Consider the following 72089-nt stretch of genomic DNA (forward strand, 5'->3'; position numbering starts at 1 on the left):
GTGTCATTCTTCTGTATGCCTTGCTCTTTCTGTGCAGCCATGTTGTGGAACTGCGGAGGTACTTATAAAAACCCCTTCACAGAATTCCCTACGTAAGTCCTGTGCAACTTCTGTGGAGCAGTGTTTACATTACGGAAAGAAATAGAAAAAAGGTGAACGCTTATTTCCTGTTGCTGCTTGGTAAATGAAGCCGGTGTTAAGCTCACCAAATACACGGCATTCGATAACCCCATGTGCCTCCTGGTATAACGTTCGCTAACCATTTGGAAGCCGGCCGCGGTGGTCTAGCGGTTCAGGCGCTCAGTCCGGAACCGCGGGACTGCTACGGTCGCAGGTTCGAATCCTGCCTTGGGCATAATGTCCTTAGGTTAGTTAGGTTTAAGTAGTTCTAAGTTCTAGGGGACTGATGACCACAGCAGTTGAGTCCCATAGTGCTCAGAGCCATTTGAACCATTTTGAACCATTTGGATATTTAAATTTTAAGTTGCAGTCCTACAACGTACTAACAACCAAATACTAGTTGGTTCTTTTTTTTTAATCCAACTCGCAACAATTTTTCCGCTATCACACGCCATTTGGCCGCGCGGGATTAGCAGAGCGGTCTCCGGCTCTGCAGTCATGGGCTGTGTGGCTGGTCCCGGCGGAGGTTCGAGTCCTCCCTCGGGCATGGGTGTGTGTGTGTGTTTGTCCTTACGATAATTTAGGTTAAGTAGTGTGTAAGCTTAGGGACTAATGACCTTAGCAGTTAAGTCCCATAAGATTTCACACACATTTGAACATTTGAACACACGCCATTTTCGTAGTATCCTATTAGCTTAAGTACAAGCATTATTCCATAATCACACAGGTACATTCTAATACTATTCTGCATTAACTGTTCTCTCTGCTTAGTAAAACGAGCTGCATCCAAGATGGTAAATTTTACTGTTCAATAGGCCGCTGGTGGACGGCTGTAGGCTGGCAACCCTCACATCACTGTCTCTCTTGTTTTCTACATGCCACATCCATACTTGAAAAAGTGACGCACAGCAGGGACATGTTTTGAACTAAAATAGTAATTTTTCACTCCACTACTCCATATTAAACCGTGTTATAAGCATAAGCTTTTAACTAATAACGCTGAAGTCAACTCTGAACTGCATGGAAAAGTTCAAGCCAAACAGACATATAAACAACATGAAAAATAAAACTTTCTCACTAATTTTTCTTTTGCGATATGTAAAAATCATCTATGTTGTATCAACAACTAACAATAGTGACAGAGTCAGTCAAGCAGAAAGTAACTGAAGCAGTTAGGTCTATCGTTGGCAGCAAGGCTGGTCACAGTTCTATGGTCAGAAATTAAGACTGATTGTGGCGTGTCTCTGTTGCAATGAGATAAAGTTTTTAATGCTGTCAGAGTTAATAACTAGCTAAGTACATTGACCATCTCCTTCTACCCTTCTCTTTGTCTACCTTCACTCTCTGCCCATCTCTTCCTGTCCCTCTCAAGTCCATCTGCTCCTCCACATCTCTCTGTCCGTTTGCTCGTCTCGTTCCTTTCCTCTCCATCTGCTTGTATCCCCCTCTCTGTCTGTCTGCTCAACATTATTCACTCTATCCATCAGCATCAGCTATTCCCCTGTCTCTGTGTCTATCTTCTCTTCATCCTCTCTCTCTCTCAATCTCCTCCTCACCCCTTTTCTCTGTACATAAACATCTCTCTCGACTCACTTTCCATCTCTTCCTGCCCCTGTAAGTCAGTCTCCTCATCCCCATTCTCTGTCAATCACCTTCACCACACTGCCATTCCATGTCCTCCTCCTCCTTTCTCTATCTGACACAATCACCCTCCCCCCCTCTGTCCATATCGTCCTCCCCTTTCTCTGTAAATTTCTCCCTACCCCTTCTCCATCCATCTCATTATCTTCCCTTTCTGCGTCCATGTCCTCATCCCCACCCTTTCTGTTCTTCAGTTCGATTTCTCTGGCCATTTCCCCCTACCCCATCTCTCTTTTGGTCTTTTGCCCCCTCTCTAAGCTATCTACTTCTGCCCTCTCTCTCTGTGCATCTTCTCCTCCATTTCATTCTCTCCCCACCTCCTACTCTCCCCTGTCTCTCTTCTCCCTTTCCCTGTCCATTACCTCCTCCACATCTCTTTCCATATCCTCCACCCCCTCTCTTCGCCTGTCTCTCATTCCCCCTTTCTCTGTCCATCTACCTGCCCATCCCTCTACCTGACATGTTCTCTTCCCAAAGAGAAGGGAAAAGGAGAGATGGATGGAGTGGGAAGAATGAGTTGAACAGAGCTACGACACCTGAAGATGGGCTTATGGCAGTCCTCTCGTGTTAAAATAAAGAAATTTAGAACTGAAGCGGTATTTTCAACCTCTGCTGTAATGAACAGTTGCGGATGTTCTTCCAACAGATCTGTTTATAATATTTTAAGTTGGCAAATGTTATTAACAGGGTTACCTGCGCAGTATGGGACACCGTCTAGTGTTCCCGATTGGTGGACTTCTCTATGTTGATTGTCTTCCAGCACTATAGTTGGAACACGCGATCTTCAGATATAAAAAGGCTGGAGGGACGGGAGTATAAAATCGGTGTTAGTCTTTTGAGTGAGGAATATGAATGTGTCGTTTCCAATCTTTCCTGTGATTTTTTTACCTTACTTGACTAGTATATCAGGTGTTATTGTGGTTTCTCGTCCTAATGCTGATGTGATGCAGCTTTCACATGCTGCTCTATCTTCTGCAAGCCTCTTAACCTCTGTATAGCTGTCCACCTACTTGACTGAGTAGTTACGCGTTTACCACCAACACAACAGGCCTGAGTTCGATTCCCGGCCTCGTTGGAGATTTTTCTCGGTCCGTGGACTGGTTGTCCTCATTATTTCGTCATCACCTACACGCAAGTCGCCCATTGTGGCGTCACCTGAAATAAGACTTGCAATCCGGCTGTCGATCTCCGTCAGAAGAGGTCTCTCGGCAACAACGACATACGATAATTTCATTTCTGAGTAACTAGTGTAAGCTACATCCTTCTGAATCTGCTTAATGTATTCATCCATCTCTTGGTTTCCCTCTACGATTTTTACACCCCCTCACCCTCCACAGATTCCCCTCGAGTACTAGATTGGTATCCCTTGATGTCTCAGAATGTGTCCTATCGACCGATCCCTCTTCCAATAAGTTTTCACCTCAGTTTTTTCCCCAAATCGGTCCAGTACGTTCTTATTAGTTACCTGAGCTACCTGTCTAATCTTTAGCATTCTTCTGCAGCATCACGTTTCAAAGGCTTCTATTCTCTTCTTGTTTATCGTCCATGTTTCACTTCTGTACATGGCTACACTCTATACAAATAATTTCAGAAAATACTTTTTAACTCTTGTGTCCATATTCGTTGTTAACGAATTTCTCTTCTTCAGAAATGCTGTTTCTGCCATTGCCATGATACCTTTCATATCCTCTCTACTTTGGCCATCATCAGTTATTTTGCTACCCAAATAGCAAAACTCATCTTCTACCTTAAGTTTCTAATTCCCTCATTGTCACCTGATTTAATTCAACTACAGTCCATAATCCTTGTCTTGATTTTTTTGGAGTTCATCTTATACCTTCCTTTCACGACACTGACCAATCCGTTCAACTGCTCCTCCAAGTCCTTTGCTGTCTCTGATAGACTTATATTGTCATCGGCAGATCTCAGAGTTTTCATTTCTTCTCCGTGAACTTTAATTCCTACTCCAATTTTTCTTTGGTTTCCCTTACTGCTTGTTCGTTGTACAGATTAAATAACATCGGGGATAGGCTACAAACATCTCTCATTCTGTTCTAAGCCTCTGCTTCCTTTCCATGCCCCTCAGTTCATAACTGGCATCTGGTTTCTATACAAATTGTAAATAGCCTTTCTCTACCTTTATTTTACCCTTACTACTTGTTACATTAGTCGTAGTGTCAGTATTTCCTCGCGTCGTCCTACATTTCTCAGAAATACCAGCTAATCTTCCCCAAGGTCGGCTTCTACCTGTTTTTTTTTTTCATCATTCTGTAAACAATTCGTGTCAGTATTTCGCAGCCATGATTTACTGCTCTGATTGTTCGGTAATACTGACACATGTCAGCACCTGCTTCTTTGAAGTCTGAGGGTATTTCGTTTGTCTCGTACGTCTCGCACACCAGATGGAAGACTTATCATGGGTGTCTCTTCCAAGGCTCTCAGCAGCTCTGACGGAATGTCCTCGATTCCCGAGGCCTTGTTTCATTTAGGTCGTTCAGTGCTCTGTCAAATTCTTCTCAAAGTATCATATTTCCTATGTCATCTTCATCTACGTCGTTTCCCAATTTTATGACAACGCCTTCAAGTTCATCTCTTTTGTATATATATCTTCTTGTACTCCTTCCATCTTTCCGCTTTCCCGTCATTGCATTGTGCTGATTTCTCATCTGAACTCTTAATAATCTTCTCGTTTTCTCCAAACGGCTCTTCAGTTTTAGGAGGTATCTATCTATCCCCTAGTGAAACGTGCTTCTAAACCCTTACATTTGTCCTCTGGCCATGCCTGTTTAGCCATTTTGCAGTTTCTGTAAATCTCACTTTTTAGACGTGAGAATCAGAGATAATATTACAAAGTTTAAGGAACTAGTGAGGTTTTCAGAATCATTTCGGATGAAAAGCATACATGATCAACACACTTCATAGATCTGAAGGCAAGATTTCTCTCATCAATAAACATTTTAAAATATGATACACGTCTATAGGGGCAGGGAGAACATGTCTGTTCCAGTTTTATCGAATCTTTACACGGTAACAACTGGATTATGCATATATGATGTACGGGTCTATCAGAGAGTCATATTTCAGACTGTTGAATGCTGACTGTCATGAGGGATTTGGGATGGTCTCCGAGGCTTTTAGGTTCTGCCCTTTTCTCAGCCCCATGTCACAGCACGCGGCAATTCGCAATGGTGGGAAACGCACACAAACTATATTCCTACTCTCACACCTGCTTGCTATTCCATTGCGCGTCCGTCTTTCCAGCGATTATTCTACCATCCGTCTTCGATCATTGTGACCTTAGGGACTCCTAACAGAAATTTTCTTTTAGACTGGGAGTGGCTAATATTGCTGTATTGCAACAAGCTTTGTGTTAAAACATATCTTAGTTTCCAGGAAGACCCATTATTGTTTCAGAATTGGCTATCTCCGAAAGAACACATTCTAAATGCAATTTTTAATCCTGTTTCTTTTTACACAATATTTTGTATAGACACCAGAAATTTACTGTAGTGAGACAGCTGCGTAAGATGTTGAAGACAATGGAACAGATAAGGAATCACAAAGCATAACATATCTCATCTACTCCCCGTTTGGTTAGTGTCCCCCTGATATTGCAGAAATTGTACCTAGCAGAGAAAATAAACCAATAGATACAGCATAAACGGTTCATCTTTCATTAGCAGGGAAGCAGACATCATTTTTCTGTTTACCAGAACATACAAAAATCTGAGGTGCAGATAAAACAGCCAATGAGGCCTGCAGTGGACAAAAAGTGACACAAAATGCCATTCCCCTGCAGGTTGTTCCCCTGCATGTTGTTCTCTTGTAGGCTATGGTAGTAGGAGTGACACAACGAAATGTGGACGGTTGAGCTGGCTACCCGACAGTGGTGAACCTAATTCCGGTCGCTGCTGCAGGGTGATCTAGCCATAACCCGCCTACGAATAGGCCCCAGTCTGTTTCATACTCTGCCAAACTACGTCTCATTATAGCTTAGTGCAGGGCTTCCCAATCGTTTCAGCTGGCGGACCCCTTCTACAGTCGAAAATCCGTGGCGGACCCCTAGTCAGTCAAGAGCACAGTAACTTTAAATTTCAGAGCGAAACCCATGGGAACTGAAAGCTTCTCAATGCTAGTGCCATGTTCCCAATGACCCCCCCTCCCCCCCCCCCCCCCTCCCCGAGATATCAATAGTCTTCGGAGCTTCTTGTGATTGTTCTTCCTTTGGTAGTCCTCCCTCCTCCTTCATTTCAACTGGAAACTTCCCTTGTTCTTCAGTGATCCGGACTTCAGCCACAGATCCATGTTAGAAGTAATAAACTGGTCAAAAATCGACTTATGAAATAGGTAGTGCACTGACAAAGCAAGTTTAACATTTAAGGATGCCTGTGGCTGCATGCGTGCCATTGAGCGCTGTGATTGGTCGACAAAGCTCGCTCCGCGCATGCGTAAAATGGTAAAATGTTTCAGCGCATCTAGCGCCGTGAGCTGGCGCACAAACGACCCCCTAATTGGTGCGAAACAGCCAATCAGAGAAGCCGCATTCTCCGGCATTAAACTGTGCATGCGTTCCCACTTAGAAACCGCAAAGGCTGCTTGGGAATACGACCTGAAGTAAAAGTACACCTGTTTTTCACACTCACAAAAAAATTAGTGATTAATTTGATTTTCACATTTTCATTCAATAATTTTATTGTTTTACACGATTTGGTGAAAGGTGGCCGCGGGCCCTGTAGAAAGAGCAGGCGGTCCCCTAAGGGGTCCGCGGACCACACGTTGGGAAGTCCTGGCTTAGTGCATTTTGTACATCGATGAGAGTGCAGAAGCAAGGGACCATGGACCTGCCCTCTGTCTTGTCTGGCAGCGATATGAATGTTGCGAAGCATCTCAAGTTTTGAGAACTGCCTGTACTCCTGACTTAGCTGATAGATTGCAGATTTTAGCGCCTTCCTTTCAGATTCGAGATGTCAGTTCCCCATATGTATTTGCCTTGGTACATTACTCACTTCTTTTTTAAGAGCTGACCGAGGCACAATAATTAATGTATTTACGTTTGAGCGTTTGTCCGTGGAAAATTATTTTGAAGAAAAGGTGATTTGTGTGTTGTACAACTAAAATGTTTTTAACCCATTGGCCATCTTAATTTTAGTATGGGCGATAAAGACCTCTACGTCTTGCGCCCAAAAAATCCTTTTCTATTATGATATAGCAAATGATATAGCATATGATATTAGTATAGAAATTACTTTATGCTCTTTATCATATGCAAACAAATGTAGTTGTGAGAGTTATGGTCCGAACTTGTAAATGAAAACGGAGTTCAGTTATAGGATGGGTTTTAATGCTAGCACTAGCAGCAAATGTGACGTACTCGTTATTACTGAATATATCTGAACTTTATTTTAACGCTGTTTTGCTACATGTACACAACCACTTCTTTGGGCATCTAATAGTTAACAAGTTCGTCTCTGTTGCGTTAGAATATGGCATAAAAATGTTAATAATGCATGTTAAAAATCTTGTTTGAAGTCGTTGTAATTTAGTTGTTAATTGTCTGTGTTGCTGAGACAATCAAAAGTAATGTTTAATATTGTGCTCTGCTGAATTCACACAATCTCTGGTTTGTGCGTTGTCGATCAAATATGAAATCAAATATTTTTTTTAATTTAATGTGTCTTGTAATTATTTGAATTGTCATACTAAACTAATTTTCATTCATATTGATTTAGTAAATCATTCCGTTTTTAAGAAACACTAGTTATTCTTTTGGAAATATATCTCTGCGGTCTGCTACCAACCAAAGATATCACTATTGAATTTTCACACCGTTTTCAATTTTGAATAGTTTTTGCACTGTGAGTAACCACTTGATGTAACTTCCAGTACGAAACAACTGAAAATAGGTCTCTTCATTTATACTTCAATAAACTCTGTGATTGCTTTTCATTTTCCCATAGGATTTTAGCCTAACTGAGTTCACCGCAGAAGTTCTGCGAAACCACAAGTTCTTCGTTCACTCTCAACAGCAGAGCAGTCTTCTCCACGGAAGCGCGTTGGTTCCAGTACTATTCATCGTGTATACAAACGACCAACCTATAGCCCCCAACACCAGGAGTTTCTTGTATACTGATGACGTTGCTCTTGCCACTCAGAGTTCAGACTTTGAATCATTCGGGAACACCTTCACGAATTCCCTTGAAGATCCTTCACGGTACTATAGCACAAATCAGCTTAAACCAGACCCTTCGAAGACTCAAATGTGTGTTTTTTCCATTTGAGAAATAGGTAAACTACTCGCAAGTTGATGACAGTCTGGTCAGGCGTTGAGTTACAACATTGCTACACTCCAAAATGCACGGGAGTGACACAGGACAGATCTCTTACTTTGAAGGGCAACCACATGAATTGTATGTTGAAAGTTTCCACCAGGAACAATCTGTTAAGAAAACTGACCCGATCACAAGTGGGGCAGCCAATCTCTGCATTTGCAATAACCTATTCTGCATCAGATTCCCATGTCCTGTTTGGTTTCACTCAACACGTGCCAAATAAGTAGCCGTAACTCTCAACGACACTTGTGGAATTGTAACAGGTGGTTTGCTATCTACTACTATAGTAAATGAATTGTGGCGAATGAGAAACGAAAGAAAGTGGAAAAAGAACAAATCCATCTCCTGTATGGGCATAAAGCGCATTTACAGGGATCAAGTCAAGGAAAAGTTTCCATAGATTAGCAAAGATACTTACTACCACTGCTGAAAATGTTAGGGTGCAACTTCAGGAGATAGCCTTCAGGACATGACGAGGAGTACATGACCTGGAAATCTTTGGTAGGCTGAGATGAGTGGGTAGATCAAGGTTTAATCTGGCAAGATAATGCTTCAGTACAGAAAACATTATTAAGTGTGATTGTGGAGAATCCCAGACTGTCCAGCACATGCTTCACTGTGGGCTGTGTCCAGCCTCCTGCATATCAGAATAACTACGTGTTAACTGTGGCCTATGAATGTTTCTTCAAGAGAATAAAAATAAATCTTCACAAACACTTCAAATTGATCTATCCAACATCACAGATTGCAAAGGAGTATAAAGTACTTCACTAAAAAACGAACATGTTACCCTGATCGTGTCCACAAGGACTGAGTACAACACCGACATTACATAATTAATTTTTCAGTTGTCGGTTGTTTGTGTTGCTCAAACAATCACAGAAGAAATTTCACACAGCTTCAGTTTTTTTCTTGATGTGAAAGGCCATCGACAAGGAGAAATTTTAATCCGGTGACTTGAATTTTCCATGCCGCGCGGAAAACAACGGTCAGCGCACGCCCGATCTCCTCGACATTATTGCAACAAACAATGACACAAAAAACTCGCTTCAGACAAATATACTTCCGAAAAAATTAATAATATTAATACACAACATACAAATAACTGCACCATATATATTGGAAGTAGCCAATTCTATAGTGTTAGTACAATAAAATGTGTATCACTATAAGGGTCAATCTGGTAGGTATCTGTGGACTAACAATAAAATTTGAGCACACCAATTATTTTACAGTTTGGTTAATTTGTTGTTGTTGTGCATTGTTCTATGAGGATCTCTTACCTTTTATTTGCATGAGATACATAGGTATCTTACCCACTCCATAAAAATATCAGTTTGAATGAAATGTGCAGAGACCATACGTCTGAGAAATTACAACTAGGCTAAGGAGAATAGAATTCTTGACCAGTTGCAAAAAAAGATAGCAGTGAATTAGAGATTTCGATCCAGAAGTAAATAAAACAGTGAGGTTTTACACAGTTGGTTTCCTTTGGGATTGCAGACTCGTTGAGGTTTTTTTTTATACATCAAAATTTTTGCTAACGATTTTACGGTGGACTATTGACCCTCTGTGATTGCGACTTTTGGCTCGTTTTGTGGTGGTTAAGGTACCAAAAGTCCCTCATCACCTTGAAATTGACTTAATAGTCGAAATTGAACCTATAATAAATAACAGAGTCACTTGGGAATGTGTGTCATTTAAAAGTGTAATATTTTATTCTGATTACGAGCTGTTCCCATTCATTGTTGTGGCTCAGTTTAGTTAAATGAAAGATAAGGAAAACAGAAATCACGCTTTTCTAATATATCGATCTCCTCCTTCTTTACCCTTTCTTTGTCCATCACCTCCTCTCTCCGTTCATCTTTTCCTCCCCTATCTGTCCATCTCCTCCTGCTACCCTCTCTTCCCCTCACTCTACCTATCATGTCCTTCTTCCATTTCGCTGTCCATTTTCAGCTACCTAGTGTCTCCTTATCTCCTCTTGCCGCCCCTCTGTCCCCCTCTTTGTCCATTACCTCTATCCCCACTCTATGTACATCATCTCCTCCCCTCTCTTACCATCTCCTCCTGCCCCCTTCCTCCATCCGTCTCCTCCTTTCCTCCTGATATCTCTGTTTTCTCACACCCCTCTGTTCATCTACTCATCCCCCTCTCTCTGCCCTTCTTATTGTTATTGCATATTCCCATGATGTAGTAGTATTCGTATCATAAGCCGACGAGTCATAAATACAATTTTTCTGTTTGCTAACAACATTTCACTCTTATATATCTCAAATACGGGATGTAACTGGTATAAGTGCAAATATTTCTATACATGATACATTAATATGATGCGTAGTGTTTCTTTTTGTCTGCGTCAAACAGTTTCCCTAGAAAGACATTGCATAACTTACTACTTCATCATTTTTGCACGATCATAATTGCACGACTATGTGAACTTTACCTGCAGTATAGATTAACCATTTTGCGTCCATGTATCCACACTTCAACACCTGATGTACTGCCCAGGGCAAAAAAGCAGCAATGTACTGCTCTTGCCAAATATACTTCGATGTACTCAGCAACATAACTTTTCCTTGGAATTCCACTGTCATCTGTTTCCAGATTTTCAAGATTGCCAAATTACGTTAGTTTAAGTTTTTCTGCTGAATACTCTGTTTCAGGTATTAACACTGTTTGATAGCGTCTTAGTCTTGTGTTTCAGGACGAAGTTGTTTTGTTGTACATGAAACTTCGAAACTTCCTCGCATATTAAAACTGTGTGCCGGACCGAGATTAGAACTTGGGACCTTTGCCTTTTGCGGGCAAGTGCTCTACCAACTGAGCTACCCAATCACTACTCACATCCCGTCCTCACACTTTCCGGTAGTTTGGTATGCCCTCTCCATTTTATGTCCTCTATATTCTAGCGTTATTTTTTCCTTTGTGTTACTTGTTATCCATTCTCCTAGGAATTTAGAAGAGTTTGATTCAGAATTGTCTTGTTGTGAATTTTAAGATTTGGAAGTATGTTACTGATATATGTCATGAAATGAGTTTTATCAAATGTTATTCTTAGTCCCCTATTTTCTGCTTGTTTATATAGATCTATTCTTTGGCATTATCCATGTCTTCTACAAAAGCTAGCGAAGCTATAATAATTTTATTTGGATTTCTTCCTAGTTGAATGCCCTTTGTGTTGATGGATTTTCTCTATTCTCTCTGTACCTTCCCTGCGTGCACTTAAAACGTAGAAGTGATAAACCATCTCCCTGTCTTACTCCTAATTTTATTTAAAAATGTTTTGACAGTGCCCCATAAATTTTACTTTATATCTTGTGTTTGATGGTGCCATGGGCAATATCGTATATGTCACTGGGAACAGAGAGATTACTCTATATTTGTTAGAGTCAGTTTCATGAATGATTTCTATTAGAGGGAGAATAATGTTATCAACAAAGTGTTCTCACAATTCAGCATCTATACGGTCTACTCTTGATGCTTTGTTATTTTTAAGTTGTTTTATGATTTCTCTGATGTACTCTATCGTTGGTCGCTTTATGTCAGGTTGTAATTAGATTAAATTATCAAAACGAAATTCTTCTCTTGGTGGGTCGCAGTTGTATAGTTCACTGAAATAGTCCACAAGTATTCTTCAGTTTTCAATGTTATTACATGCAGTCTTTTTTTTGTGGATCGATAATCTGAAAACTTAAGTGGTGTGTAGACTTTTAAACAATTTTTTAATATTTTATTAAAGTTCCTCGTGCTGTTCTACTTAAAGAGTGACTCAGTTGACGTTTTTTTTCATATTTTTCATATTCCATCACTTCTACTTTTTAAGTGCGCGCAGGGAAGGTAGAGAGAGAATAGAGAAAATCCATCAACACAAAGGGCTCATCTTTTATATATTGTACTGTTCTTTTTGAGACCCTTTGGTGCATGTAAGGAGATATGCATATAATTTTATAAAAAAATTGTGTTAGTATCAGCTTTATTTGCGTTCCACATATTCGAACCTCGATGCATCTTTATAATCAGCTCATCAGAACCATCAGTCGACAAAGCATGTTTCCAGGTATACTTTCTCCGGGAGTCTCAGAAAAGTATTTTTGAAGTTGTATTAAGGTATTCCATTTTCCAACTACATTTTGTAATCATTTTCTCCAGATATCTTCTGTATGTCGAACTTTGTCGGTTGGTATTGATTCTTTTTTCTAAATATTGCTCTAACATTGAATTTAATGATAGGTAGCGGCCTGAATGTAAATCGGCGCTCTTGGAAACTGCTCCATCGAATACCTCCTTCCTAAGTGTTTACTTATAACAACGCGGCCGAGTTATTTCTTTACCACAAATAGGATTTGGTGATACCCATGTAGTCTGTTTTCTAAGACGTTTTTATGAAGAATGGAGATTTTAATATTACATACATCAAAAAAAGTTTTTCCCAGAACTTCGGATGATAGACGTTCACTGTGGATATTGTATCACAGACACAGCCCCTTCGACTTTTCAGATATGTCAGTAAACTATCTCAAAGATGTAAACAACCATGCATGAGCAGAGCCCATTAGACGGAGGGTGGTCCGACAGCCGATCAGTTCCAGTCATTCCACCAGGAGGAGGTACACGGCTCGTGTTGTCTGTCGTTCAACCATGCCTAAACGGTCAATATCGCGGTTCGATCGCGTCCGCGTTGTTACTTTGTTCCAGGAAGGGCTCTCAACAAGGGAGGTGTACATGCATCTCGGACTGAACCAAAGCGATCTTGTTCGGACATGGAGATACACAGAGACAAGAACTGTCGGTGACATGCCTCGCTCAGGCCGCCCAAGGGCTACTAATGCAGTGGACGACCGCTACCTAAGGATTATGGCTCGCAGGAACCCTGACAGCAACGCGACACTTTTGAATAATGCTTTTCGTGCATCCACAGGACGTCGTCTACCGGCTCAAACTGTGCGCAATAGGCTGCATGCATGATGCGCAACTTCACTCCCGGCGTCCATGGTGAGGTCCTTCTTTGCAACCATGACACCATGCAGCGCGGTACAGATGGTCCCAACAAAATTCCAAATGGACCGTTCAGGACTGGCATCACGTTCTCTTCACCGTTGAGTGTCGCATATGCCTTCAACCAGACTATCGTCGGAGACGTCCTTGGAGGCAACCCAGTCAGGCCGAACGCATTAGACACACTGTTTAGCGAGTGCAGCTAGGTCGAGGTTCGCTGCTGTTTTGACGTGGAATTATGTGGGCACGACGTATGCCGCTGGTGGTCAAGGAATGCACCGTAACGTACGATACGTGAATTCCGTCCTCCGACCGATAGTGCAACCATATCGGTAGCATAACGGTGAGGCACTTGTGTTCATGGACGATAATTCGCGCCCCCATCGTGCACATCTTGTGAATGACTTCCTTCAGAATAATGACATCGCTCGAATAGAGTGGCCAGCATGTTCTCCAGACATGAACTCTATCGAAGAAGGCTGGGATGGACTGAAAAGGGCTGTTAATGGATAACGTGACCCACCAACCACTCTGAGGGATCTACGCCGAAGCACTGTTGAGGAATGGACAATCTGGGCCACCAGTGTTTGATGAACTTGTGGATAGTATGCCACGACGAATACAGGCATGCGTCAAACCAAGAGGACGTGCTACTAGGTATTAGAGCAATCTGGACCACCACCTCTGAAGCTCCAGCTGTATGGTGGTACGGTTTTCATGAGCAATAAGAATGGCGGAAATGTACAGGTTCCGGAAGTCTCGGAACCGAGGTTATGCAAAACTTTTTCTGATGTGTGTATGTTATGTTGCCTGCATAGGATTAACAGTCATTCTCCGTTTGCGTTAGTTCTTTTATGTGCAGGGAATTTTCCTACTATTCTTCTGTGCTGACGTTCGTTGCCAATTTGCATATTCAAGTCTTCAAGTATTAACACTGTGTTTTTCGGTAGAATGTGATCTAGGGTGTTTGACACTTTACGCCAAAAAACTTCTGTTTGCTCTTTCTGCATCCTGTTTTTGTTATTTGCTGGTGCATGTCTCTTTAAAATAGTGTAAACTCTGTTGGATGATTTAAATGATAGTGTGGAAAGTCTTTCATTAGTTCATTAAAATTCTGTTATTGAGTCCAATATGGTTTAGTATACAGTGAAACCTGTTTCAAATTGGGGTGCAATCTTTAGATTGGCTTTCCCTTAAATAGCCTGAATTCTTTTGAATCGAATGTTCATCACTAAATGTTGTTACCTGCAGTGCGGTTATGATCACACATACACTGAAGAGCCAAAGAAACTGGTACACCTGCCTAATAACGTGTAGGGACCCCGCGAGCACGCAGAAGTACCGCAATACGACGTGGCATGGACTCGACTAATGTCGAAGTAGTGCTGGAGGGAGTTGACACTATGAATGTTGCAGTGAATCCATAAATTCGTAAGAGTACGAACGAGTGGAGATTTTTTCTGAATAGCACGTGTCAAGGCATCCCGGATAAGCCCAACAATGTACATGTCTGGGGAGTTGGGCGGCCAGCGGAAGTGTTTAAACTCAGCATAGTGTTTCTGGAGCCACTATGTAGCAACTCTGGGCGTAAAGGGTGTTGCATTGTCCTGCTGGAACTATCCAAGTCCGTCGGAATGCACAATGGACATGAATGGGTGCACTTGATCAAACTGAATGCTTACATACGTGGCACCTGTCAGAGCTGTATCTATACGTTTGAGGGATCCCATATCACTCCAACAGCACACACCCCACACCATTACAGAGCCTCCACCTGCTTGAAGAGTCCCCTGCTGACATGCAGGGTCCATGGATTGACCAGTCCACATCCATCTGCTTTATACAATTTGAAACTAGACTCACCCGACCAGGCAAAATGTTTCCAGTGATCAACAGCCCAATGCCGGTATTGACGGGCACAGGCGAAGCGTAAAGTTTTGTGTTATGCCGTCATCAAGGATACACTAGTGAGCCTTCGGCTACGAAATCTCACATCGTTGATGTTTCGTTGAATGGTTCGCACGATGACACTTGTTGATGGCCCATCACTGAAACCTGCAGCAATTTGCAGAACGAATGCTGTTCCGTCACGTTCAACGATTCTCTTCAGTCGTCGTTGGTCCCGTTCTTGCAGGATTTTTTTCCGGCTGCAGCGATGTCGGCAATTTGATGTTTCATCGGATTCCTGATATTCAAGGTACACTCGTGAAATAATGATACGGTAACACCCCACTTCATTCGTACCTCTGAGATGGTGTGTCCCATCCCTCGTGCGGATATAACACCACGTTCAAACACACTTAAATCTTGACAACCTGTTTATTACATTGTAATTAATTGGATCATTTATTTAAGAAATTTTGTTTAAGAAAATTCTCTGCTCTTACTTATTTTTGGTAATTTTGTTATTTAGGTTTTAGCTTCAGTCTTGTAAAAGTTAAAGAATGTAAGTCTTCGGTTTTAAATACCCCAGGAGAACTGGATATATGTCCCGCAGCACCGTTCTCGCTGATATTCCTCGTTCGAACTACTCCACCTGAAATCTCTAAAATGTTTATTACGCTACGCTTGGCACGAATATGTGCTATGTTGCATGTTGAGTATGGATTGATGTGTCAAACTTTTTTTATCAACCAAAAGTTTATTGCTTCTGAGATATTCTCTCCAAGAATATTGACCGGGAAAAGATGCAGTCTCGCACTGTCATTCCACACTGCACCTCCGATCGATCTACGTCACGTGATATCTTAAGAATGTTTGTCAAATCTTTTATAAATTGGTAAATATACTCCTTAAATGGATATTATTTTCTTGAATTTATTTGCTGTGCCATCTACTAACTAAACATTCACAATGTAACTTAATAGCGTCGCACAACAATAGCAAAATCTCTCCAACATAAAACACGTCCGATCTCTGTAACCGCTTGACACAGAATCCTCAAATATACTTATTCCAGAGAGATACGGCCGTAGCACGGAACGTCCGATTCTCGCTTGCCGTTTGTACTACTCTCGGCATTAATGATTCGCCGCACCTGAGTCTAAGTATTTCACCATTTACGATCTCTTACAACGCGCCTATTTTGGCAGCAGATTTACTTCATATCACAGTACGGGACCAAAACTGTAACAAAATTCATTCTGCTGTTTCCTACAATATTGCTAAGTGGAATATGCTGGCAGCTGATGACAGCTTTTGCCGCTTATGAACTTTTTGTAGCTTTCATAATCGCTCGCTACCAGTCATAAGGTTAAATATTTTGACATTAGCTGTTTAAGTAACCCTGTGAACGGCTCATTTGGCCATGGACTTGCGATAAGAAGAGCCTTGCCATTGGGGCAAGGGTTCCTGAGGGAAACCGTGGAAAACCTGGAACAAGGCTAATTTAACCTTATGTTTCATACAATAATTTACAAAAATTTATTAAAAGTTTAAATAACAGGTCTGACGTTGTCTTTATATACGGCCTTCTTGCATTGGTGGAGTTGGGTAAATTTGAAGACGTCTTGGTAGCGACGTCAGCACGATGTCTGATCGAAGTTGCAGGACACATGTGTGCAGAGACGGAGAATGATCCTCTTGTTAGTGTGTATCGGATGGTAGGGATGTCAGGAAAGGGTTGATCCTCAGGTAGAAGAGCAGCTGGATCATACCCTCACAGGGCAGTGATATGTGAACATGTATCATGCCCCAAAACAAGTATCAATGTTAATCATTACTGATGGGAAAGCGCTGTGGGAGAACAGGTTAGTACATATACTTATCATTCTCACGCTACTGGTGGTTCGGAAGAAGTAATATACATTTTTTTACTCAATATTCGCGAAATATTTCGCCATCATTATCGGTTCTTATCTCCTTTATACATTTGTTTATTAATATCAGACTACCATGTCCACACTCGTGGTCCTTGGTAAACTCTAGTGATAATTCTCTTTCGTGGCTTCACCTTTTTCTTTAATGAAGTACAAAATCGTTTTCGAATATGACACACATGAGTACATCCTTGCTTATTAGCATACAGATAACCACTCTTGTGTCTAATCACTAGTTTCTTTTTATGACACTACACCGTCACATGTTCATAATTTAGTTTGTAGCTGGAAACACACAACATTTTACGTGAAATCAGTTGCTGTTCACGGAATTCATCACTACTCCGCACTTCTATCAGTGTGCGAAATTAGCTTAAACCTTTACAGAATATAATTACAAATTTATCTACTTCCCATGTTCGCAGGTTGCTATCATGCCTCGGGAATGGATGTGTGTGATGTCCTTAAGTTAGTTAGGTTTAAGTAGATCTAAGTTTAGGGTACTGATGACCTCAGCTATTAAGTCCCATAGTGCTTAGAGCCATTTGAACCATCTACGTCCCCCGAATATACACAAATTCAACACAGTCGTTTCTCTTCATCATTTATCATACTTCAAATAATTACAATTTAATACCAAACACCCCTCGACAATCACACATATCCCTCTCAATCTAGTCCAACATTGTCCTTCCAGATACTTTCGTTGGTAATCTATGTCAATAAAATTTCTTGAAACTCCACCCAGTGATTCGACTTTATTTTTTAAAATAATTAATCAGCTATATTGCTGTGTCACTATGCCTGTAACATGAATATTCCCGTGTACCTAATACTAACAATTACATGAAAACTGAAACAGATATCCAATACAACTATATGTTCTACTGAAATTAAAAAACATCATAATTACTTTCCTTAAGAATATACAAAAACCTGTTGCTGAAAGAAAAAAATTTTATTTACATAATCATTACAATTCATCTCTTATGGATCGTTGTTGATTCATCATAACCTTATCTGAAATTATGAAAGAATTACTTATATTACTATTAGAAAAAGTATCTTCCATGTCTCATATTTCTTAATTCCCTCAGGAACGAAACTTTTTTAAATCATGATGATATGATCCCTTTATATTTCTGGTCTCTGGATGTTCTAAGACATATTATCCTGGATTTGGTAACCTACTCGCATCAAATGGTTCTTCGTACATCAATTGCAATTTTTTATTTGTCTTTTGTAGCAGTGACAGAAGAGGATCATTACGTAACCATACTCTTTCGCCAATACCAAAGGATTGTCTGCATAATATTCTTTTGCCAAAATTTACTTTCCTCTTTCTAGCACTTTCGGTCAGATTTATTAAAGCTGTTTTATCTTATCTTGCCATTGGGTTTTTCCTTTTTATATCTTTGGAATCTTATCTATCCATTCATTTCTTTCTCTTCTCTCGAACATTAGTTGAGCAGGTGTAAAATTTGTGGTCATATGAGGCATATTGTTCATGATTTCCTAAAATGTATCGAGATAAAACGTGATAATGTATTTGCTATTATATTCTCCATCCCTTGTATGTAGACAGTACGAAATTGTTACTCTTTAAGAGCGACCGTCCATCTTCCTAATCTTGTATGTAATAGCTTACAAGTCTGTAAAAAGCTAAGAGCTTGATGGTCACAATACACAGTGGTTCTTGCTACATACAAATAATAATTAAACTCTTTGAATGCCCGCACTGCTGCAAGAGCCTCTTTCTCTGTGGTAGTGTACAATCACATGCATCTTGACAGTGTACTTCTAGCGACAGCTATGGGGCAAAGGGTGGGCTCGCCATCTATTTTTCGAATTTGAACAAACAAATTCCCAAACCAACAGATGAAGCATATGTCATTAATCCAAATTCCAAGGACATATCAGGATGATAGAGAATCTTTGCATTAGACAAAACTTGCTTGATTGCTTCGAATGCTTGTTGACATTACTCAGTCCAATGCCAATACACAGTAAATTTAGTAACGGCACAGAATTCATCGAATGATCCTTTACGAACCGCCGAGAAAGCGATTCAAGACCTAAAAATCCTTTTAAGTGCCTTTTCGTTTTTGGAAAAGGAAAATCTTTTTATCGCACTTATCTTCTTTTCATCTGGTAAGTTGCCTCTTGACTTTATTAAATGCCCTAAGAATTTTATTTTCTCCAGTCAGAAATGTGACTTTTGAAGATTAGATGTTACTCCCACACAGGAAAACCTCTCTAATACTTGTGTCAGTAGATTCACATGTTCTTCCCAGGTATTTGTAGCTATCAAGATTTCATCCACAAACAGTGTTAGTTGGCTCCTTAGTTCAGGTCCTAATGCTGCATCCGATGTGGATACGAATACTCCTGCACTGATTTTCAAACAGAAGAACCTTGAAATGATAACTTCTTCTGGCATTTACAAATGCAGTATACTTTCTAGAATCTACATCTAACTTCACCTGCCAGTATGAAGCACGTAAATAGATTATTGTAAAATACTTTATTCCACTGAACTTTTGAATGAAGTCATCTATATTTTCTGGATGAGTACATACTGATAAAATAATTGTGTTCATTACACGAGCATCGAGTACAAGATGTACCTTTCCATCTGATTTTGGCACAACCAGAAGAGGACTGCAGTAAGATTTGACGACTCTATTAGATTCCAATCTAACATCTTCTTGGTCTCCTGCATTGCATTGTTTCGAAGGAACGGGATAGAAACTATGAGAGTAGGTTCTGTGTGGCTTGACATTCAAATGACATATATAACCCTTAATGGTACTGGGTCGTTCTTCAAACACGCTCATATACTTGCCTAATAAGGCAGACAACTGTGTCCTATGCTCATCCTTAAGCTCTGGCTCGCTCAGCTCCTGTTTTATCTGCTCTGATATTCCTACTACTTGGATCACTTTAATCAAATTTGTTTTGCATTGCCGGCGCTCTTTCATTATCAACTGCAACTTTGCTCCTTGCAGTATCTTCCATGTTTTCTTTTCTCTCCTTAGCAAATCTACCTTGACTAGGGCTCCGTCGTTGCAAAAATTTACTTTCCCGGTGGAGAAGTCTAATTTTAGACCTTTTTCCCGGATAGTTTCTAATCCCAAAACACAGCCGACTATTAATTTATCCACTACTGGGAACGTACATGTTAATGCTGCATCTCCTAGATCCAATTGTAGCTCCTAGTATTTTACAATATAGTGCAGGAAATGTCGGTAATGAGGTCTTCTTCATTATTTTATTAAATAAACTCATTGATATTGCGTTTACTAATGCGCCCGTATCCAAAACAAGCTTTACTGGAATACCCTCTATTTCAACTTTCATTGCAGGAATGGGTTCCGATGAGTATTCCTCCATACATTTAGTTGTGTCTCCACAAAGCTCCTCTTCTATTAATCTTCCTTCGTTGTACCTCATCATATTTACATTCAGCTCATAGCCCCTATACCCTTCCTCGACCTCTCCTCTGGGGCACGATTCGGTCGGAATCAGTTTCCCGGGCGCCATTCATTTGCATGAACCGCACCCTCTCTCACCTCTGTAACAACTGGTATTCGTTGCCTCCAGTCATTATCCATCGGCACAGAAGATTGTGTGTGCCTATTCTTGTGTTTCCAATTCGTAGAATTCGAGTTAACATTATACACTTGATTGTACCTTCTCTGGTGTCGATTCTGTCTGATTTTCCTGTATCTTAAATTGCTTCCATTACCGGTGCGCGGATTACCATGTTGGTCGTAGTTACTGAAGTGCGGTGGAGTGTGATTTGCATTTGTCTTCTCAATCAGCTGATTACTCGCTCGGCTACAGTAAGCATTATTCGACAGCGAGTACGCGCTGTGTCTGACTGGTCTTGCCTTAATATCTTCTTGAATCATATCAATGGAGTCCAAAACTGACATGAATTCATCTAAATTCTCCTCGATGCGTATATTAACTTCTCTCTCGTCTCAGTCGAAAGTTTCGCCTTATAATCCACAGAATATCCTTGTGCGTTATTGGTTCATCTTAGTACCTTGCTTTATTTAAATACTTCTCGAAGTATCGCCATAGACTTCCTGTTTTTGCACAGAACGGCTCCGGGTTAAAGACCACTTTTCTGAATCGTTCTCGCACAACCCGTGACCAACACTTAGCAAGAAACACCTTCTCGAATTTCTCGTACGTTTCGCATGTATCCATTATACCCGTGGCCCATAACGCTCCATCACCTTGAATAAATCCAGAAACGTAACTGATCTTTTGCGCTTCAATCCATGCCCTTGGTAGTACTCCACGAAATCCTTGGATAAATACCACTGGGTTTATGGATTTTCAGTCAGGTGAGAACGTCTGAGACTGCCCATATTTCAACAATTTTTCCTCCATTAACGTTGTAGTGTACACACTATTAACTTGCGGCTATACATGCATTCCGTTATAATTTATATTTCACTCCGGCGAAGCATGTCCGTTACCATTACATGATTCATGGCTTGAGCCCTGCGTTCGTTCTATTTCACGCAGCTCGTTTGTACAGTCGTTTCTGCCCCTCGCATCTGTTCCATATCTCTGGACATATTTTCGACAGAGTGGACTATTTCGTCCTTCCATTGTTTAAAATTAGCCCCTAACTGTTCTTTTACCTCTTTAATGTCTTCTTTAATATTTTCTGCAATTGGTAAGCTGTCAATAGGCAATTTGCTTACCGCTTCTTTTATACTTGCATCTACACATAGGATCGACTGGCTTTCCTAAGCGGATGCCCATTCATCTAATTTATTTAAGAAATACTGTTGATGTTTACTGAAATTCTCTCGTATCAAATGACCACATCCAGAAGCTATGGTGCTCACAGTTTCTGTTAATTCCACTACGGAAGTTTCTACTTCCCCCTCCTTCGATTTCATGTTTCGCATTTCTTCGGTAATTCTTTTGATTTCCAAAGGAAACTGCTTTTGCGCATATTGCAACTCGGTTATCTCATTTGAGATTTGTTGTTGCTGGCTAACTAATACCTGAATTGCACCTCACGTGTCTCTTTGCTTTTGACACAAGTCAGCTTGCTTTTGTGATACTGTTTGTACCACCAATGTCATATCAGTTTGCTTCTGTGACATGTCTTCCTGCTTTTGTGATACTGCTTCTACCACACCTGATATAGTCGTTACCGATACTGACAAAAGTCTCGGTCATTCTAAGATCTGAGCTATAGGACTTGTCTCCTGTTGAGACGAAGCTGCTATCTCCTCTAGACTCGTATTTTCACCAATTCCCTGAACATCTAACACTTTCTCTTTATCCATTTTAAATTATGATCTAGTTTTGACCATAAAAAAATTAGAAAACACAAAATACCTATATGTTCGTACACAATTAATTAAACTATCCCATATAAAAATTCCTACTGAAAAGAATACACCAAATAAGTTTCTAAGACTACTTCTGAAGAAAATACGGAAATGAAGTGAAAATATAGAACCATATTACACTATGAAGACTGAGACTACTCTGCTTAAAAGACCAGATTGAGGTGAGATTGGTGATGTGTGTGCTGGCCTTATCCAGGTTGCAGCGATGTGAAGTTCTGCGGTGTGGATTACGACTGCTCAACTCACACGACCGGACTCCACCAATTAGGTACATTGTACATGAAAACGCTCACAATATATGGATTAGTACATGCACAAGTTTATGAAACAATTTTAACTCTTGGCCACCCTGTATTCGGACGCCATTTTATTCTAATTTATTTATTTATTTAATAAAGAAAATTTCTTTAAGAAAATTCTTTGCTTCTTACTGATTTTTGATAATTTTCTTAGTGATTTCCAGTGGTTTAATTTAGGTTTTAGATTCAATCCTTTAAAAGCTAAAGAATATAAGTCTTTGGTTGCAAATACCACAGGAGAGCTGGATGTATGTCCTGCAGCGCCGATCTCGCTGATACTCCCCGGCGGAACTGCTCCACCTGAAACCTCTAAAATGTATATTTCGCTACCTAGATCGTTTGGTACAAATAGGTGCCATGTTGTATGATGCGTATGGACTGAGGTGTCCAACTTTTTTATCAACAAAAAGTGTATTGCTTCTGAGATATTCTCTCGAAGAATATTGATCGGGAAGAGATGCAGGCTCTCACTATCATTCGAAACTGCACCTCCGATCGACCTTCGTCACGTGATACCTGAAGAATGTTTGTCAGATCTTTTATAAATTGATAAATACGTACCTTGAGTGCGTATTAATTTCTTGAATTTGTTTATTATGCCATCGACTAACTAAACGTTCACAATGGAGCTTAATAGCGTAGCACAACAATAGCAAAATCTCTCCAACATAAAACACATCCGATCTCTGAAACAGCTTCACACAAGAGTCCTCAAATATACATATTTGGTTACCTTTTCCAGTTAGATGCGTCCGTAGCACGGAAATTTCAATTCTCGCAGGCAGTTTATCCTACTCTCGGCATTAATTATTCGCTGCGCATGGGTCTGAGGTTTTCGCGATATATAATCCATTACACTTGCCATTATAGAAGCAGTAACCGATCAACTACTATGCGAGGCACTTGTCTAATATAGGCATCGTCGACCGGCATATTCTGACTGTTTACTAGAGTTGGGCAACACGATTCTTTTTGCCGATTCGATTCCTGCGATTCAATCGCACATTGCGAATCGATTCCTACTATTCGTTCACGATTCATTCTAGTGTGCGATGGCACGATTCTTACGGAATGCAAACGTTCTACATCTTACTCATTTCTTACGGAATGCAAACGTTCTACATCTTACTCATAGATGACAGGACATGTCATAAATTGTCAGTGGGGTTAGAATCGTACTGTGTCGTAATAAGATAAGCCAGAAATAATTTATTTACGAGTATACATGCATATGACGTGCAAGTGTGATTCTCGATTTATACATGTAATGCCTTAATTGATGAAAGGTCACATTTGATTTGATTGCATCTATTGTTTTATTTCAGTTAGGGCCGTTTTCGAGATACGCGAAATATTATACATAATCCAAGTGCTATTGCTCGTGTGTAAAGATGGTGTGTGTGTTTTGCATTGCATCTGCTACAAATAAGAGGTACGATTTATTCATCATACTTGGATTTCTCGATTTTAATCGTGAGTATTGGGAGCTGTGTACTCGCTGTATGTCGTTTCTGTCATCACTATTTCGTGTATTACTCTCGCAAACAAAGCTGACGTTAGCGCGGTGGCTGCTGGTAGCGACAGTAAATGGGAAATGCCTTTACGCTCGTTCCCGTCAGACACCGCCCAGTGTCAGCTTGGTTTTCAGAAGTATGGTCCACGAACTTCGTTTGTTCGTTCCGAACTTCCTCTGTTCACATGCGTCCTCCATTTGACTGCCATCTGGCGGTCGTAATCATTCGGCACGACTCGGCGTTATTCGGAAGTTGCCTTCAAAGCACAGCGTATTAAGAATCGGTGAATCGTTGGAACTTAGGAACCGTCACGACTCGGAAACACGCAATAGATCTTACGATTCTTTTGAAAGACGATTGGTCCGCATCACGATTCGATTCTTACGATTCTTTATTTAGAGTCGTTCAAATGAACGACTCATTCAGGAATCGCCACAACTCTACTGTTTACGTATCTTTGTATTTTAATACAAATGCCTATACCAGTTTCTTTGTCGCTTCGGTGCGTGTATTATGTACTTACGTATGTACCAAATGGCACTACAGTAGGCATATAAAAACAAGCGAATGGGATGTGACATCAAATTTCAAAGTATTCGGAGAGGAACTTCCGGAGTTTTACGATTTTCATCACACGAAGATTTACATTTTTTATTTTTATAGGTTGGTTTCCGGGAAATAAAAAGTGTGATTGTGAAGACTGGCAGAAGAACAAACTGACGCAACGTAAGGGCACTGTCGAAGATTCGTTGACCGCCTCGGAGAGCGTAAGGGCGCCGAGACGGCGCGCTGACGTCCTGGCTCGGACCTCGAGGCGCCAATCCATTATTTTGGACGGCGCTGTGCCGGGACTAGATCGCTGTCCGTGGGAGGGGGCGGGCGCTCTCCATCAGTCTTGTGAGCGCCGCCGGCCTCGGGAGGTAAGCCCCGTGACATATTTCGCGATGGCATCAGACGTGCTGGCCCCAGGGAGAGCCCCGTCTCCTCTCTCCGCCGGCCGGGGTATACGGCCGGACCGGCGGCGCAACACAAATCAGCTGGGAGTTATGGCAGAGCCGATTCCAGCTGCACCTGAGCGCAAGGCAGACAACCACACTAACCGCGTGCGCTTTACGAAGATTATCCACGTAGTTCCACGTAGGTAAGGAAAGCATCGTCGCATCCTTCTAATACCTCATTTCATCTGTCCTTTTTGTGGTTCTTCCTTTCTCTTCTCCTCCCTACCTCGCTTCTTCGTTTCCATTCCTTAATATTCAATAACACTGCACCACAGCCCAACGAACAAACAATCCACCATATGAGGTGTGTGTGTGTGAAATCTTATGGGACTTAACTGCTAAGGTCATCAGGCCCTAAGCTTACACACTACTATCCTAAGGACAAACACACACACCCATGCCCGAGGGAGGACTCGAACCTCCGCCGGAACCAGCCGCATAGCCCATGATTGCAGCGCCTTAGACCGCTAGCTATATGAGGTAAAAACGCTATTTTTAGCCAATAGAAAGTACTTCCACAAGGGACGAAGGATAATAAACAGAGCGGTGTGGGAGGGGGTGCTGTACGTTGGAACATTTTTTAGACTTTCATTTCTAGGCAACACCTCAGAGACGCTCGTCGCTCTGAACTGGATTGCTACTAGGTTACGGCAGCAACATTGTTCACCGCTCTGTATTAGATAGGAAACGTACGTTGCTGTTAACTGTTTTTGTACTATCGGACTCTCTCTGAAACTACAATTTCATTATTACGCTTTTCGCATAAAACCAGCGTTGCTGTTGCAAGACAGAGACATCAAGTCGTACACTCACGTATGTCTACGACTGCAGTGCATTACAGCAGTCAGTGTTCGATGTGACAACCGTATACTACACTACTGGTCATTAAAATTGCTACACCAAGAAGAAATGCAGATGATAAACGGGTATTCACTGGACAAATATATTATACTAGAACTGACATGTGATTACATTTTCACTCAATTTGGGTGCATACATTCTGAGAAATCAGTACCTAGAACTACCATCTCTGGCAGTAATAGCGGCCTTGATACGCCTGGGCATTGAGTCAGAGTTTGGATGGCGTGTACAGGTACAGCTGCCCATGCACCTTCAACACGATACCACAGTTCATCAAGAGTAGTGACTGGAGTATTGTGACGAGCCAGTTGCTCGACCTCCATTGATCAGACGTTTTCAGTTGGTGAGAGAAATGGAGAATGTGCTGGCCAGGGCAGCAGTCGAACATTTTCTGTATCCAGAAAGGCCCGCACTGACCTGCAACATGCGGTCGTGCATTATCCCGCTGAAATGCAGTGTTTCGCAGGGATCGAATGAACAGTACAGCCACAGGTCGTAACACACCTGAAATGCAACGTCGACTGTTCAAAGTGCCGTCAATGTGAACAAGAGGTGACCAAGACGTGTAACCAATGGCACCCATACCATCACGCCGGGTGATACGCCAGTATGGCGATGACGAAAACACGCTTCCAATGTACGCTCACCACGATGTCGCCAAACACGGATGCGGCCATCATGATGCTGTAAACAGAACCTGGATTCATGCGAAAAAATGACATTTTGCCATTCGTGCATCCAGGTTCGTCGTTGAGTACACCATCGAAGGCGCTGCTGTCTGTGATGCAGCGTGAAGGGTAACCGCAGCCATGGTCTCCGAGCTGATAGTCCATGCTGCTGCAAACTTCATTGAGCTGTTCGTGCAGATGGTTGTTGTCTTTCAAACGTCCCCATCTGTTGACTTAGGGATCGAGACGTGGCTGCACGATCCGTTACAGCCATGCGGATAAGATGCCTGTCATCTCGACTGCCAGTCATACGAGGCCGTTGGGATCCAGCACGGCGTTCCGTATTACCCTCCTGAACCCACCGATTCCATATTCTGCTGACAGTCATTGGATCTCGACCAACGCGAGCAGCAATGTCGCGATACGATAAACCGCAATCGCGATAGGCTACAATCTGACCTTTATCAAAGCCGGAAACGTGATGGTACGCATTCCTCCTCCTTACACGAGGCATCACAACAACGTTTCACCAGGCAACGCCGGTCAACTGCTGTTTGTGCATGAGAAATCGGATGGAAACTTTCCTCATGTCAGCACGTTGTAGGTGTCACCACGGCGCCAACCTTGTGTGAATGCTCTGTAAAGCTAATAATTTGCATACCACAGCATCTTCTTCCTGTCGGTTAAATTTCGCGTCTGTAGCACGTCATCTTCGTGTGCAGCAATTTTAATGGCCAGCAGTGTACATCATTGTAGGGAATTGTGGCACGCAGTCTTTTTATAGTGATCGTATTGAGGACATGACTGACAGTGAAAATAAGGATATCCAAACTTTTTCTAAAGTAAATTTTAATGTGTACTACTATTGTGAGTGGTTTTGAAATGAGGCAATTTGGCGAATATTTTCTTTTAATATAAGTGTATTAAATTCTACACTCACTTATTTAGGACTGTAATATGTTTTAGGCATTATGAACTAATGGAAGTTCTGAGATATGGAATTGTCTTGAAAATATGAAAAATTGCTTTAAAACATATCCCATGAAGTGATAGGTGGCTAAATACCGTGTGCCCAGTGGTTCAAATGGAAACCAGAACTTCATGAAAGTTGATTGTTAACGTTTTGTAATTTCTTCTTATATATGTCACTTACTCTGATACTAAAGGTTAATTTTGTGAGAAAATTTAAAACTTATATTCCAAAGTGAGCTCACCTCCTTAAAATAACATATTGTACACTTTCTACCGATTTCTTCTTTTGTTCGTTGCTTACTACGGTGATGAAAGTAGATTTAAAAAAAATTAATTATTTATATTGTTGGGACTCAAAGGCTTCAGTGGTATAATGTTACTGTATATTGTGTATGACTTGCTTATGTGTGTGACTATTAAAGGTATTTCTTATGTAATGTTTCATCGATTCTTTACATGCAAAACTTTTCCCCTGGTCACTTTCGTGAGCAGGCATCTGTTATACTGATGACTATGTGTCTCTTGTGATTAGACTCTGAACGCATTTTATTAACTGATCTGAATATGGATAATTGTTCGGCTGAAGCTAGTAATCAGTGACTGTTAAAATACTGCGATCTCTACTATTAAAGGATTTTACATAATAATTCTTTAACGTTTAGCCCAGGTATTCATTTGAGTTGACTGATACTAATTGTCAATTACCGATACGGCAGCCATAATATAAATTTTTTTTAAGTCTGCATAATTTTACTTTTGTGAACATTTACAACTAATTGCAAATCTTTGCACCGCGTATCAAGACCTAATTGTATATTTGCACAGCTTTTTCCAGCCAGTACTTCATTACAGGTAACCAGATCATCTGCTAGAAGTCTGAGATTTTCTGGTTCGTCATTAATATGGAACGTAAACAACACGAGTCCCAGCTCGCCTCGCTGGAGCGTCCGTAAGGTTACCACTACTTCTGTTGATGACACTCCAACGAAGATAGCGTATTGCGTCGTGCCTAACAAATAAACCGCATCCCAGTCATAAGATTTTTTTTGATAACCACGTTATAAATCGTGCTTTTCTTAGTAAACGTTGATGTGTGCTATCGAGTGAAAATCTTCAAATGGTTCATTGGTCTGATCACTATGGGACTTAACTTCGGAGGTCATCAGTCCCCTAGAACTTATAAATAGTTAAACCTCACTAACCTAAGGTAATCACACACATCACATAATCACTGTTTTCTAGATCCATGTTAGTTGGCATGGAGGAGGTCATTCTGGTCGTAATACTATATTATATTTAAGGGCAGAATATGTTCTAAGATACTACAGCAAATGGATGTCAAATATATTGGATTGTAGTTCTGTGGCCCTCTTCTGTTCCCTGTCTTGTAAGCAGATGTGGTCTGTGCACGGGCGACAGTTTTTTGGTCAATGAGTCATCTGTGTATTATGGTTACAAAGGAAAGTACCTCAGTATCAGATCGTGAATGCAATCAGACAGGGATATATTAGAGCCATGGAGCCTTGTTTATTTTGAACACTTTAAGCTCTACTTCAACGTCAGTGACACTAATATCTACGTCGCTCAACTTCGGAGTGTTGCAAATTGTAAACTCGAACAGTACATTTGTATCTTTCTTAGTAAAAGATTACTTGAAACCGGTGTTCAGCATTTATTATTTTGCTGTGCTTTCTTAAATTTCAGTTCCTGCGTCATCCATTACTGTCCAGATACTAACTATGGTGCCACCGGTAGACGTTACGTAAGACTAGAATTTATTTGTGTATTATGAGACATCTTCCGATAAAATTCTCCTGTCGTAGTCAATGGAGGCTTCAGGCACTGTCCTTCTGACAGCCAAAAGTCTCTCATTCCACGTCAGTCCGTCTGTACATGGTCCTCCCCCCCACCATTTTCCGGGAGAGAGATTTCATGTCTGGTGGCACAATGTTGCGCACTTGGATACTGACGCCGGCTGTGGACGGTTAGCTTCTGTATAACTTCTGTGAATTATGTCCTGGAGTGTATTTTGAGTGAAATGCTTAGCTTGAAGTACGCACTTATCCATTCCTTTTCCGTGATATCTGTTGTTACACTAGAGTTTTCTTCAATTATTTAATTAAGTACAGTTCGTAGAAATCTTGATTACAGAATGGCTCTCTGAGTTCAACAACGGTACAGTCATAGCAGCATAAGATTTCTGAGTGAGGTAACTTATCTTAAGATACTCATGTGTGTGGTAGGTTAAGTTGAGAATACATGCATGTTAAGTGTGCAATTAAGCAGCGCATACGTGCATGTGAATTCCATTGTACGGACGCTGATTAACCGTTGTGTCCAGCGGATTTCGTGGTCGCTGGGTATACACACCATAGGGAAAGAACGTGCTTAATCCATTTTAGGCGAGGCCAATGTATGTAGAATATGTTTAGACTACATGCGTATAGTGTAGAACAAGTTGATAATACATGCTCGTGAATTTCTTTAGCACTGACAAGCACGCACAAAGGATGAGTGCAATGAATAATCATAGTGTCCAGTGGACATAGTGGTTTCTGGCTGCACAGAAAATTTGGGGAGAACGGGCTTAGCCCGACTTTAGTGCAGGTTAACGTGTGAACAATATGTTAATATATCTAGCGCAGCCTGTAGCCTGTCCCCGATGTTATTCAATCTGTATATTGAGCAAGTAGTAAAGGAAACAAAAGAAAAATTCGGAGCCGGTATTAAAGTCCATGGAGAGGAAATAAAAACGTTGAGGTTCGCCGATGACATTGTAATTCTGTCAGAGACAGCAAAGGACTTGGAAGGGCAGCTGAACGGAATGGTCAGTGTCTTGATAGGGGGATATATGATGAACATTAACAACAGCAAAACGAGGATAATGGAATGTAGTCGAATTAAGTAGGGTGATGCTGAGGGAATTACATTAGGAAATGAGACACTTAAAGTAGTAAAGGAGTTTTCCTATTTGGGGAGGAAAATAACTGATGATGGTCGAAGTAGAGAGGATATAAAATGTAGACTGGAAATGGCAAGGAAAGCGTTTCTGAAGAAGAGAAATTTGTTAACATCGAGTATAGATTTAAGTGTGAGGAAGTCGTTTCTGAAAGTATTTGTATGGAGTGTAGCCATGTATAGAAGTGAAACGTGGACGATAAATAGTTTGGACAAGAAGAAAATAGAAGCTTTCGAAATGTGGTGCTACAGAAGAATGCTTAAGATTAGATGGGTAGATCACATAACTAATGAGGAGGTACTGAATAGAATTGGGGAGAAGAGGAGTTTGTGACACAACTTGACAAGAAGAAGGGACCGGTTGGTAGGACATGTTCTGAAGCATCAAGGGATCACCAATGTAGCATTGGAGGGCAGCGTGGAGACTAAATATCGTAGAGGGAGACCAAGAGACGAATAAACTAAGCAGATTCAGGAGGATGTAGGTTGCAGTAGGTACTGGGAGATGAAGAAGCTTGCACAGGATAGAGTAGCATGGAGAGCTGCATCAAACCAGTCTCAGGACTAAAGACAACAACAACAATCTAGCGTAGGTCTTGTCTCAGTTTCGGGATGTGAGGGCAGTAGCTCTGCAGAATCGCGAGACAATTTTATCTTGGACAAGACGGCAATCGATAGTTAAGTTTTATCTTTGACAAAGATTATCTCTGCTCATCACGTTTTACTTCGACCGCGCCCTCTATTCTACAGTATATGTGTCGCTCTCGGACGTCCGACCGGTTAGTCGGCAAGACTCAGGGACGGAGCGCCTCTGAGGATGTCCAGCGCAGTCCTGGACGAAACGTCAGTAACAGAAGAGTTTCTTGGACCACGACCTCACATCGCAAAAGGTATAGCAACAGCTGTGACATACGCCTTCATTCTTGTCTCAGTTGTCTGCAGATCTTGTATCAGACGGGACATATTTTACTGAACTTGGTACTAAGTGTGTGGATGTGAAAGTGTTTCCATTAGTGGGAACTGGGTCCAGGTTATAAAATTATTTCAAGACTGATTAACAGTCTGAGTGGCTGCTTCATCTAGGATTAACATACTGATATGATCTGAGAACACACTAATTCCTGCTCTGCTATTCTCGTCTCCAAGGCGTATGTTAGTGAGCTATGAATTATCAGTTTGGGAACGTTTAAAAAGGGCACCTCTTTTCCAGATCCATGCGTAAATTAACGAAGATTTTATTAATTCTTTTGCATTATAGAAAAAGTGAGAAAATTAGCTGTGTCTCGCAAGAGAGGGTTTTTGAAATAGTAAGAATGCAGAGAGATTAGTATTCGTAAGAGTCCATTTGGTTTTAGGAAAATTAATACTGAATTTTTTAAGAGTCGAGAGAAAGTAGTATTCGTTAGAGACTAACATCTTTCGTAGAAATTAATGAGAGTTAACAATTTCCCGAGAGGTACGGATCCCAGAAAGAAATAAGTTCATGATGTTCAAACGACTAATGGGGGCGTCCATGTTGTTTCACACCCAGTACCAAGTACCCATTCTCGCCGCACTTTTCCTGTGTGACTGCCGGTATCATTGTGACGTGTATACAGCAAGCTGTATTCCAGTCATTGGAGTGAAGCGACCATACGTAACCTTCGTTATTTTAAATTAATTTTAGCTTCATCAGTTTCACAATTTAGTCTCTGATCAAAAAAAAAAAAAGAAAAATTGCGGCATTGTAATTACTCAGGGCCGATATTCATCCAATGTACAGTTATTTGTGCTTCATGAAGGGTACGTAACGATGGGTAAACCCCATATATACGAGGGTTGGAACTTAAATAGTGGCAACCATTTATTAACAACCGATACAAAAGAGTTACATGTTTGCATCTGTTAGTATCCTTCGAAGTAGTCACCAGGGTTGTGTGGAACCCGTTGCCAGCTGTGTGGAAGGCGTAGTATACCGTTAGCAGAGCCTGTTCTGTTGATGGTGCGAATGGAGCTGTCTAAAGTTAAGGTGATTCTCGTGTACGACTTGATGGTGTTATCCTAACGCATTACGTTCCCCCACGGCAGACCGTAAATGCTTTGCGAAAGAAGCGGCGACGCTTAACTGCACAGCTCACCCATTATTTTGCATAACAATGCGCGGGCGCATACAGCGCAAGCTGCGGCTGCTCTGTTCGGTAGATGGGACTCGGAAGTACTGTACCATCTACCATACTCCCCGGTCTTAAGTCCTTGTGACTGATTTGATTCCGAAGATGAAGGAACTACTTCGTGGCATTCGCTTGAGAACTGTTCCAGAGTTAAAATCGCTCAAAAGAGGAAAGGCCGCTGGTCCTGATGGGATACCAGTTCGATTTTACACAGAGTACGCGAAGGAACTTGCCCCCCTTCTTGCAGTGGTGTACCGTAGGTCTCTAGAAGAGCGAAGCCTTCCAAAGGATTGGAAAAGGGCACAGGTCATCCCCGTTTTCAAGAAGGGACGTCCAACAGATGTGCAGAACTATAGACCTATTTCTCTAACGTCGATCAGTTGTAGAATTTTGGAACACGTATTATGTTCGAGTATAATGTCTTTTCTGGAGACTAGGAATCTACTCTGTAGGAATCAGCATGGGTTTAAAAAAAGACGGTCGTGTGAAACCCATCTCGCGCTATTCGTCCACGAGACTCAGAGGGCCTTAGACACGGGTTCACAGGTAGATGCCGTGTTTCTTGACTTCCGCAAGGCTTTTGACATAGTTCCCACAGTCGTTTAACGAACAAAGTAAGAGCATACGGACTATCAGACCAATTTTGTGATTGTATTGAGGAGTTCCTAGCATGTTATTCTCAATGGAGAGAAGTCTTCCGAAGTGAGAGTGATTTCAGGTGTGCCGCAGGGGAGTGTCATAGGACCGTTGCTATTCACAATATACATTAATGACCTGGTGGATGACATCGGAAGTTCACTGAGGTTTTTTGCAGATGATGCTGTGGTGTATCGAGAGGTTGCAACAATGGAAAATTGTACTGAAATGCAGGAGGATCTGCAGCGAATTGACGCATGGTGCACGGAATGGCAATTGAATCTCAATGTAGACAAGTGAAATGTGATGCGAATACATAGAAAGATAGGTCCCTTATCATTTAGCTACAAAATAGCAGGTCAGCAACTGGAAGCAGTTAATTCCATAAATTATCTGGGAGTACGCATTAGGAGTGATTTAAAATGGAATGATCATATAAAGTTGATCTTCGGTAAAGCAGATGCCAGACTGAGATTCATTGGAAGAATCCTAAGGAAATGCAATCCGACAACAAAGGAAGTAGGTTACAGTACGCTTGTTCGCCCACTGCTTGAATACTGCTCAGCAGTGTGGGACCCGCACCAGATAGGGTTGATAGAAGAGATAGAGAAGATCCAACGGAGAGCAGCGCGCTTCGTTACAGGATCATTTAGTAATCGCGAAAGCGTTACGGAGATGATAGATAAACTCCAGTGGAAGACTCTGCAGGAGAGACGCTCAGTAGCTCGGTACGGGCTTTTGTTAAAGCTCCGAGAACATACCTTCACCGAAGAGTCAAGCAGTATATTGCTCCCTCCTACGTATATCTCGCGAAGAGACCATGAGGATAAAATCAGAGAGATTAGAGCCCACACAGATGCTTACCGACAATCCTTCTTTCCACGATAAATACGAGACTGGAATAGAAGGGAGAACCGATAGAAGTACTCAGGGTACCCTCCGCCACACACCGTCAGGTGGCTTGCGGAGTATGGATGAAGATGTAGATGTAGATGTAGATTCGACAAGCAGTAGGCCGTTCCATTCGCACTATCAACAGAACAGGCTCTGCTAAAGGTATACTACGTCTTCAACATCGCTAGCAACCGGTTCTACACAACGCTGGTGACTACTTTGAAGGACGGTAACAGGTGCGAACATGTAACTCTTTTGTATCCGTTGTGAATAAGTAACTGCCACTATTTAAGTTCCAACCCTCGACCTCACGTCTGGCCAACTCTCACTTTTCCACATTTCCTATCTAAGGTGCTCTGCTGAGATACACTAAGAGTAGGGGTTTCATGTGCCGTAATAATTCAGTGTGTATCAAAAAGAATCACCCGATTTGCCACGTCAGTTTTATGAAACTAATAAACATGTGCAATGACTTTTTTTTTTTAAGGAACGGGAAACTCAAAACATTTTTATACCTTTTCTTAGGTGTTCAATATTGCCGCCTTGAGTTGCCCAACATATTTCAATGCGTTATTCAAATTGTTCCTACACTGCTGTGAGCATGTCTTGAGTTAGAACTTCCACAGCCGTTGTTATGCGATGTCTCAGTTCATTCATTGTTGTTGGTGAAGGATGCACGTAAACAGATTCTTTTATAAACCCCCATAGGAAATAATCACCTACATCCAGATCCGATGCCCTTGGAGGCCAGTGAGGTAAGGCTGAATGATTTGGTCCAATGTGTCAGCTCCGTCGTGCAGTAATTGTTTGATTTAAAAATTCCCGCACTTCCGATGCCAGTGTGGCGGTGCCCCATCCTGTTGGTAAATCAAGCCTTCAAATTAGTCTCCAATTGTTGGAAAAGTAAATTATCAAGCATATCGGATATGTGCTTCCTGTCTCGGCAAAGAAAAGTTGACCACACAGCTTTTCCCAAAAATCTGCACAAAACAAATAAAATTTTGGAGAGACACTCTCATGTTGTACAGCTTCATGTGATTGTTCAGTACCCCAATTCTCACATTATGACGGTTCACCTTTACATTTAAATGGCATGTTATCTCGTCACTAAAATACTAAGAGTGGAAGAAAACCGTCATCCTCCGTGTTGGCAAGAACGAAATTAGAGAACTCCACACTTTGTTGTTCGTCATCTTCACGAAGAGCTTGCAGTAGCTGAATTTTTTATGGTTTCATGTGTAAATGTCGACGCGACACACGCCAGACAGACATCGGGGCCACACTGAGCTGTCGAGCAGCACGGCGAACCGATTTCTGTGCACTCGTTGTGAAACTATGGCGGCTGCGTTTGATGTCTGTGTCAGACACTCGGGGACAGCCCGGCGATTTGCCTTTATACAAACATGTTTCTCTGAATTATTCATGCCGTCAGCCACGCTGAACAGTTGTTACTAACCCGCGCTGCGCAAAACGTATACCACACAACGCTTTCTGTTGTCCTGACACCATTTTACTAGAAATGACGCGGATGCACACTGCTGCTACCTAGCGGTAACCAGGTAGAACTCGAGAATTTGCTCTTCCCAATACTACGTTGTTCACGCACATATCTCAAATAACACAATACTTGTGATTTTTTAAAATTGGATGATTCTTTTTGATACATTCTGTATATAGCGAGAGTCATAGTACAATAAGAACAGAAAGGACTAGTAGAGTAATAAATAACAAAAGAACAGACACCCCCTTCTCAATGTTTGCTATGCTTTTTTGTTCGGATGATCGTTCGAGTAATATACCTGAGTACTTATCATACCTTCTGGGACACCCTATGTGCAGTGCATGGCCAAATATTCTTTGTACTTTGAGCCACTATTAATCTACATGTAAATATTTCTATTTGTTTACCTTCCCCATTGTTACCTCAAGGTTACTGGTAACGATTTAAATATGTACATCCTCAAGGTGGTCACGTTTAGTTTCTGCGATTTGGTCTAATATATCCAAATCATTGGTTTCTCCGTGGCCTTAGCACACGGACCCTACTTTACTGCTCCAGCGCAACATGTTTCTCGCAGGAGATGCGACATCTGACTGCTCGTCTGTTGAACGAAGATGGTAGCAGTATATTTCTTGTAAGGAACACACGCCTACAGCAATAGTTTACGAATAACTGCGCGACGTTCGTGCAAGAGGGAACATATTGTGCTATGTATTGGAGGGCCCAGACACGTAAAGAATGACTGCTTATAGGGAGACGGAGTGAGGAGAACGTAAATTGTCTTATCGTAGTAAAACTCATTAACACGAGTTGTTTGATTGTTAGTCTAGCGAACCGAGTATGCAGGTTTCATACACACAAAAAGGCCAATTTAAGGAACAATTCAGTTCTCTTTAGTGGAGAAAGAGAGGACAAAATTATGTAGTGATAAGGAAAACTAAAGTCATGGAGGGCAGGGAGCTACTGGAAGCTCATAGCCACCAGTTCCGGTGAGATTTACGTTCACTTTGCACTCCGTCTCCCGATAAGCAGTCATTCCCCGTGGCTAGGTCCTCCAATACATAGCACAGTATGTAACGTGGTACAGTTAATCGTAAACTACGGCTGTAGGTGCGTGTTCGTTACAAGAAGTATACTGCTACCACCTAGACTTGGCCACTGTTTCTATGTTTCGATACAGTGTATCGATACGTGGAACTGTTTCAGTGTTTCAGAACGGCTGTGGTTCACTGTTTCGAAACAGTGATGTTTCATTCCGCCCCTGTCTCGGACAACCGGAGCAGATTTGATCTCGAGCCAGACACAGAAACTGTATCGTTGTTTCAAAATAAAGCTGTTTCACTCCATCTCAGATTTGATCTCGATCCAGACACAGAAACTGTATCGTTGTATCAAAATAAAGCTGTTTCACTCCATCTCAGATCTGATCTCGAGCCAGACACAGAAACTGTATCGTTGTTTCAAAATAAAGCTGTTTCACTCCATCTCAGATTTGATCTCGAGCCAGACACAGAAACTGTATCGTTGTTTCAAAATAAAGCTGTTTCACTCCATCTGTGCTTGGAACGGACTAATTGTATCGAAACAGTGATGTTTCATTCCGCTCTGTGTCGGACGTGATTTGGACTCGGCACAGGTACTGAAACACAACATACCACTTCGTGAAACACTTTCAAGAGTGTCGAAATCTTTTTGACAAGCTTAATATATCCGAAAATAAAGCTTCGTTTCTAACTGGCTGTTCTAATCCGAAATGGGGTAACATCTGCTTTATAAACACTAAACAAACAATAAAACAACGCATACTATTCACATTCAAAATAATAAATATGTGAAACTCATTCAGTTAAATTACACTTTTTTTATAACCTACGCTTCTCTGTTCATGTACAATAGTCATATTAAGAAACGCAAGTAAGCCTACGACATTTTGAATAAAAAAAGGCGTAGAGTGACATTATAAATATACATAAGTTTGATGTAGGTATAATTGCAAGCAATCCGTTTGGCATATCGCTGATAGTGTAATGGTGAACGGGAAGGGCTGGGAAGCATGGTGAATTTATAGTAACGGTTCGAAACGCCTTGAAAGGCAAAACTTTTTCTGTTATATTTTGTCATTTATTCGAATTATTTGCCATTGTTTGTGAGTCTATAGTCACTGTGCCTATTATCCACAATGATTCCCTTTGTGTGCATGGAAATTAGCAGAATGGGTATATTACCCATACTAACGAAATATGGAATCCCAGTAGCATATCCGTTTTTTCTGCAGTTGCTCCCACCTCCAATTCCGTTCGTGGTGGTTCTTCTGTTTTCAGCTATGGCTGTCCTCAGCCAATTGAAAAGTATGAAAGTCACACGACACGAAATCAGCACATTTTCTGCAGGAAATATGAAACTGCCAAGACGCCTAAGTGATAGTTTCATGCTTTCTGCGATATGATTAGCGCTCTCGCACCTCATTTGTGTTTATATGGACATACTTATACAGTAGACATTCGAGATGATAAAATGTGTAGGTTTATTAGCTTACAAAACACAAACTGTTTCACTGTTTCGAAACATTACATTGCACTGTCTCATTTGTTTCGAAACAGTTACGTGTTTCACTTTGCCCATCTCTACTACCGCCTTAGTTTAACGGACGAGCAGTCAGATGTCGCCTCCCCTGCGAGAAACATGTTGGGCTGAAGCAGTAAAGTACGGCCCGTGTGCTAAGGCCACGGAGAGCAACGAAGCAGCGGCAACTGAGTCAGCCGGGAAATGACACGGAATAAGCCGAGGACTCATCGAGGGGTAACGGCACGGCGCGCACGGCACTCGACGGCTGCGGCTGCAGTGGTCTGGGGCGCTCGGAAGCCTCCAAATAGGACGCGCGTTACCAGCCCCAAGCTTATGGCTGCCTCGTTCCGAGAGGTAGCTGTTAGCTCGCTCAAAGTGCTCGCAGTCTGTCGTGATTATCTGGCTACGGAGCGCTCCATTAAGTGCAAAACTATTTGCACCATCATCCCAAGGCAAACAAACCGAGCATTTGCGAATATTCAGTAATCTTGAAACCATATACCACTGCGCTCTCATGTGAATAAGTGTCTCGAACAGAAGGAAATACGTAAATAATGTAGCAGATCATTGGGGGTCAGTCCCTGAAGAGTAACGTAACTGCACCTTTTTCTCATAAGTGTAGCGCAGAAGAGGGTAAAAGTATCAAACTTTCAGGTCCCTAAAGCAGAAGTTCACCAGTCCCTTACCAGGTGCGAGTACATAATCTCCATAGTTCTGTCCTGAAACCTTGTGGCAGTCGGTTTCTTGAAGCTGGAGAAAATGCTGCTGTAAGTCATTTTTTTACGTTTCCAATGCAAAATTTCTATAGCTCTGAGTGTTAGGTATAATCGATTATAGTTCGCTGTACTGGTGCTGATGGCGCACCGGTGGTGATTTGCCATTACGTCGCTGGTGTGTGTTTGCGGTGGCCGGCGGAAAGCGAGAGGGTAGTCGTTTTCCGGGTATTGGGACAGTTCGCTCTGCCTTACTTGCTGGTGACTAGCGCTAAGGTTGTTGCGCAGCGCAGTATGGGCAGGGTGGTCTCGGGAGGGAGGTGACTCGCTGCTGTGCTGGCCATGCGGTGGTGATTAATTGGACTCGGCGCACTTGTTTTGCCTGCCTGTCTGATGTGCAGGTCCGGTGGGGTCCTGTGATACTCTGCCCCGGAGACAACTAGTTGCTAAGTTATGGAGTCGTCTGCCAGGTTAGGGTGTGGGCTCGTTTGGCTCGTCAGATTTTCCGTTGGACGATTTCTGAACATTCTGATGTGGGACGGCGTTGTTGGAAGTTTTTGCTGTGTGTGTGTGTGTGTGTGTGTGTGGCCCTTTACGATATTTGTTGGTACTAATTTATTTGCTCAAAAAATGATTCAAATGGCTCTGAGCACTATGGGACTTAACTGCTGAGGTCATCAGTCCCCTACAACTTAGAACTACATAAACCTATCTCACCTAAGGACATCACACACATCCATGCCCGAGGCAGGATTCGAACCTGCGACCGTAGTGGTCGCGCGGTTCCAGACTAGCGCCTAGAACCGCTCGGCCACTCTGGCCGGCTATTTGCTCAACTAGAGTAACTTTTGGTTATCCCGCTGAGGGGCTTGTTGCCCACCCTCTCTGCTCATCGTTACCTTTGGTGGTGCCTGTTTGTACCTTTTTGAAAGAATTCACGTAGGTGGTTCCTGTTACCTGCCCGGAGTTAGGTAAAGTCTGTCCAAGAAAGGCGGTTTTGGACAGTATATGCATAGTGAATTACTGCTGTTTGGTATATGTGGTCTTCTGGAACCTGAACAACACGATCTCGTCAATTTGGTTTGTGTAACGGCATTTAGTGGTATGTTATGTATTTTTATCTCTCTGTGTTATTATTAACTTGGTGGAATAATCGCGTTTGGTGTCGTTAAGACACTTCTAAGACTGTGGTTTGACTATTCATGTGCGCTTGGATTTTGTTGTTTTGTTTTAAGAAGCGAGAATTGTTTATTAAGATTGTTGTGTTGGTTTCCGGCACGTGTTAGGAGCGCCCGATTTAACGGCACCGTGGTTACCATGTGCTGTCGGGATGTTATACTGTTATTTGATTTTTGAATTTTATCTTGTGTTGATATTATCTGTCGTGTGTTACAGAACATAACCAAGGTGCGTAAGTAATGGGCAGTTGTGGGAGGCATGTCGGGGTGCTCTCAGCGGTTTATTTCGGGGACTGTTTCTAGTGGGAAGGCTCCGAAATGTTGAGAGCTCGCTCGTCTGTGATTCCGTTGGGAGTTGCCCTTGCCCTTGGCTGTATCAAATTATTATATTGTTATTATATTTATTGGTTGTGTGTTGCGCTTCTTTAATTTTATGGTGCCAAGTGCCATTATGTTTCTCAAAGTTTTTTTATATAAATGATTTTAGCCAAGTTAACCTATTATTGGATATTGGTCTGTAGATTAAAAGTTGTATTGCCAGCTTAACTTATTACTGGATTTCGTCTCTTGGGTGGACTCTAAAAACACTATTGTAAAAGGTTCTTTGATTTTATGGTGGCAAGCCGCCGTTATTGGTTTTGAAGCTCATTCTTTTAACCATTTGCTAAGTTCTGTAAGTTATATGAATCTGTTGCTACTTAAAAGATTTTGGTATTGGCATTTAATAAATTGTCTACAGAGTCTGCTGGTTGGATATTATTGCTTGGAAAACCTTGGATAGTTGTCCTATAAGAAACACATTCCAGGTAAATCTATTAAAAAATTATAAACGCTCGTTACAGTACCGGAAATGGTGGCTATGAGCTTCCAGTATCCTTCTTGACCTTCCTGACTTAAGTTGTGTTTCTATCTGTACATGTCTGAAACGGAAAATAAAGGAAGTGGGTAAAAGTACACAGGAATGATAGGATAGAAATTAATAGTGCGTAATTTTACCGTAACTGGAAACTGTGCGAACTTTGACTTTTGTTGTTGGTGTTAAGTTACATTGGAACTAGAACTTGAATTAATATTTCTTTTCTGTATTTATTCTTTCGTTGGGTAGTGGTTTTTTCAACTTACCAGCTTATCAAACAAACTTTGAAAGTTATCATTCATCTTTCCGCAGATACTGATCGATAACATCAACTCGACAGTCAGTAACAGAGCCACTATACCATCAATCTCTCGGCCTTATTGAAAATGGAAGCGCAAATGGCAAGCATCCAGAGCTACCAGGTTTTCGGAGGCTGCCTTAAACAAACGTCTCAAAACCGGCATAGGTAGTAGGCAAATCAGCCAATTTACAAAACCTTTTTCAACGCAGGGAGAACAAGCAATACCAGAGCACTGCATTACCCTCAATAAAAGACTTCATTGCGACAGTTATTGTTTGATTTTTGTTTTTCCAAATGTTGATTTGTTATACTTTTTATTTTCGTCAGTTGGAGGTAAAAGTAAGCACGCTGGTTGGTAGTCCTAGCACGCGACATGGTGTGAGGATGAGCAAAATTATTCTGACGAAAACTTTTATTACGTCTCAAATAATAATCTGATGACAATGAAACTTTTACATAATGTTATCAAGGTGTTACATGTATAATTGATATTATATTGCTGCAAGTTTTTTTTAATATTTAGTAAAACCGGAAGTGCGCACCGCTACCAGTCCTATATTTTTGTGAATATGATTGTACAGAGTGAGATCGGATGGTGCATTTAAGTTGTTGCGAAACTACTGAACAGTTATATCCGTGTTCGTTCAGCAGGTTCCATGTGCCATAGCAAAGCACACACGTACAACTTGTCTCTGTCAAGTAGGTTGTTCATTCATACATGCATCATGCAAAATACGCTGTTGCTGGATTCTATCCCACTACATTTCTGCTTTTGCAAAAGTATTGTGTGGCGTCATTAAATGCGTGGTATCGTCCTAATTTCGCGGTGCCGTAACAAAGTGGTCATGTCGCATCTGTGCCACAGAATCGAACTGTGTCACGCTCCATTCCGCGATGACAAACGGGAGGCGATGACGAAGCCATACCGTCTCCCCTAGCGCCGTAGCGCCACAGGACGCAGACCTAGATTCAGCCGAGCAAGCAGACATCGTCTGGTCTGGGTAGAGTCCGCAGCTCGCGGTGTAGAGGCTAGTTTTGCTGCCTCTGGATCACGAGTGCCGGGATCGATTCCCGGCCAGGCTGGGGATTTTCTCTCCCCGGGGACTGGGTGTTTGTGTTGTCCTCCTCATTTCAATATCATCAGTCGTGAAAGTTGCTAGACTGGACTGTGTACAAACTGGACTTTGCTGATAACGGCACAGCTGAGCGCTCCACAAACCAGACATCATCATCATCATCGTCGTCGTCGTCATCATCGTCTAGTTAGAACACAGGTGTTACCCATGTGTTAGACTGAAATGTCATTGTGAACTTTGTAACTTTATACGTCAAAAGAAGAGATTAGTAACTGTGTGCTTCAAGAGATGCCTTGATATTCCAAGAAAGCTGTAAATATTAAGCGCAGTCCCGTCGCAATAGAGTGTATAAATTTAAGTAAATATTTGTACCATTCTTATAATAAAGTTTCATATGTTGTAGCTGACTCCATCATCTCTCAGAACAATCAACGAACTCATAGCCATACCAGTCGATATTAGTTTCATCAGGTCCTGACAAAATGAAACAGATTTGACGATAGTAACAAATAATGTGGAATACGTTACGTCCTCTGGTTGGGGGTGGAGCTGCATGACAGAAGGCGGTAACGTAGATGATGCTCTGCGGTCACTAGAGTGGGAGTTGCGTGCTTTTTCCTAGAGTAGAACTACGGTACCAGCAACAGGAAACTAAAGGATTACGACAGTTACCACAGTATAAGAAAATTAGAATATTAGCCAAATTTTTATAGGCATCACCATTAAATATTTTAGAAATTTCCAGTAGACGTCGCTATTCAAACCTGACGTCACTATTGTTTTTAAATATTTAATTCGTTGTTTTTTTTTTAAATACAAAGCACTCTTACGAATTGGCGGATTAGAGTGCATACAGCGAACCTTAAAAGAAATAGTGTAGTGAAAAAATGGATAATTTCACGCGAATGTCTTCCTTGGATAATACTTGCGATTTTCTGTAACGAATGAATGAGCGATACCAAAATTCTGGCGCCATCAAACTGAACAATGCTGGAAACATATAATGTTGCTCCAATTTGATTACAAATTCCGCACACGAAATTATACCAGACTTCTACTCGAGAATGTACCATCCCCAAAAATGTGTGGAAGAATCTAGATGTCATCGGAAATGAACATTTCCGTATACAAGGCCAAGAAAAAGGCCAATCGGAACCTGCGTTGAATTTATAGCCCGCTGTCTTCTTCTTTCGTCTGATTCGGGAACGGCGGTTCGCGTAATAAAGTCAGGAATGTCCAATATCTCTTCCCCGCTGCTATGCTAAATTGTGCGTCGATCCGGGATGGCTTTCACCTCATTTCTCTTTCACAGGATGATTGATGTGCAGTCGCCCGTGACGCGAAGCTGCGTATCGCCTTTACCTGGCCCAGCCAGAGTTTGACTTCGAAAAAGTGCCTTTGATCTCGGTTAAACCAAAACGAGCTGTTATTCTACCTTTACTGATGCGGCAACTTCAGAAACAAAGCAACTCAATCACGCAACTACGAATTCCTTTATAACTTTTTATATAGTCTAGAGCAGTGGCAGTCAACATGGTCCCTACTGTCCACTAATGGACGTTCCAGCTTCCATGGTAATCAGTAAGCGGTAGGGAGTTTTAAAAGCATTTTCATTACATTTTCTTACGATTTTGACATAAGCTATCCTTGAAGTAATATTGTTATATTCTTTGACTTGATATAATTTGCAAGAAGCCTCCACTCGTACTAAACCACCATAAGTGTCTCACTTTAGACGGTGATTCAGTAGATGGTGGTACAAAGAGTGTACAGTATAAGTGGCCAAGTTTTCCACCTAATTTGGTGATAATTAAGCCAGTCAGTCCTTGAACTGACTTAGTGAGCCGCCGCGTAGGAATTCTTCCTGCCATAAACGTAGAGATTCTCTCGTAGTTTTACGTCCCCATGCAGAGCCGTAGCAGCGCCATCGGTATCTGAAAGTGCAATACTACTGTCTCTATGTTACGTAATGATGCGGGAAGAAGATTTTTTTTCAAATAATTTTTACACTGGATGCCATTATGGTGTGTTTATTTAACAAAAACCGTAACATGAACATGTTCCCGCTGATTATAAGCTAACTATTACCGGTACGAGAGCTTGGTCAACCACATGGCTACGCCAAAAGGCATCCTATCGCTAACTGCCGACTATAGCGCAAAGTCCTCAACTTGAGCTTACAGTCGGTATACACTCCTGGAAATGGAAAACAGAACACATTGACGCCGGTGTGTCAGACCCACCATACTTGCTCCGGACACTGCGACAGGGCTGTACAAGCAATGATCACACGCACGGCACGGCGGACACACCAGGAACCGCGGTGTTGGCCGTCGAATGGCGCTAGCTGCGCAGCATTTGTGCACCGCCGCCGTCAATGTCAGCCAGTTTGCCGTGGCATACGGAGCTCCATCGCAGTCTTTCACACTGGTAGCATGCCGCGACAGCGTGGACGTGAACCGTATGTGCAGTTGACGGACTTTGAGCGAGGGCGTATAGTGGGCATGCGGGAGGCCGGGTGGACGTACCGCCGAATTGCTCAACACGTGGGGCATGAGGTCTCCACAGTACATCGATGTTGTCGCCAGTGGTCGGCGGAAGGTGCACGTGCCCGTCGACCTGGGACCGGACCGCAGAGACGCACGGATGCACGCCAAGACCGTAGGATCCTACGCAGTGCCGTAGGGGACTGCACAGCCACTTCCCAGCAAATTAGGGACACTGTTGCTCCTGGGGTATCGGCGAGGACCATTCGCAACCGTCTCCATGAAGCTGGGCTACGGTCCCGCACACCGTTAGGCCGTCTTCCGCTCACGCCCCAACATCGTGCAGCCAGCCTCCAGTGGTGTCGCGACAGGCGTGAATGGAGGGACGAATGGAGACGTGTCGTCTTCAGCGATGAGAGTCGCTTCTGCCTTGGTGCCAATGATGGTCGTATGCGTGTTTGGCGCCGTGCAGGTGAGCGCCACAATCAGGACTGCATACGACCGAGGCACACAGAGCCAACACCCGGAATCATGGTGTGGGGAGCGATCTCCTACACTGGCCGTACACCTCTGGTGATCGTCGAGGGGACACTGAATACTGCACGGTACATCCAAACCGTCATCGAACCCATCGTTCTACCATTCCTAGACCGGCAAGGGAACTTGCTGTTCCAACAGGACAATGCACGTCCGCATGTATCGCGTGCCACCCAACGTGCTCTAGAAGGTGTAAGTCAAATACCCTGGCCAGCAAGATCTCCGGATCTGTCCCCCATTGAGCATGTTTTTGACTGGATGAAGCGTCGTCTCACGCGGTCCGCGTGTCCAGCACGAACGCTGGTCCAACTGAGGCGCCAGGTGGAAATGGCATGGCAAGCCGTTCCACAGGACTACATCCAGCATCTCTAAGATCGTCTCCATGGGAGAAAAGCAGCCTGCATTGCTGCGAAAGGTGGATATACACTGTACTAGTGCCGACATTGTGCATGCTCTGTTGCCTGTGTCTATGTGCCTGTGGTTCTGTCAGTGTGATCATGTGATGTATCTGACCCCAGGAATGTGTCAATAAAGTTTCCCCTTCCTGGGACAATGAATTCACGGTGTTCTTATTTCAATTTCCAGGAGTGTAGTTCGTATAAGGTCATACATCTTCAGTTATACCAAAGTTATTTATTTATTTATTAATATCATAGTTTCTTGGTATTGTAAAATTACTTGAAAATAGTATTTATGACCCGTAGAGTCCTCTTAATGTCTGAGTAGTTCAAAATGGTTCAAATGGCTCTGAGCAGTATGGGACTTAACATCTATGGTCATCAGTCCCCTAGAACTTAGAACTACTTAAACCTAACTAACCTAAGGATATCACACAACACCCAGTGATCACGAGGCAGAGAAAATCCCTGACCCCGCCGGGAATCGAACCTGGGAACCCGGCCGCGGGAAGCGAGAACGCTACCGCACGACCACGAGCTGCGGACGTCTGAGTAGTAAAAAGCAACATTTGTTGGCAGATATTTATTAATAGCAATTATTTGATTCGCACCAGGATAGTGTACTTCCCCTCGGAACATCTTTGCTCGTCACGAGCGATTTCTGCATCGGCACCTCCCCCGACTGTCTCTGATAGCGTCAGATAGCCTCTGCTAGCCAGTATGGGAAACTAACGCTCGCTCCTTACTCCATACATACGGCAGCGCTGATACGAGTACATTCACTTCACGTATGGGGAATAGCAAATCTGAAACTAAAGTAAAGTACGCCCTTATCTGCTAATAAGGGGTACCTTACAAATTCTGCTTTATGTAATTTTAAAAAGAATAGTTACTTTCTATTTTATAAATCATCATTACCATGGAAGTGCCGGGCGATCAAAAATTTTTACAACTAACAGAGATACAAAAGTGGTCGGTGCCTAGTCCAAAGGGACGTGCTTGCCAATAAACCAAAAGCTCGTGGGATGGAATCCCGGTCAAATCATGGACTATTTCTGTCTACTTTTAGTGTAGCTTTCACCTCTTAGTGACATAAGGATTCCCCACGAGTGTCACATCCGCGTTGGATCCCTCAAAAGGATTACTGGCGTTGGTTTGGACACGCTAATCACTGAAGTGGCATCCAGTTGAAAGACCTGCACTGGGCCATTGAACCTTATGGAAATATTACTTGTATTATTTTTATCGTGAGCAGCAAGAATGACTAGAAATAGAGTTCCTGAAATAATAGTGAAATGTCAACGCTAAACTTACACATTATTCTGTAGTAACTCGCCCAGGATACGTTTGTGCAGCAGAATGTTCAACTCTGGAGAAGAAGGACATGATGGAAGTCCTAGAAATCACAGAAAGATAAATGCTACGGAAATTTTGGGAACAGTTGAAGAGCAAACACTATACAGAAGACGTCATGATAGCGAACTTTATACCTTTATAGTGAAAAATTTCATTTTTGTTTTGGTCTTTTGATAACATTGTCCAGAAATAAATTAAAACAGTTCCAAGTCCCAGATCCTACGAAGATTTTTGGGACGTTTCCCTTATCAGTCGACTGCTAGAACTGAAAATTCCTTTCTAAATATTCTCAATTCCCTGTGCCCTGCCAAATTTACACCGAACCGGGATATGTAGTTGAAAAGATCAAACTACTATAACAGAGTAGCTAGTTCTGAACAGTAGAAATGAAAGACGCAAAAATCATTAAATACATAAATAAAATGAATGTGATGAAAATCTGCACTGAGGCGAAAATTTAAAATTAAATTACATTTCATTGTTCATCGTGGATAATTAACCAGTTTTACAATGTGATGTCAATATTTTGCTTGAGCTAGTAGAAAAGTCATACTTTTTGAAGTTCATTTACACACTGTAAGTTTTGGACACTGTGCAAAAGAATTAGAGGAACATAACTTTCAAGGTCTGTCACACTCCACTGAGCAGTAGTTGAGGACAGTACTGGGGCAAGAGGTGTACGACGTCAAAGTACCGTTATCCAAGATGTCGGCGATGACGTCATCGCCGCCATCTTGGATATTGATACTTGGCATCATGTCCCCCTTGAGGATTGGGTGACGCCATCGCCGCCATCTTGGATAAAAATACTTTGGCATTGTACCCCCCTTGCCAGAATACTGCGGACTATGTATGTTATTAAATTATAGCTTTATCTTTCTCGAATTAAGTGCATAACAAATATCATTACATCCTAAGTCGTTCTCATTACAAGAACTGCAATGTCCGATGTGTAAAAAAAAGTGGAAACCATCATTCAGCCCTTCACTCTGGGTGCTTTTCATTGAACTTTGAGTGCTTCTGTAATATGTATGCACTCCATGAGTGTTATCACCGCCTAACACATGCCTGGCTTGCTCCATAAACGTCTACAGATGTCACCTTTTGGTATGCGTTCAAACTCTTCACAGGGAGCCACTGGGAGTTCTTGGAGAGTCTGTGGTTGAACAGGACGAACACAGATGCTGTCAAGTATTTCCCATACATGTTCCAAGCGGCTTACGTCGAGACTCATAGCTTGCTATTCCATTACTTCAGTGTCGTGGCTCTGCTGGACATCGCTGGTTACGTCCATCACACGGGCCGTGCCATTATCATTCATAACGGTATGTAGCAATCGACATATGGTCCAAGAGGATCTTCTTGATGTACTGCCTAGCGGTAAGGCAAACATGGATGGTGACAAGATCCGTACAGCTGTCAACACACGCCTTCCCACACCATCACAGAATCTTCGCACGATTCATCGATTTCCTGGACAACATTTGCCAACACCGCTCACCACACACGAACACGGCCATCACCTTGCTCGAGGGAAATCTTGAATGGTCTGTAAAAACCACGATATGCCGGAAATAATTGCCAGTTGTCATGAGGACGGCAGAACTGAAGACGACCCGCTGAGTACTGGAAGAGGACGTCTGGGTTGTAAGGTTCTTTCTCGTAATCTGTTGCTTATAGACTGATCCGTCACAGCGGCTCCAACGGCCGTTCTGAAAGTGTCGTGAAGTGCTGTAGACGTCGCAACGCAGAAATGGCCAGATATCGATCTCCGCATGAGCTTATAATGAGACGGCGTCCATGTCAAACTTGTCTTCAGTACTGACCTGTCTCTCTGTAGCGTGTCCACAGCTTGTGGATGACAGATGGCGGGACCAGGTAGCAACACGACGGAAAGCCCATCCTTCTTGGATCAAAGATACTATCCTAGAAATTTGCACTGCATTAAAATGCGTATTACACGTGCTTGGTGGAAAACACAGTGCATGAATGACAACTGTCGTCTGTGTACCTCATTAGAGATCAATGGGACAAGGTACTCATTTCCTTCTGAGGGAACATCGGCTGCTCAAATGCATAATGCAGTCGGTAGATGGCGAATGACTTTAGCCTTGCATAAAATGAAAGTTATGATGTGAGAATATACAATAAGACCACAGGTACCACTGCTATCAAAATAGATTTAACATCCCGGACGTTGATACACTTCTTCCTCTAATTCTTTTGACCAGTGTATACTGAAAAAAAATTCCAGACTTGATTAGCAAAAGAATAGTTTCCTACAACAACATCCCAAAGATGAATCCCAACACACAGACGAAAAGACTGTTCACTTACTTCAGGTAAATTAAAAATGAATAACACATGGTGCAAAGAAGTTGGATGGGACATGGACGAGCTCCAGATTACTCCAAAAGATATCGAGGAAAGATTGCTCAGAAAGAAATTACAGAATTCCAAAGGTTTCCATGAAAAATCTAGAAAGTAGACTGGAGGCACTTCGACAGAAGAAATAAGAGAGAAACAGCAAGAAATGATGAGAGAAATGTGGAAGGAAACAGCTGAAATAACCATAGCGATTAACTGCTCATACGTAGAAGAAGAACAACAACAGCCGAAGATAGAGAAATGACTAATAATACTATGAGGTGCAGAGGTCAAATAGTAACTAACCACATTCATTAGAGGCTCCGAGTAAGATTGCATCACAGGCAAATGCTTAACACTTTGGAAAGAAGAAGATGAAGAAGAAGAAGGGTAATGAGCTGCAGCGTACATTAGAGGTCCATTCGTGTTATTTCTTCACGACAGTTACTCCTGGTCCATATAACCATATCAAAGTAATTGTAGCTTTATAACAGAAAAGCCATTTTATTACATTTAAATCTTGGTTTCTTAGTGTCAGTGTCATTTTTACCTATAGTAGTTTTCTTGGAATAAGTAGCCTTTTGCATGCATTTTAGGTCGCAGGTTAGAATCCTGCCTCGAGCATGGATATGTGTGACGTCCTTAGTTAGGTTTAAGTACTTCTAAGTTCTAGAGGACTGATGACCTCAGATGTTAAGTCCCAAATTGCTCAGAGCCATTTGAAAATGCATTTTTGCTGGATAAGCAGATCAACTTCTAATATGATGAAAATATCCACGGGTGTACTGCCAGAAAATCACGCTATGGAGTATGAACGCACTAGGATTCTGGTACAGACGTCGAGAAACTGGGACAGCGTTGTTAGAGAGACCATTGAAATTCGCACCAATGACGACCTCATAAACCGTGACTGTGGCTATAATCTTAGCAACGTTTGGGAACCAACGATTGGGTTAATCAAGAGTAAATCGAGCAAACGTATAGTTGTGACGACCACGGCGGACAGAGCCATCACACCGACGTCATCTCAGACGCCGTCGCAATCTGTTCCACCGCACGACCGTGGCGCGGGGCGCGGACGGCGGAGGGAGTGCGCCGCAGGCGGAGGGTATTTAAATCGGCCGCCGCCGCGACCGAACCCAGTTCCCTCTGAGCAGCCATAGCGTACGGATCTCCGTTCCGGCACGTTCACAGGAGCTCAGTCCGTCATTTCACCTCATGATGGCGACATGTATGATCGCCGAAATATTGTGCCCGTTGGACACTGTAGACCGGCAGTACACCCGTGGATATTTTGATTATCAAATACGCCGGGAGAAACTCAAGAATCGCAACTTCTAATATGATTTTATGTTGATATGTTATACCTCATGTTTATGATAAATGGAAATGCCGTTTGGCTAGGGCCTCCCGTCGGGTAGACCGTTCGCCGGGTGCAAGTCTTTCGAGTTGAAGACAGTTCGGCGACTTGCGTGTCGATGGGGATGTAATGACAACACCCAGTCCCTGAGAGGATAAAATATCCGACCTAGCTGGGAATCGAACCCGGGCCGTTGGGTATGATATTCTATCGCGCTGACCACTCAGCTACCAGGGGCGGACATATTTATGACGGTGACGAGGGTTAGCGCAGTATACGGAAGTAGATCATACACACTTTACAGGCGTCTGCAGTGATTTAGGGAAATCACGGACAATTTTAATCTCAATAGCCGTAGGGGGTTCCCAACTGCCGTCCTCTCGAGTGCATCATCTCGTTCCGTACGTCGTTAGGTAATTCCGTTTCAGTCTGCGTAACATTGTAGAATATTGTGTATGTCGACAACGTAAATGTAATTAAAATACACATACAATAAAATAATAAAAATTATCGTAGTGGGAACGGAAAAAATATTAGGATCAAAGTCTGACATTACTTCCTAAAGCAAACCGCATTACCTGCTTGCAAAATATTCATATTATCGATGAAAAACTCTCTGATATCAAGCTGAGTAACAGCGATGAAATGTTGTAATGTTCTTTTGGTGACAGACATAGTATGTCGAGAAAGAATATTACCGACCAAATGAGTGCTGGTAAATTTTGCAGGTTATCTACAAAACTGCTAGGCGCTCTTTGGTTTGCATCATGGCCTAATTAAATGATTAACTTTACACGTTCCAAAATTTCCACAATCACTTGGCGGTGCTAATGGAGTAGACGCAGTCTGATCAAATGTTTTAATACGGGGAGTGTCCACCCTACGCGTTCATCACCTCGTGAACTCTGTTAGAGGCACCTTCAGTGAGGTACCTGAAAGTCTGTGGAGGAGTAGCAGCCACTTCTTTATCAAGAGTCGATAGTAGAGAACACAGTGGTGTTGGGGTGGCATCGACGTTGTAACTCAGTCCCACTGGGTGCAAGTGGGGCCTCTGGCATCTCTGCGTCATAGATACTGCTTTAAGACAAGGTGCAATGTCAATCAACGAGTCCGATGCGATCCTTTATTGTACGCAGTACACTATGCTGTAAAATGGACTCACATAGTTGCACACTAAGCGTTTGCTCAAGCGCAATTTGGGGACTTCACCATAAACATGAAAAACACCCCCATACCGTAACACCAGCCCTTCCGTATTTCACTGTTGGCGCTACGCTTGGTGACAGGCAATGAACCCAGGCATTCGCCAAACCCAAACCGTCCCATCGAACTGCCACAGGTGGCGGAGTGATTCATCGCTCCAAATCACTCTCTTCCAGTCATCTGCTGTCCAGGGACGCTCTTTACACCACCTCAGGCGTCGCTTAGCAATAGCTACACAAACGTGTGGCTTCAGAGTGGCTGGTCGACCATTATATTCCATTGATCATAACTCTCTAAGCACAGGCACCGTACTAGCTCGCCTGCTGGTAGCACTTTTGAGCACAAGAGTGGTTCCTTCCTCAGATTTTATGCGTGTCAATACAATCATACTTAGCAATGCTCGACGTTCCCTTTTCGTCGGTGCGTGGGGCCTGCGAGGTCTTGGTTTGGCTGCGGTTGCCACTTCGCGTTTCCACTTCACTGTCATACACCAACAATCGACGTAGGCAGCTTTGGGAGGGCTGAAGTGTTCCTTGATTTATTTGCCATTCAGGTGACATCTAGTAACTAGTTCCCCGTCTGAAGTGACTGAGCTTTCCATGCCTCCTTTTATACTGTCTACTATAATGGCCAGTCCCGAAATTACACTGGAATTCCCATATAGCAGCTAGTCTCCGTTTGAAGTCACTGAACTCTCCATGCCTCCTTTTATACTGTCGGTTCTGCCTCTGGTGACGTCTAGTGATCAGTTCCGCAATTACATTGGAATTTCGGGATGCTTTTGGTGAAATAGTTTACATGTACGTGTATATATGAGAAAATATTACAATTAGTGCGTTAGTTACAACTACTTTAATTAGGACACTACGCGTTTCGACGGTTACACCATCAGCATTTAGTGGAAGAATCCTGTTTTCTTCTCTCAGTAATAATGAATGGAAAATTTTTGTACCAGCCTGTGAGATCACGAAGATTCATTACGACCAGAAATATCACATGTGCTTTTTCACTGCATATTAGTACATGCGAAATTGCACTTAATTACTATATTCTCTGAACAACGACAACTCTCGACACAGCTGCCACCTTCATCTGTCCTCTCCATTTCCACGTAGCTTCCACTTCTTTCCATGTCATACATAAAAACAATCCCGCAACTACTTTTACTATAGCATTGTCAAGATGATATTCCAAAATAAAAATATGGTTACTGAATAGAAAGATCAAAAATATTAAAAATGTTAAAAGTGCTCTTTATAAAATAATTATATTCTTTCATATCCATAAGTATCTTATTAGATTCATTTTCTGAGATTTTGTTTTGTTATTACATATTTATCTTTGCGGATACCACCCCCAAATGAAGCCAGATCTCTGTCGTCCGAAGCCGTTAACCTCTTGGACGAATCACCATCAACAGTGGTACACGCCCTCACTTCATGGTACACTGCAAAGGGGTTTGAATGTTTAAAAGAGGATATTAGCGGAAAGTGTGGTGATCTGGAAATATATGCCACCGCCTCTCCTCCCCTTGCTGCCAAATACCAGCAGGGAATTATTTTTTCCACCACCAAGCCTCGAACCGGCTTGCCACCTCGTCTTTTTTGTGATCCGCTGTTTGCTATCAATCTTCGACCCTTTTCTTCAGCAAGAAGGGTAGGGAGGCGAGGGCGAGGAGGACAAAGTGTGCAGCGGTCGTAACCCGAGGACTGGCCACAGTGTCCCCTCGCCTGTCTCAAAGTATGATGAGTCTTTAGGGGAAATCAATAGCTTTTTTTTTATTTTTTGATGAAGTTATTAATTTTTTTGTTGTTTTTATTTTCCTTATACCACACATAGCACCACATCCTGCGCTAAGTAAACGAAACAGATAATCTAAGTACTTTCCTACACCGACGTACATGTGCTTCGTACACTATGCAGAAGGGTGTCACGTTACTTTCCTTGCGCTGCAACATCCAAGTATGTCTTCAAGCATGTCGCAGGTTATTCCACCGATAATCGGTCGTGTTCTCGTCAGATCGGTCAATGAGTATCTTCTCCTGCTTTTTGTTGATCCAGCTACGTGGAGGGTCGCGTAGGGCACTCCCTAAGTAATTATAAAAATACTGCCTGTACTTTGGGTTCCCGCACAATCTTACAATGACTTCTTGTAATTAGTTCCAACAGTCCAATACGTCTGCAGATCTTTCGCAAAATAAATATTTCACAGCTTGCCTACAGACCCACGTGATTGCGTTATTTTTGGTACGGGAGAAACTCAGTTCATCCGGAAAAAGTAGAAGCAGAGCGACGATGTGAGTTCCGGCATGACCCGTAGAAAGTACGACAAAGTTTGTGCTCCAAACGTCTTCTGCCACGCCAGATCTGAGACGGTGCTGGTCCGCGTGTGGTACCTCATCCCGATTACAGTGGGCGAGTCCATATGTTTCTCATGAAGGCCCGACCAGGTGATACGTTTACAGTTGACTGTGACGTACCATGTTGACCGTACGTATGTATCCAGTGTAACCGATTGTGTCGTCCGCCACACCCCCTTGAGACTAAGTAGGGCTGTTCACAAAATATCGATGTATCGACATATCTTACAAATCATATCGTTACACTTTGGCTATACATTTAGCCTGACATATCGATATGTTACATCGAAATTTTATCTAGAGCCCTTCTTCGTTGCAAGATGCTATGGCGGACGATACACGCGGTAACACTAGAATCAAGCCCTCACGAAAATTCACTATATTTTGTACTGACCTGCGTACTTGCCTTGGAGGCACTGTAACATATTCCCTACCGCTTTTTACTGTAACAGTGTTGCTGGAAGCAGCTGCATGCTTGTAACCCTGACATGATAGCAAATCCGGCAGTATGTCACATAGCTCCAAATAAATCCTGACGTTAATTAACCAAAGTAATACGATCAACGAGTGAGCAAATGGAATACCACAGGCTAACACAAGAACGCCTAAATGCATGTCATACCTTCCCACCGTGAAACAGACGCAGTTCTGAGGAAAGAAACGAGAACAGAAGCCGAGAGCAGAATTGTCTAGGCTAGGAGGCCCTACGATAAGGGACGGACACCCACGTCGCCATCCGACCGCCAAAATCACCCCCAGCCCATGTTTAAAGATAGAGCCCTCCAGGAGAACAGTATAGATCTTGCGATAACACTAAAAGGGCCACACCAGCTGCAAGTTTTAGCGCGAGACTTTTTCGCATCTCTGTTACGTTGCAATCGTTAAAAACATTGCCCCACCACGAAAAGTATAACGTTACTCATTGGATAGGCAGAATTTTGTAGGCAGAGCCTAAGGTTAACATTGAGATCCTGATTGGTCTTTTGAAAAGACAGCCAGATAGCTTTATTTAAACCAACTTCGGTAAAATGTAGTAAGGAGAAGTTAGGAGAGAGTTGCTTCCGAGACGGCGAGCTGCGTGCAGCTGTGCCGCCCACTGCCCCCCTCAAGCTGCCTAACCAACGACAAGGTAATGAACGCACGTGATGCCGCATAACAGCGCATAAAGCTTCACTCAGAACTGCAGAAGTCTCATCTGTTACACCCATTTTTTCGCCTAATACTAGAGTCGATCGTCAATTGAAGCAGTATTAAACACTTTCAGTACAAGTTTGAAGTAAAACAGCACAAACCATTTAGAGTACCACCCTGTAAGCTATAGGAATAAAGTCCTCCAGGAGATATCTAAAATGTTACATGATGATATTATTGAACCAGCTACCTCCATATATAACAGTCTGCTCCATATTGTACAAAAACGAGATGGGAGCATCAGGTTAGCGCTTGATTCCAGACAGATCAACACAATTATAATCACTGAGACAGATCGCCCAGAAAAATTAGAGGAATTGATACAAAACTTCCACGGTGTTAAGATATTTTCATCAACTGATTTACGGAGTAGTTTCTGGCAAAAAGAATTGGCCCCAGATTGTAGAAAATTTTCAGCATTTAACGTATTCGGTAGATGTTACCAATTTAAACGATTGCCATTTGGTTTAAACATTTCATCAGCAGTGTTTATTGGCGGATTTAATACCAAACTCAGTCCTGAAATTTTACAAAAAATTACTTGTTATGTTGATGATGTGATTATAGCAGAACCCTCTTGGGAACATCACAACGACACATTAAATCAGTTTTTAGAGGTCATGAAAGAGCATGGGGTCACAGTAAATATAACAAAATCCAAATTTGGAAGGCGAGAGGTCAAATTTCTAGGACACATAATTTCAGAGAAAGGTGTAATGCCCGACCCAGAAAAACTAACAGCACTCAAAGAATTCTGTACTCCATATAATAAGAAAACTCTCAGAGGATTTCTAGGTCTCTCCGGATTCTATAGAAAATTTATTTGGATCGACTCTCTCGCAACACCATGCCTATGTGCACTGACTAGAAAAAACACGTCATTGGTATGGGATGAACAAGCCAATGAAGTATTTTTAAAAGTGCAAAACCCCCTAACAACAGCACCAATTTTAGCACATCCTGATCTAACACAAAATTTTTGTATGGCCACTGATAGCGCGAAAACAAGTTTAGGAGTTGTTTTATTCCAAGAATACGAACAGGCAGGGCTAGGATCATATAAGACAATTGTATTTGCCAGTCGTGTACTCACAAAAAGCGGGAAGAACTATTCAGTCACGAAACTGGAAGCATTGGCCATTGTATGGGGCTTCCAACGATTTTGATACTTCCTATTCGGAAGAAAACCAAAAGTGTACACTGACCACAAAGCATTAGAATTTCTGTTATCCGCCAAACTAACTCATGGGAGTTTAGCAAGATGGATGTTAATACTACAAGAATTTGACTTAACTATTACACACATACCAGGATCAGCGAATGTATTAGCAGATGCTTTATCACGATGTCCACAGGGTGCATCCAATAACATAGGTTTGGAAGCAGCAGAAGACCAGTTTACAATGTGCTATATGAAAGAATTACCTTTCGAAAACTACATTACGACAGCATTGAAAAACATAGGTAAAGAACAGGACAAGGATCCCGAAATACTAGGAATCAAACACAAGTGGAGAAGTAAGGATTTTCCAGACATTCGACAGCACTATCTCGTAAAAAACAATGTCTTATTTTTTAGACGAAATGTTGCAACGAATGAATGGTTAATTTATATCCCAGATGAACTAATTAATAAGTACATATGGTCCACACATTTAAGTAATGGCCACTTTGGACCAAAGAAATGCTTTTTAAAAATAAAACAAACAAGCCATTTTCCTAATATGGAAAGACGAATTATAAGAGAATTAGTAAAATGCAAAAAATTTATGAGGGCTAAACGCGTCAATTTAATAACCAAACCACCTATCTTTCCAATAATCCCTAAACAATTAAAACAAATAGCTGCAACAGATTTGATGGGGCCCCTCCCATGCACAAAAAATGGGTATATTTTCATATTTGTCGTTTTGGAACTTACTACTAAATATGTTACCTTGACACCATTAAAACGGGCAACAGGTCTTACTATAGGTAAAGCATTTAGACAAGATTTTCTCAGACAAGTAGGTCGAGTGGAACGAATAATTTCGGATAATGGCCCACAATACAAATCAGTGCAATGGCAGAACACGTTAAAACAACACAAAATAAAACCAATCTACATATCTAAGTACGAACCTCGCGTCAAACCAGCAGAATGATCTATGAAGGACATATGCACTTTATGCCGATTATATGCACGCAAAAGACACAACGCTTTGGATATATACCTTAAAGATTTCCAAGAAGTAATAAACGAAATGCCACACAGCACTACACTACTACCTCCAGTTACTGTACTTAAAATATTGAACCCCCAAACATAACCAGAGAAAATGTTAGATTTCCTATTGTACCACGTAGACAGCACAAACAAGTCATAGCAACAGCACTCTGCAACATCAGAAAGACAAGCATTAAAAGACAAGGAAGAGGAGATAGAACAGCAATTAAAAGAATATTCTCAGTAGGCCAGAAAGTATTTGTAAAAACACCCTACCTCTCCAGCAAACATAAAAACGCCAGACAGTTAATAAACTACAAAATAACAGTCATTGACTATGGACTTGAGTAAAAAATAGACTGTCGATAAAAATAAGTCATTAGTTCTGAAATGGACAGCATATAAAGAACAATTGTAAGGTATAATAGACACTAAAACTATATGCCACTTATTTTCTCCTCATAAAAATAAAAGAATAACTATATCTTACTTATTTTCTCCTTGTAAAAACAGAGAATAAAAAAGTATCTTGTTGGATGTTTTCCGTTTTTTTTTGTTTTTTTTTACAATTGTACCATTTGTTAGGATAATATACCAATACTTGTGTATGTATATTTCTATGTCAAAGCAATTCTTGGAAATAATTCTTATTTGTTAGTGTAACAGTGTTGAAATTAGTGTCTAGAAACAAAAACATTTTACTTGTACATGGTATTTAGAAAATGTGTTAGGAATAGATTTTACTAACTACTACATTTATAAAAAAATATTTCTAAGAAAATCGATGTGAAAAACTCATCACTTTCGATAAAAAACTTATTAAAAAACAAACTTCACACTTAAATAAAGAAAGAAAATAATAAAAAATTAATAATGATCATAGCATAAGAATATTCTTCTCTTGTCAATATAAACATATTTTTGATAATTATGTGAAAGAATATAAAAATATAAATTAGTTATACAAACGAGCATTGAACCAGAATAACGTGCCTGAACAGTAGGCAACAAAATTTAGATAAAGGAATAAATTTTGACTGACTTAGACAACGATTCAATTATTGCCTAACTTCAGTACAAAAAATTAAGTTCGAAGGGTGGTGATATGTAAGGTGTCAAGCAAATCCAACACCTTCCATGAAAACCCTGACATGATAGCAAATCCGGCAGTATGTCACATAGCTCCAAATAAATCCTGACATTAGTTAACCAAAGTAATACGATCAACGAGTGAGCAAATGGAATACCACAGGCTAACACAAGAATGCCTAAATGCATGTCATACCTTCCCACCGTGAAACAGACACAGTTCTGAGGGGAGAAATGAGAACAGAAGCCGAGAGCAGAATCGTCTAGGCTAGGAGGCCCTACAATAAGGGACGGACACCCACGTCGACAGACGACCGCCAAAATCACCCCCAGCCCATGTTAAAAGATAGACCCCTCCAGAGGAACAGTATAGATCTTACGATGAAACTAAAAGGGTTACACCAGCTGCAAGTTTTAGCGTGAGACTTTTTCACGTCTCTGTTATGTTGCAAACGTTAAAAACATTGCCCCTCCACGAAAAGTATAACGTTTCTCATTGGATAGACAGAATTTTGTACTCAGTGATTAAGGCTAACGTTGAGACCCTGATTGGTCAGTTGAAAACACAGCCAGATAGCTTTTTTAAAACCAACTTCGGTAAATTGTAGTAAGGAGAAGTTAGGAGAGAGTTGCTTCCGAGACGGCGAGGTACATGGAGCTGTGCCGCCCGCGCCCCCTGAAGCTGCCTAACCAACGACAAGGTAATGAACGCACGTGATGCCACATAACAGCGCATAAAGCTTCACTCAGAACTGCAGAAGTCTCATCTGTTACACCCCTTTTTGCGTAATACTAGTGTCGATCGTAAATTAAAGCTCATGGTGTTCACATTAGCCACTTGAAGTAAAAATCTGAAACCCGATGATTTTTCTGTTATATAGTTATTGAGAAGCCGCATCATCCACTGTAATTTATGACAAGTTAAATAAGTAATTAAAGATAATTGAGGGTCACTGTAGATCATTTTGACAGTTTTCTCTTTTATGAAACTTCACATAAATCTAGATTATAGATGTGATATTATAGAACTTGGAAACCCATTCAGGAAATATTCGTTCCCATTATTGTTGAACGCAATTGGTTTTTATCATCCTGTATTAAAACACCTCCTTTTATCAATAGTGCAAGTTATAAACAATGTTTTGTGATTAGAATAAAATTTCCAATGGTAAACTTAACGGTTTTTTTGACGTTACCTTACCAGCTAACTAAAAATAGGAAAGCCTTGAACCCCTTCCACTAAACTTAGTTAGTATTGAGATTCTTTTACAGGGAGTGCAGTGGAGCTGACGGTGAAATCATTAAGTATTTGGTTATATCATCGCTAGTGTCACTGAACTCTTCTGAATTCTACATGTCATGTGTGGTCTGGCGTCTCCTTACCAGCAACAGGTCCCAGGTTCAAACTAGTTAATTCCCTAAAAAATACGCTCAGAGCGTCGTTGCGCGGAAGTGGTAGGGAGACACGATATAGAACAAACTGACCCAACAATGAATGTTAGATGCTGTTCATCAGGTGATGAACTCTGTGAACTGGACTCATTTCCAATTGCTGTGTCACTATCGTATGTCACAGCTGTATCATCTTCTACTGCATCAATTTCATCACCTTCACTTGCTTCATTTATTATAGCTGACACCTTTTAATATGTGAGAAACCTCTGATACTGGCCAGACATTTCATTATAACTAAGAGTAAAGTACAAAGGAGATTCATTTCAAAACATCAATGGAATCATAATACAGCGGTACCGTGGAATATCCATACATATCAGCGATACCTCCATTTGTCAGTATAAAAATGGCAATATCGAGTGCCGATATTTTAATTTTATATTACGTTTTTTCACAATTTTCAAGAGATATTTGTAGTTGTTCTTTTTAAATTGTGGTACAACATAATCTTATTTTCATTGTGTGTAGAAGTCTTACTACTTTTTCCGCTTTCATGACGTCCAATCTTTCATTTGACTGTTTGAAGCAAGCATATGTGATAAAATAGAAGAAGTCCGATTGCACTGAGGGGTGGTGGTGTGAATAGAATAACAAGATTTCATATATGAAGAAATAGCACACCTGTGGCTTTAAAAAAAGTTTTTAACGCAGCTAGTGTGTTATTTCTTAACATCGGCAGTCTTTAAAAGCAGGTGCTGAAATGATAAACAAAACTCCAAATTAGACATGATTGTTTTAATGGGATTTCCGCGATCGTTCATTTAATAAAAATAGGGCATTTCAGTCTTTGATAGCTATTTTTTTATTTTCAATGACCGGTTTCGGGCTAGCGGCCCATCTTCAGATCTGTTAGACAAAGTTAAAAAATATAATTAACAAGAGAGATACAGTTAGTGATATTTTAATTATATTTTATGTTTCTTTAAAAAGAAGATTTAAATTAGTGTAAGTTATTTCGGTTCATGGTGCACTCAAAAAAAGATTATTCATATGTTATTACTTTAAAATTTCTTTTATAGAAAAGTATATTCGCCATTAATATGTACGGTGAAATAATAACATATGCACAATTCTTATAGGCAGAGGGCACTTTTTACTTTTACCAATCAGGTTTCTTTAAAATTGCGATATAAGGTTTTAACAGATTAAAATTAACTTTAGTTATGACAGCGAACCGATTGTTCTACACTGACAAGTTACTCTGTAACTGCAATATATGGTATGTTGGCATTTAATACGTTTCCAAAATTTCGGGCTCTGGATATGTTTAAAAATATCAATAGTCCTACAACTAACATCGGAATTTTTGGTCACCAAGACGTTTGGTGGACGTCTTTGTTATATGACGCGACACATCATCTCCCTTGCCGTCGCCTGTTTGGTCGTTGCGAGCACGATACGGACGTAACTGTGGTCAATGTAAAAGTGACCGAAGTAGTAGCCGCTGGTCGGGCGCCGCCGCGCATGCGCGCAGCAGCGACCTCGGCCACGGAGGCGGGTGGTTTCAGGGTTGTGGTCCTCTGTGCGGTGGATGCAGTCCGAAGCCAGGAAGCAGCAGGGACGGCTGCCGGTTCGTGGATCGGCGGCTTCGCCTCGCTGGTGACTCTGCTCTGCGAGGCTGCGGTGCCTGGCGAGGAGGCTGCACCAGCCGTAGTAGTGCTGTTCTGTGCTGGGGATGCTGGGCTGGAATGCCGCCACGTGGTCGGAAGTGCGAACGTTGCGTCGTACAGCTCCATGTACCAGTGTAGTCCACCACTGGTGATAGAACACTGAATTTTGAGAGGCTCACTTCCAGAATTACGCTGCTAACTGGCTCACATGCTCCTTCGCTAGATACGGAAGGCTGCATGAAGTAGATGTAGCAACAGTCTATACCCTGTGTAGATTACGTTGTGACAAAAAAACGAAGAGAAGTTTTCGAGATAATCTGTTAACGTCAGAGTTTGCTCAAATACCTGCCTTCTGAACCGTGGATCAGGCCTAAGGAATGTGTCATCTGCTCTCGTCCTTTTCTACGTGTATAAACACTGTTCCTTGATTGATACCCATCATTTTTAAAGATTTGTTACTATGCATATCCTGGAATCATACATTTCGTGTCACAGGGGTAAATTCAGTAGTAAAAGTTTATTTTACAACGTCTGTTCATTCAATTTTGCGGCAGCCACTAGTGCAGTCCCAGTATAGCACTCGAGGTTGCCGCATCGCCGTCGCAAAGTGGGGCCGAGGCAGTGCCAGATAAGTTTTACAGTTTGACGATAATTTATGGATTTGTAGTTTCACCTTGACGATGTCCACGATGGACAAACAGTAGATATTTTTATTCTGAAGAAGGTTGGGTTAACCCGACTGAAACCTTGGTACATTCTTGGTAAACGGTGCAACTGAGGCTCTTCATTATTAAAATTAATATTTATACGGTTGCTGACAGGTCCGCGAAATGTTAAAAATATTCTGTTCATTCAGACATGCATGCATGCATGGATGCATGTGTGAAGGAACAGACACTGTAAAATAAATTTGTAACGCTACCACGATAACATCGTTCTCTGTTCCTCGTAATCTTATTCTCCCTATTGCACGAATCCAAGGTACGTTGAGACCATGAGAAGATGTAGACGGTAAGGCATACGAAGGTTTGGTTCGGCCTGGGGAGTGTGAACAGTTGGATGAAATGGTTAAAGTGACCGCTCCTGATAAGTGCGAAATTCGGCACAAATTTTCATTTGTCACTAATAAATATTTAATAGAGCCGATGTCAAAGATTCGCCCTCGGCGAAAAAATTTCGTAATAGAACTCAGTCGCACCTTGTTGGTAGCTATAAGATATTCAACTACAATATTTGGGAGCACCTCCACAGTTTTTCCTCATAGAGAGAGACAGTGTTATTGGAGTAAAAGCTGGATCGGTAAATCAGTCAATTGTTTGAAGTATTTAATATTCCATGATCGAATTGTAGGAACAGAATCAGAGTTATCTCTCTCCCGTCGCTTTTCTCCCTCTTTTTTTTCCACATAAGCTGAATAATGGCTGATCTTGGCAAGTGCACTCTTGTGCATAACTCTTATAAGTTATAACACTCTGTCTTATATCCCGTCTACCAATCACTCTTCCTATTTTACTGGATATAGCGGCACAAAATGAAGAACTGCAGTTGCTGGTTCATCCTGCGGGTGGGCAGCATTTTCACGTTTCCATTCTCTCGGAGAACGCCGCCTTTATATCGCGTGCACCATAGCCGTCCTGTCAGAATACGTACTTCAGATGGTTAATTTCGGACTACAAGTCGTCCTCGCCAGAAACAGGTTTTGCTCTATATCCCAACGTGTTCTAGACGGCTCTCTTCTGAACAGGATCATGGGAAGTCTCTCTTTAAGATATAAAACGGTATGAGTCGGCTTGTGATACACAGAGTAGCAAACACGCCCGTCCTCCTGTCGTTGTACTAAAACGTCTAAAAATGGCAACCTTCCTACCTTCTCCATCTCGACAGTGAACTGGATGTGCGGATGTATGCTCTTCATGTGTTCCATGAATTGTTCGAGGACATCTGCGCCGTGTGGCCACACCGTAAATGTTCACATAACAGTAAAATAAGGATGGACGGAGGAAAGCCGAATTTAATGCACGTTCCTCAAAATTCTCCATAAAAAAGTTAGCCAGTGATGGAGACAACGGAGAGCCCATCGCCAAACTGCCCGTCATTTCATTAAATTTACTGCCATACAAGAACTAGGCCGTCGTTATCAAATGCCTGAACAATTTTATAGTTTCAGGAGCAAAAAGATCCCCCAGCATTTTCAAACTGTCCTCCACAGGAACTTTCGTGAACGGCGATACCACATCCAGGCTGACTGAAAGTACTACAGGCTCTTTGTTTTCATATTTTCAGAAGCGGTAGTATGGACTAAAATGAGAAAAAGATGTCTAGTAAACATGTGCTCTAAAATGCCTACCTTGAAAGTTACGAGCACTTGTTCCTTACACATTTTAGAGCAAATGTTTAATGGACATTTTTTTCTTGTTTTGGTCCATATTACCTCGTCCCAAAATATGGAAAGCAACGAGCTTGCAACAGAAGAGATATGTTTCACAGTATCGAAGATCAAGAATCGCTCATAGCTCTTAAGGTATGCGTTTTAGAGCCCCTGTTTACTTGGCTTTTACGTTTCAAATGATCATTCCTGACATATCCCTGAATATTAACCATCACATGTGAAACACCCTGCATAATTACGAGAATATATAATTGTTACAGTGCTATATTACTGTCATAACAAGAAATCGCACTTATGTTACAGTGAAAAGTATTACATTTCACCACGCAGGCTGTAAATTATGCAATGTAAGTCGCGTGCGTTGGCTGCCGTTATCACCGCAAAATAGACGGCTGCATTTCGAATGGTGCCGTGAATGAACCACTGATTGAATGGCGTCGCACTGTGTCCAGCGATTAATCGTGCTTCTGTACTAACCTGGATAAGGAACGTCGTCGAGTATGGCGGCTATTTGGGAAGACATCTAAATTAATTACAGTCATGACAACAAACAATTCAGATTGAGGGGGAGGAACGATATTTAATATCATCATTATAGCTCTACCTAAAAGAAAATATTAAATTACCAAACTTATTCTGTCAGTATCTACAGACATTGCTCTTCGGTGTATGTGAATTCATACTTTTTTAATTTTTATCATAACTGGGATTTATGATAGATACAGATAATATTTTGAGTGTATAAAATTTTTCGTTTGAAAGGGCATCGGACAGGTTTACAGTTACATACACTTGGCGTATAATTTGTATGTGAAACAAATGCCGGCCGCTATGGTCGAGCGGTTCTAGGCGCTTCAGTCCGACACCACGTGGCTGCTACGGTCGCAGGTTCGAATCCTGTCTCGGGCATGGATGTGTGTGATGTCCTTAGGTTAGTTAGGTTTAAGTAGTTCTGAGTCTAGTGGACTGATGACCTCAGATGTTAAGTTCCATAGTGCTTCGAGCCATTTGAACCATTTTTGTTAAACAAGTGACTAAATTCGTTAAATAAAGGGATGTACAGTCAGAGATATCAACATTTTGGATCGCACATATCAGTACTCAGTGAGATGAAGGCAGAATTGTTTATTGCATCTATTCATTAAGATGGACATAGTGCTTAATATAGAGTCATTTGAACATGAAGTTAACAAAGTTAACTGGAATAATGTAATGATGTAGGACAAACGCGTTGCTGTCAGTGCATACATAAAAAATAATCGTGTTTCATGAAATCCCTCTTCCTCTTCTTCTAGGTCACATATTTCTCTACTCAAAGACCTAGAAGTTTCGAAGTGATGGATGATAACTAGGGATCGTTGTTTAGATGTATATTCGATGGAGTCTGCTGTAAAATTAGAAGTCCCGAAGGACAGGAATGTGCGTCATCATTACGGCAAGAATCATGGAGATATCGCACCATTATTGAAAATCACGTACAGCCATTCAACATGCCTTTTTCGATTAGGTGAAGAAAGTAAAGCAGCGAAACATCAGTAATTCTTGTTGTAAATCCTGGTGGGTAAACGCTAATTATTGTATGAACAGTAACTTCAGCATTACGCTCTATTTGATGTTTAATAGAAATTTTACATATTTACCCGCGCTCCATTTTGGAGGAGGAGGAGATTAGTGTTTAACGTCCCGTCGGCAACGAGGTCATTAGAGACGGAGCGCAAGCTCGGGTGAGGGAAGGATGGTGAAGGAAATCGGCCGTGACCTTTCAAAGGAATCATCCCAGCATTTGCCTGAAGCGATTTAGGGAAATCACGGAAAACCTAAATCAGGATGGCCGGAGATGAGATTGAACCGTCGTCCTCCCGAATGCGAGTCCAGTGTGCTAACCACTGCGTCACTTCGCTCGGTCTCCATTTTGGATTCAGAGAATTTCGTAGCCGTGTTATGACGACGGGTGGCAGGAATATTCTTAACACATACACAATAAAACTGACCGTACGAAAGAGTTAGCTACGAACTCTTATTTGCGTTATTTAGAACGCGAAATTCTTGAGCAGCGGTCATAGAAAGATCTATACCATCGTAATCCATCGAGTACTCTGGCCACATTATGGAACATTTGTCAGACAACGGCATCCTGACTATAAGCACTTTTTGCTGTATCGCTTTTTGAGGAAGTTTACAGTATGTTTTTTTCTGTTCTAGAATATGTTGTTTTCTTGTTCTCTTTCGTCTCCAGTTCCCTTTCTTCTTATCGTATTTTTATTCTAGAGTATTCTCCACCATTTATGTGGCGAATATATCTGATTTTTGGCTGCTCCGCTTCCTTTGGTCGACTAAACATTTGTTTTGGCAGAGAGCAGAAGTCGGAATGGGAGTACAAGTTTCCACGCTTACGACAATAGGTTCCAGCACTCCCAAAGAAATTTCCAGCTGGATTTCCTTCGCTAGACCATTGTTTCCAGCCGTGTTGTACTCAGTGACCTAAACTACAGTTTCAGCTCCCGCTGCTGCACTTGTGGGAACAAAATCTTCCGCCGAATGAACAAAGTGGTCGTTGGCGACTTTGCGTGACTTCAGTGTGCTGTTGCTGACTTCTCTACTCTTGCTGCCAAGCAGCAGGTCGCAGGAAGTATACTAAAACTACAACTAAAAATTAAATGGTTGACAAATGTAATTTTAGGTCCCACCACATGACAGATACATACACTCCTGGAAATGGAAAAAAGAACACATTGACACCGGTGTGTCAGACGCACCATACTTGCTTCGGACACTGCGAGAGGGCTGTACAAGCAATGATCACACGCACGGCACAGCGGACACACCAGGAACCGCGGTGTTCACCGTCGAATGGCGCTAGCTGCGCAGCATTTGTACACCGCCGCCGTCAGTGTCAGCCAGTTTGCCGTGGCATAAGGAGCTCCATCGCAGTCTTTAACACTGGTAGCATGCCGCGACAGCGTGGACGTGAACCGTATGTGCAGTTGACGGACTTTGAGCGAGGGCGTATAGTGGGCATGCGAGAGGCCGAGTGGACGTACCGCCGAATTGCTCAACACGTGGGGCGAGAGGTCTCCACAGTACGTCGATGTTGTCGCCAGTGGTCGGCGGAAGGTGCATGTGCCCGTCGACCTGGGACCGGACCGCAGAGACGCACGGATGCACGCCAAGACCGTAGGATCCTACGCAGTGCCGTAGGGGACCGCACCGCTACTTCCCAGCAAATTAGGGACACTGTCGCTCCTGAGGTATCGGCGAGGACCATTCGCAACCGTCTCCATGAAGCTGGGCTACGGTCCCGCACACCGTTAGGCCGTCTTCCGCTCACGCCCCAACATCGTGCAGCCCGCCGCCAGTGGTGTCGCGACAGGCGTGAATGGAGGGACGAATGGAGACGTGTCGTCTTCAGCGATGACAGTCGCTTCTGCCTTGGTGCCAATGATGGTCATATGCGTGTTTGGCGCCGTGCAGGTGAGCGCAACAATCAAGACTGCATACGACCGAGGCACACAGGGCCAACACCCGCCATCATGGTGTGGGGAGCGATCTCCTACACTGGCCGTACACCTCTGGTGATCGTCGAGGGGACACTGAATAGTGCACGGTACATCCAAACCGTCATCGAACCCATCGTTCTACCATTCCTAGACCGGCAAGGGAACTTGCTGTTCCAACAGTACAATGCACGTCCGCATGTATCCCGTGCCACCCAACGTGCTCTAGAAGGTGTAAGTCAACTACCCTGGCCAGCAAGATCTCCGGATCTGTTCCCCATTGAGCATGTTTGGGACTGGATGAAGCGTCGTCTCACGCGGTCTGCACGTCCAGCACGAACGCTGGTCCAACTGAGGCGCCAGGTGGAAATGGCATGGCAAGCCGTTCCACAGGACTACATCCAGCATCTCTACGATCGTCTCCATGGGAGAATAGCAGCCTGCATTGCTGCGAAAGGTGGATATACACTGTACTAGTGCCGACATTGTGCATGCTCTGTTGCCTGTGTCTATGTGCCTGTGGTTCTGTCAGTGTGATCATGTGATGTATCTGACCCCAGGAATGTGTCAATAAAGTTTCCCCTTCCTGGGACAATGAATTCACGGTGTTCTTATTTCAATTTCCAGGAGTGTAGTTGCTACCGCATGGACAAGGATACAATACCTCGTAGACTCAAATTGCCAGTGCAGTAAATTAAACTGGTGTAAGTGATTCAGACAGCTTAAATTACTCGAGTTCTTTCCATCCCAACAAGAACGCTTTCTGAACTGAATACGAAGAAAGAACAAACGAGCGGCAGAAAAGTCTGGTCTTTATTGCATTACGCACTGGAACAGGCTGCTCGCCAATTCCGTACGAATTATTGCAAGACACGTCCAGATTCAACCACAGAGTAAGTTTATTTATTATTTTTTTATTATCTAATTATTACATGTTTATCTATTTGTTGTTGTACGGTAAGCTATGCCAGTTTTCCGCCAAGTGCGACCAACGCAAAAAGTTGTTAGTGCGTGCTCTTAGACGATGCGTACTCTTCACTAAACTATGCTTATCAAGTTGGAAAACGCCTTGTTCACATTAGTATCTCAGTCACAGGACGCAACACAAACTGCATCTCAGAACATAACTTCACAACATTCGCCACCAAGACTGCCAGTCTGTATGGGAACTGCTCAGCGCAGCACAGGAAATTTAAAGTTACTGAAACTTGAAATTCGTTCCAGACAGGCAGCGTTAATTAGTTACTACCCGGAATGCTCTCGCGGTTTTCGCTGCCTGTGGTAGCCAGAACACGGCGGGGCCTCAAAGGAACTGGCAAGGCAACTGGATCCTTTCCAAGAGCCGGTACTCGCCGCCTCGGCGAAGTTTCAAAGCGGCCGACTGCGGTAACAGTTGGCTGCCCTGGCCGGGAACTCCGCAGTGGCGCGTCCTAGGTCGCAGCTCATCCGCGCCGAGGGCAAACAGCCCGCGTTGTCTGCAGCAGAACTTGTCGACCGCACACGCATCTGGCGGGTGCAGCAGCGGCGACAGCAGACTCGTCAAAGGAGCGTCACTCCGGGCGTATCCGCTGCAGCCGTTCTCAACAGGCCTCGCAGACTGCTTGGAGGTTCTGCTTTAAACAGACGAGTACTGGGTCGAATTATCGTTTAGAACTTCACATCGTTTCATTCAGTATAGCCAATTGTGATGATAATGAGCAATCAAAGAACCTAAGTGATAATCAGAACGATTTTATACTCACTAGTGGTTATTAATCTCTTTACAGGTCTACGGTAGTCCGGGAAAATCGGTTTTCTGCGTGTCCCATGCGTAGAACTGTGGATCATGGTCTGCAGCTCGTGATCGTGCGGTAGCGTTCTCGCTTCCCGCGCCCGTGTTCCCGGGTTCTCTGCCTACTGATGACTGGGTGTTGTTGAACCTAACAAACCTAAGGACATCACACACATCCATGCCCGAGGCAGGATTCTAACCTGCGACCGTAACGGTCGCTCGGTTCCAGACTGTAGCGCCTAGAACTGCACGATCACTCCGGCCGGCCATGCATGGTTTGGTTAGGCGACGAAGCCCACTTTCATTTCGATGGGTTCGTCAATAAGCAATATTGGCGCATTGGGGGGAACCGTCAGAGGGGCATTGTGTTGTATGCAATGTCCAGTCACAGATTCTGGCGCGAAATTCCGTGATGCCACGGTAACTACCGAATCGTACGCGAAGGTTTTGCAAGATGATTTCGTTACCATTATCCAAAGTAACATTGTTGTCGGCAATATGTGGATCATGCAAGACTGAGCTTGACTCCATTGAAGCAGGAGATTTTTTCATGTCCTAGAGGAGCAGTTTGGGGATCCCATTTTGCTCTGGGGTACCCAGAGGCCACTGGTATGGGCTTCGATTGGCCGCCATATCTCCTAGTCTGAACTCATACGACTCCTATATAAAAAACAAGGTGTACAGCACTAACCGCAAACCGATTGTTGAGCTGAAAACAGCCATTCAGGAGGTCATCGACAGCAAAGATATTCCGACACTTCAGCGGGTCTTTCAGAATTTTGCTATTCCTCTGCGCCACATCATCACCAATGATGGCAAGCATATCGAACATGTCGTAAGATAAATCCGAATATCTGTAGTGACATTTACATGTCAAATAAACTGTGTGCACGCCGCAGTTTCTAGTTAATTTACATTTTTTCGTTTAATTCAATGATTGCCAGCCTGTGTGTTCCTGTTTTAATAGTGTATTTGTCATTACTTATACTGAGCATTAACGTGAATTATGTTCTGATACAGCTTGTTTAGATTATAGATATAATGGGTGATTATTGTAAAATAGTAAATTACAAACACTGCACATCACTTCTGTATCGAATTCAGAGACTGAACTGTAAGTATCTTATCTCTTATTTAGCCACCACGATTATACGTACCGAATGCAACAGTGGCTATAACTTTTTTAATAATATGAATTGTTCATTTTGCTCAAGTATTTATAGACATTCAGATGTTTCAGAAAATACTTTAGTTAACTGTATGTGAATTAGCGAAGGCAAATAGAAGCGCGTCGTCACACTAAGTTCCCGGGAGACGAGGGTTGCAACTTGTCTGGCATTCACAGAATTCTATAGAATTTGCTTGGAGATGGCGCCACAGGGAGTGTCAACGTGCAACGGTAGATAAAGATTTCCATGCAAAGGAAAACCATTATTACAGACTAACGTCGTAATCACTTCAATTGCATCCATTGACACACGTCGTCGACGAACAGACATGTTCATAAATACAGACGGAAGTATCAGATCAGCGAAGCCGCACTACAGCTGTTTCGGAAGATGCTCGAAGACTTGCAATGTCGGTGGGTGGGTTTAGAGTGGATTCCTCGGCGAATGACTCCTGACCTGAGGGACAGAAGGGTCACGCTGTGTTCTGATAACGCCCGAAACGCCGGTGCCTATTGGAATGCCTTCCTGTCAACGTGTTGACAGCAGACAAAATGTGTGCGCGTCTTTAATAGACTGACATCTTGCGCAAGACCTAAGACTCATTTGATCAGAAATCAGTACAGAAAGTCGTGATCAGTGTTTAGTTGTTACGATGCCAAGGACGTCAATATCCTTGATTTTCTATAGACATGTACGTATCGTCAACAGCAACGTCACTGTGTGATTCTCTAGAAGCTGAAACATACATTTAAAGAGGACCTTTTGTTAGTACCTCTAAGCAAGAGGATGGAATAGAGTTCGAGGATACGTTAACTACTCAGGGATTGCAGGACATGTCACCTTGCTTACTCCGTGGAGCAAGTATTGACACAGTATCCGAGATGACTTTGCAAACTACTTCTTTAGCCCTGAAGGCGAAGTGCCTTGACAGCTGCAAAAAATCTAATTGCTAGAAACGTTATGTGAACGTTAATGTGGTTAGGCCTCATTATTCGTCTGGCATTGTATTTGTGATGTGAATTGTGCTATTATTACTATGTTAACTGTAACAAGTCATATTGTGGCATCCACTGAACTGTTTGGAACTTGGTGTTAAAATTATCAAGTGTCAGCAACTTGTACCTCAATAATACACTCCTGGAAATGGAAAAAAGAACACATTGACACCGGTGTGTCAGACCCACCATACTTGCTCCGGACACTGCGAGAGGGCTG

The sequence above is a fragment of the Schistocerca gregaria genome, chromosome 7 (genome assembly GCF_023897955.1).
Source record: "Schistocerca gregaria isolate iqSchGreg1 chromosome 7, iqSchGreg1.2, whole genome shotgun sequence".
Taxonomy (NCBI): domain Eukaryota; kingdom Metazoa; phylum Arthropoda; class Insecta; order Orthoptera; family Acrididae; genus Schistocerca; species Schistocerca gregaria.